This window comes from Hirundo rustica, chromosome 5 (genome assembly GCF_015227805.2).
Source record: "Hirundo rustica isolate bHirRus1 chromosome 5, bHirRus1.pri.v3, whole genome shotgun sequence".
In the NCBI taxonomy this organism is placed as follows: Eukaryota; Metazoa; Chordata; class Aves; order Passeriformes; family Hirundinidae; genus Hirundo; species Hirundo rustica.
The window spans coordinates 60,072,889-60,142,377 of record NC_053454.1 but is presented as its reverse complement, the minus strand read 5'-3'; the positions used below and the strand labels follow the sequence as shown (position 1 = coordinate 60,142,377).

The 69,489-nt window shown below is 45.0% G+C and overlaps 3 protein-coding genes across 5 annotated transcripts; 2 read left to right on the top strand and 1 right to left on the bottom strand.

The window, feature by feature from the left end:
* Nucleotides 1–15,521: 15,521 nt before the first annotated feature.
* On the top strand, nt 15,522–20,009 carry SPP1 (secreted phosphoprotein 1). Of its 2 annotated transcripts, none has more exons than XM_040064692.2 (7): nt 15,522–15,634; nt 16,883–16,949; nt 17,050–17,100; nt 17,999–18,106; nt 18,258–18,302; nt 18,731–18,847; nt 19,311–20,009. In XM_040064692.2, the coding sequence occupies exons 2-7, from the start codon at nt 16,896–16,898 to the stop codon at nt 19,767–19,769; spliced, it is 834 nt and encodes a 277-aa protein (XP_039920626.1). In that variant the 5' UTR covers nt 15,522–15,634; nt 16,883–16,895; the 3' UTR covers nt 19,770–20,009. The 2 variants fall into 2 exon arrangements, with proteins under 2 accessions (XP_039920626.1, XP_039920625.1); XM_040064691.2 differs by having other exon boundaries at nt 18,569–18,847.
* Nucleotides 20,010–20,556: 547 nt separating this feature from the next.
* Nucleotides 20,557–41,240, top strand: PKD2 (polycystin 2, transient receptor potential cation channel). 2 transcript variants are annotated; one of them, XM_040065097.2, is made up of 15 exons: nt 20,557–20,770; nt 25,739–25,852; nt 27,979–28,112; nt 28,446–28,696; nt 28,985–29,209; nt 29,749–29,977; nt 31,455–31,625; nt 32,038–32,219; nt 33,176–33,296; nt 35,173–35,271; nt 35,596–35,717; nt 36,287–36,404; nt 36,669–36,832; nt 37,626–37,773; nt 38,506–41,240. In XM_040065097.2, the coding sequence occupies exons 1-15, from the start codon at nt 20,572–20,574 to the stop codon at nt 38,740–38,742; spliced, it is 2,514 nt and encodes an 837-aa protein (XP_039921031.1). In that variant the 5' UTR covers nt 20,557–20,571; the 3' UTR covers nt 38,743–41,240. The 2 variants fall into 2 exon arrangements, with proteins under 2 accessions (XP_039921031.1, XP_039921030.1); XM_040065096.1 differs by having other exon boundaries at nt 20,699–20,770; nt 36,672–36,832.
* A 5,451-nt stretch (nt 41,241–46,691) lies between these two features.
* ABCG2 (ATP binding cassette subfamily G member 2 (Junior blood group)) lies at nt 46,692–59,539 on the bottom strand. The gene is made up of 15 exons (XM_040064604.1): nt 59,367–59,539; nt 58,007–58,066; nt 57,407–57,521; nt 56,536–56,688; nt 55,921–56,078; nt 55,399–55,550; nt 54,844–54,948; nt 53,683–53,930; nt 51,916–51,998; nt 50,987–51,076; nt 50,244–50,368; nt 49,101–49,255; nt 48,128–48,217; nt 47,316–47,413; nt 46,692–46,842 (listed from the first exon to the last, which is right to left on the bottom strand). The coding sequence occupies exons 1-15, from the start codon at nt 59,537–59,539 to the stop codon at nt 46,692–46,694; spliced, it is 1,956 nt and encodes a 651-aa protein (XP_039920538.1).
* Nucleotides 59,540–69,489: the final 9,950 nt, after the last annotated feature.

The window sequence follows — 69,489 nt, the reverse complement described above, 5'->3', positions numbered from 1 at the left end:
CAGGCACGTTGGGTGTAAATCACTAACAGGCAGGGAGGGATGCCGGTCTCCAAGCTAATTGCCCGAAGCTAAGTACTTGAGTTGAGTCACAATCAGATGATGATGATTTTGTCATCTCATTTGGACCCAGCGTCTGCTGTGGCCTCCCAGCTCTCATGGGTCACTGGAAACAGGCTCTGACGCATGCCTGGGGGCAGGATGGGATTTTCTGTGCAAGAACTGGGGAACAGTTGCTGCTCTCAGCACTTCCCAGCAGTGAGTAAGTGCTCCTGGAAATGAGCGGGTGTCAGGAAACCCTGCCTTTCTCCGAGCTCCCTGTGTGCCTTCTCCCTTAGTCACCGCCCGGGGCTGAGGGGGTGCTAAGGGTGTTTAAGGTGAGATGCTGTGATGCACACGGTCTAACACGTTCTTGCCCTCTCCCAGCAGAGGAGGATGATGTCTCCAGTCCCCGTTTCCACCCTGCACACCCCCGTGTGCTTTCCCCTGCCTCCGCGTTGTCCTGCCTGCCCTAACCAGTGTGTCCTCCTAAAGGGCCTATGTGGAGGTGTGCTTGAGGCAGGCAGGGAAGTTTTACCTTCCTGTTTGCAGAGCCAGGAGTAAGTTTTTAACAGGAATTATGCTATACCTTTGCTATTGCTTACTTAGCGCTGCCTGGCCCTGGGCCACTTAAAACAGAAAGCCAGGCCCCAGAAAAGAGCAAAGCATGGCTGTGGTCACTGGAAAAACGAATCTGTGTCCTTTCTTCGAGCAGCTCAAACACTGCCCAGGCAGTGGGTTTTCAGAGCTAGAGAAAACTCCCCCGAGTTGGGAGGTGGAGGTGTTTGTTGGGGTGTGGGCTTGTGTTTCTCCACGCGGGGATGTGGAGGGAAACTGCAGGGCGTCTGTGTCATCCGGAGGAGTTTTGTGGCGGGGGAGAAAATTTAATTCTCTCTGCACTGGCTGCTGCATTCGCTTCCAGAAGGGGGAAAATCAAAGGGCTGGTGCCCCAGGGACTGAGGTCTGTGGCCAGGCCCTGTCCTGGGCCATGCCGTGTGGGCAGCCTGCTCTGGCACACCTGACAGGAGGGGAAGGTGCCAGTGGGTTTGGCACAGCGAGCTCGGCACCACACCTGATCCCTGAAAGTACTGCTTGGTTAAAGGCATGAATGCAGTCTGATAGTTCATGGTTAACTAGAAAATGAGATTTAGTTAACAAGGTATGCATTAGGACACCGGCGAGATTAAATCGCTTGATTTTTAATGACAGCAATAAAATACTTCAGCCCCATGGTACAAAAGCCTCAGCAGCAGCTGGCATTAGCCCTGGTTTCTCTCCATGGTTTTAAGACCGTGCTGTCAGGGACAAAGTGAGCAGTACACAACTTCATGTCAGAGCCTTACCCAGGGCACTGTAGAGGGGAACAGGAGGGAGCCCCGTCCTAGGGACGCAGAGCTGTGCAGGGCTCTGGCACCGACTTGCTGCATCAGGCTGTTTCCAAAACAGCTATTCTGCTTCTCAGGGTTTGCAGAAGAATTCCAGTAGCCATGAGGACCACAGAAAAGGTTTTGAAGGGCTCAGAGATCTAAGAAATGTAAGGGCACAGGTCAAAAGCTGACATTTTCAAGGGCAGATAAAGCCCTGAGGCTGTAAACAACTCAGTGTGGGACAGCTGACTGTGTACAGGTGACAGTCTAGAACTGCTACTGTGATGTGCTCTCCAGGAGGGGAAAATCAGCTGGCAAAAAAGAGATATTGAGCTTGTTTGCTTTCTCTTTGATCCTCCCCTTCTGCTAACCAATCCCTTGGTGTGACTTGTATCAGAAGGGCAATGGTGATGTTGTTTCTTACTCTTTCTGCACTTAGGATTTGAATTTCCAGAGCCTGCTTCAAGGGCCACTGACCTGTCAGCATGCCAGGAGCAAAGGGAAGGTTTTGTCAAGGTGTGTGGCATGGCTCTCTCTGTTTGCCTTGCAGGAGCCATAGGGGAATTAGTTTCCAGTATAGTTTCTAGCAAAGTGCTGATAGAATTCAATTCAGTTCATATAGAAGCAGTTACTGATAGCTACTTGTGTCCTTCTGACGCTGTTGGATATACCATGTTTGTGTGCTTGAGAAATACTTTTACTTGGGCTTGCTCTACCTTGCAACGGCAAGCTGTCACTCAAGACCCTCAGGAAGGTAAAGCATGTACTTGGAAAGGTGTTCTTCAGGGCCTGGTGAGAGTTCCACCCCATTTTCTTTACGAGTACAGCACTGCTCAGGCTGGAAGCTGCTCTCATTTCAGTGAGAAACAGAGAGATTTAATACTCTTTGCTGCAGGGACTGACGCACCTTGCTGATGTGACAGACAGAACATGATTCATAAATCATCAGTCTGGTACTGGAATGCTGCTGGAAAATTCCAGTTTAAAAGCTTTACATGGTACTGAAACAAAGCAGTCTGTCAGACCTCTCAAGCTGCTCAGAATTCATTGTGCATTTCCTTGTGTTTGAAACAAGAAGCGGAAATTTGGACCTCAGCTCCTTCTGAGAGTCAGGCTGATTCTCCAAAGCCTGCAGGTGTTTGGTCTGAGAGATGGGCACCTGTGAGAAGCCACATGCCAACAGAACCTGTGGATGGGGCTGCATGAGGCAGAACCCTTGCACACAGTGCACGCAATGCTTTGCTTAAACCACCTCCCCTCAGCGACTGGCCTGACAAATATTCTGTGCCTTTTCCTGCTTGTTTTTCCTTAAGAAGGCTTTCTGTACCCCCTGACAGGCTATGGGGAGAACTTCTTGCGATTGTGAGCCTGTGGCAGTCCCAGTGACCACGGTCAGTGCCAGGTGAATGCCAAATCCAAGCTGTGCCTGGCACCCTCACCCTCCTCGGCACCTGTGACAGCCACTTGCCCAGACCAGGACCACTCAGGCCACCGTGGACCCAGGTTTTAACAAATGAATCCTCTCACAGGTTTCACAGACAGAGTCAGAAGAGTAATCTGGTTCTAAAAGCTTGCTGGAAGGGTCAGGAGTCTGGGAAGTCCTCGCAGAGCCGAAGCTGTGGATGTTATATTGTGACAGAGTAAGTCACCAGACTGAATGAGCCGAAACGTGAAACACCAGGGAGGGGACAGTTCTTGGATTCCTGGTTTTCAGCAGGAATTTGCTTCCAGAAGATCTTCAGGTTTTGTGAAGTGGCCTTTGTACAATTACCTGGTAATGAAAATATTGTCATCTTTCCAACTCCCTTTCCTAACACCTTCCCAGCAGGATGGGGGCACCTTCTGATAGATAACCAGCTATCTTATGATATCTAGAAAATTAATTTTAAAAGTATATCCTGGGTGTATATACCACTTGTGCTTAGTCGTGTGTGCTCCTAAAGCCTTCTAACTTGGAATCACAGGATGGTTTGGGTGAAAAGGGACCTTACACACCATCTTGTTTTAACCCCCTGCCATAGGCAGGGACACCTTTCTCTAGAACGGGTTGCTCAGAGCCCCATATAGCTTTGCCTTGGACAATTACAGGGATTGGGGACTCCAAAGTTTCTCTGATCAACCCGCTCCTGTGTCTCACTAGCCTTGCTATAGAGATTTTTTTCCCTAATATCTAACCTAAACCTGCCCTCTGTCAATTTATAGCCATTTCCCTCTTGTCCTTTATGTACTCTTGTAAAACATCCTTCTCCGGCACTCTTGCAGCCCCCTTTAGGTACTGGAAGGTGCTGTAAGCTTTCCCTGGAGTCAAGTCTTCTCCAGGCTGAACAACCCCATCTCTCTCAGCCTATCTTCACAGGAGAGGTGCTCCAGTGCTCTGATCATCTTTGTGACCTCCTCTGGATTCCCTCCAACAATTCCATGTCCATCTCATGTTGGGGATCCCAGGGCCGGCGGGAACACTCCAGCTGGGGTCTCAGCAGAGTGGAGTAGAGGGGCAGAATCCCCTTTCTTGTCCTCCTGGCCACACTGCTTTGGATGCAGTTTGCACCTGGCCTTGTAGAGCTTCATAAACTTCCCCATTTCAAGCCTGTCCAGGTCCCTCCCTTCAAGTCCAGGTAGATAATGTCAGTCACTCTTCCTTTATCCATCAACACTGTAATCCTCTTGTGGAACCCCACCAAATCTGTCAGGCATAATTTGCCCTTAGTGAAGCCACATTTGCTGTCTCCAGTCACCCTCCTTATTTTCCATGTGCTTTAGCACTGTTTCCAGGCAGATGTGCTCCAGGATCTTTCCAGGCACCGAGGGGGGACTGACTGCTCTGCAGTTCCACAGGGTGCAGAGGTGTTGCCTGCTTTTCCCCGGTGATTTATTCAGCCAGGCCACCTGTGCTGCAGTGTCTTGTTTTACAGATGGAGGACAGAGTATTCACTTGTATAATCCTGCAGTGAATAAAGAAGATAAGAGAGAAAGCAGCTGATGGGGGTTTTTTTAAGGTACGCTGGCTCAAAAAGATTTATAGTAATGACTGTAGAGCCCAGATCCAAACAAGTTCAGTGAGCAAATGCCTACTTCTACTAGTGAGGGTTTGTGCTGATGGAATGTAATTTTTCATTTGCGTTTAATGATTGACCTGGCGTGGAGGGCAGGGAAAAGCAAACCATTTGTTATTTCAGTCCCCCGTTTCCGTCTCGGATTATACGTTTTGCATGTGGGGACACGTTGCAGGGAATTGCCCATCTGGGTGAAGTGACCTCCAGCCAGGAGGTGACTCACCGCTGCTTCCCTGGGCTGCAGCCATGCAGTCCCACTGTGCCACGCTCCACTGCTCTCAGCAGCTCCTGGGGCTCAGCCCTGTACAGCCTTAAGTGCTCTGCCACCTGAACAGCAAGTGCAAATACACAGTGAAATGTGAAGATGATCCCATGTTTGGTCAGGTTCTAGGAAATGCTTTTGCAGAGGAAAGTCTGGCTCATTCCTTTGAGTTTGATATTTCACACCTTTGTGTGAGCTGTGTGTGAGAAAGTAGATAGAATCGTGGAGTAGTTTGGGTTGGAAGGCGCCTTGAAGGCCATCTAATTTCAATCCTTCTGCTCTGGGCAGGGACTCATTCCACTAGACCAGGTTGCTCAGAGCCCCGTCCAACCTGGCCTTGAACGCTTGCAGGGATGGGGCTTCTGCAGTTTCTCTGATCAACCCGTGCCAGTGCCTCACCACCCTCACAATAAAGAATTTTTTCCTAATAGCCAATTTTAATCTGCCCTCTGTCAGTTTAAAGCCACTCCCCCTTGTCCTTTATCCTTGCACAGTTAGTCTCCAGATCTCTTGTAGGCTCCCCTCAGGTACTGAAAGGCGGCAGGTTTGTCAGGACTGAGGCATTTTTATGTAAGTTTTAACACAATTTGAAATCAGATCAGGGTTTGCCGTGTCACACAGGATCACAAAGCATGTGCATGTTCTGACACGTGTTCAGCCTTCAGAAAACTGCATTTATAGATCGGGGGAAACGAGTTTCTTTGGGTGAGCTGACCGTCATTATAGGTTACGGCAGCCCTTCCCAGACCACTGGCTTAAACAGGAAGGGAGAGAGACGTCTGCCCCATCTTCAGTTTGACAAACCAAACTTGTCACAATATTTTTCTGCACAAAACCATCGCCCAAAATAACCCCGTTCTCGTGTGTTGGTTTATATTTGCAATTATACTTTGCAGCAGGAAGAAAACTATGTTAATTACATTTCGCAGAAGCAACATTCCTCTTGTGCTTTCCTAGAGCGCCTGCAGGGAGATTACTATGTCGAAATAAAAACCCAAACAAATAAACCGATAGCTGTTTTCATTGGAGAGCCCAGTTTCCGCCTTGCTGCTCATTAGAGTAGGGCCTGTGGTGCTGACGAGATTTTCTGGAGAGTAAGAGCTGGAAAACCTGCACAAGATTTGCTCCTGCCGGGCACAGGCCCTGCATGATGACAAGGTGTTCTTAGGAATTTAGGAAAAGCTTTTGCAGAGGAAAGAGCAAGGAAAGTGCATTGTATTGCCCTGAGAAAGGAGTGGAGAAATATTGCCACTTTTAAAATTTTTTTAATACCCATGTGTTTCTAATCCCTTTTGCATCGGTGGTTCAGCTACTTTGACATCTTGCTGTCCTTCAGAGCTGATTACTGGGAGAAGAAATATTATTTCCATAAAGCCAGGGTGTGTGCATGCAGCCTAAAGGAGCTGGGGAAGCTCCTGTTTCCCTAGAAGTCACAGATAGGTTTGACATAGAGTGAAGAAGATGTCTTGGGCAGTAAAATCTGAAACTAGAGCGGGGCGAGAAGCCAGTGCCCTGGGGTGGCTGTCCTAGCTGTGAGCATAAGGGTGCTGCCAAAACCCCACCAGCAATGCCATCAGGCTTACCTCTGTTAAAATCAAAATATAACTCGTGAATAGCAGAGTCTGGAACAGAACTGATAATTGTGAGCCGGGCTGCTGTGTTTATACGTGGCCCAATTGTGTAAATGGCTGGAATGATCTCTTCTCTGGCCGCAAAAAAAAAAAAAAAAAAAAAAAAAAAAGGGGAAATCCAAAGGCCTGTGCATAAATTAATTCTTAGAGTTACAAGTGGGTGGTGCTCATCAGCGTGACTGTATGGAAAGTAGCTTTAACACAGAACAACCCCAGTGCGGGAGGAACAACTGCATTTGGCCAAATGCAAGCTGATAAGCTCAGTAGTACGTGAAGTTTGTCCTTCAGTCTGATGTGTGCAGGGGGGTCAGAGAAAAAGATGGCCAATTTAAGCTTTAAAATCCACAAACCCTCATCCTCTGGTTTCTATCATCTGTAACCTGTGGTGATTGACTCTTCTTGTCTGTCTGTATTACCAGTTCAGGCCTGGGGGAGTTGTGGGCTTTCCAGGAAAGATCTTCAGGGCACTGCCCTGGACCCCTGGATAGCTCCAGCAGCTGTTCCAACATGGGACAAGGGAGACCACAGGCTTGCCTTTGCCCCCTTTAACTGCTAAGCAGGGAAGAAGCAGACAGGCCAATTTGTCAGCAGGCCTTCTTGTGGCGAGAGGGGAGCATCCCTGCTGTCCCTAGCTTCAGTTTGCAGCATCCGTGTAGCCCATGCAATTGGAACAGCCTCTCTCTTTCCCTGCCTCCAGTGTGCAGTCTCTGCATGTGCAAACAGAGCTGCTCTCCACTGAAGCCTACAGGGAAGATGTCCTGCTGGAGAAAGATGTTTGAAACCTACAGCCAATGAATGCAATTACTTGGCTGGGTTTAATTTTATTGTAATTTGTTTTGTATTTTCCCTCTGTATTTTTCCGCGATATCCATGGTGATAAAGATGGGAAATCAATGCGTTAAGAGAAATGCTAGTGCAATTGGAGTTCAGAGTGAGCTTTTAGTATCTCTTAGGCATCTATGCCTCATCTCATTTGTTGTATCAAGCCATGAGATGATAAACAAAATGAGCAAATTATTTTTATATCAAGATTTAGAGTGGCTTGCCTTTTAAAAAATATATATTTGATAGTCTATCCAAAACCAGGACCTGGTAACTGTTTGATCTCCAAGAGAAAGCTTGTGCCCGTACAGCAGCTTTGCAAGACCAGAGCTATAATTAATGTTATTTTTGCTGAAAATTATTGAAGCCACATGCTGTAACATCAGCATGGGAAGAGCAGGTGTGGTAGACATGAAACTAAATTAAAGGCTACTTAAAAAAAAAAAAAAAGCCTTGTCATGGTAGTTTGCATTTATTTTTATTTTGATGCTACTGTTTTTTAATTATTATTGGAAAATCTACATAATTCCTATCATCTTAAGACCCCAGACAAGACACTGAGGGTGCCCAGTAACTTACCTGTGAAGCAGCAGTGTTAGACCCCAAAACAGAGTCATGGAAAATATTCCCTGGGCAACCCATCTTCTATCACCCCTGCTCTGAGACTTGGTCCTGCCTTTCCTCTTGTAAAAATCTATGTCCAGTGGGACTGCAGCTGTATCACACTGTTCTCCCTCTCAGGGGAGCAGCTACCTGGAAAATAGGCAGGATAAATGAATCTGCTGACCTGAAAAATTGGAAAGTATACATACAGATTCCCAGTGTATCAGCCTGGCTTCTTTGCCTGGAGGAGAGGAAAAGAAACCTCCGTGACGGTGAATACTTGTTGAAGTTAAGCCTTCCTCCTTCTGTCTTTACTTAAGCCTGAATCAGAAGACTAGGAATAATCTCAGTGGGACTTGCTGTGACCCAGCACTCTCCTTTGCTGTTGATTTTTTAAGGGGGGGTGGTTGTTTAGGGAGCCTGGATAGCTGTGTAATATGCCCTTGCCTGCACTTTTAGGGGAGGGCAGAGATAGGAAGTGTCAGGGATGTGGGAAACTCCTGTGGGATGCGACTGCGTTGGTGCCAATGAAGGTGCAGGTGCCAGAGTTCCTGTGATTCTCCCTTCAGGGACTGGGTACACGAAAAATGCTTTTCAGCCCTGCAGAAGGCACAGAGTTGTCTGCTGACAGCCTGCCCCCTGAGATCTGTGTTCTCCAGCCTGGCTCAGCCCACGTGTCGCTGCCCTGCTGCCCGAGGTGAGACCAGCTCAGCTCCCACCAGCAGTCGAGCTTCCTCCTTGCGCCTAATCGATTGCTGAGCTGAGATCTAGTCTGTGTCTCAACAGCAGCTATTTTGGGTACAGCAGATCAAGTTTCTCCATACAGAACGGATGTTGCTTCCCAAAATTGCCTGTCATCCTCCGTGTTCAGATTTTCCACGGGTGAGGAGAAGTCATTTGACTTCTTTGTGATAAACAAGACTCAGCGAGCAAAATAGCAGTGCTGGCTTGTTATTTATTGACTGGTAATGTTCTTCCTAATGCAAAGAGCTCTGATGCTGCATATGCTCCTCAAGAGTCGGTTGCCATGTCAGCTGCCCCTTCTTATTGTTTGCTCCATATCCTGCAGCTTAACTCAGTTTCTTGGGCTTTCCTTTCCTCTAGTTAATGTATAGCTGCAGTTTGCATCCTGCTTTGCGTCCGTATGCCAACCACAGTTTGCCATTTATTCTGCCAAATTTATAGCTGCGCGCTCAACCAGTAATCTGTCTAGGTAGCCAGTATGAATTATGTGCAAAATGTTATTTCCTAAATCTGGATGTGATTATCTCTCAGCTGTGTATTTCCAAAAGAGCAGCTCCCTTTCCAAAGAGAGCTGGTGAGCAAGGAGGGAGAGCAGGGAGTTGGCAGATGTGTTTGTGCTTCTGTGCTTAATGAAAAGAAACTTTTTTACTTTTTCCCAGACACTTGTATCTGAACTATTCAGTCCATCCATTTATCCTATTTTCTTGAAAAAAATTATACATTTAAGAAAGCATCCCCTTTGATTTGCTGATGGTAATACCGGTCAGGTATGAGTTATTACTTCACATTTCATTACAAAAACTTTCAAGTTTAAAAAAATTTAGTATGCGGAACACGAGGAGAAATTGCTGGGTGTGAACGATCTTATCTATTGGCACATTTATTGCTTGCTGCACAAGAGGTGGTGACCCCAATACTAATTAGAAGAAGTGTACTGACACGCAGGAGATGTTCTGGCTTTCCAAGCCAGAGCTGAAATGATTCATTGCTTCAGAGCTCCTGCCTGGATAGGCTTTGTGGGAAAACAGCCTTAACACCTCCAGCCTTGAGCAAGCTGCGGGAAATCTCTCCACGATTCAGTCGAGACGGGAGAGGCCTTGACCCCGGCCTGCTGCTTTTCGGTTCCCCCACAAAATCAAATCAGCTTCTTGGCCAAACAACTTCCTCCCCAGGCCCAGTCCCCAGCTCTTTGATTTCCCCTCAGCAGGCCCACGGGTGGGTTTTCGCTCCCGCAGGCCGGGGCGCAGCGCCTGGGCCGTGTTTGCTTCCACGCTGACTCACTTCTGCGCCCGTCCCGCCTCAGACCATGGCGGCCGCGGGCTGAGAGCTGAGAAAACTGCCCGCGGCAGAGGCTGGAGCCACGTGAAATCTGGTTTCTGATATGTGGCCAAGCCTGTGTCTGAGGTCAGGTTTATTGCCAGGCTCACGACATGCAAACAGCACACGCTTCCCCCGCCCCAGCCCCTCTGCAGAAAAGATGCCTTGTGTACAGATAGCCACAGACGTGCGGGGCGGAATCCTGGCTTGCGCAACGCCCGGCACCTCTCCAGACGATCTGTTCCACGCCGGCCTCTTCCAGGAGGCACTCGGAAAGCGTGTCTCGTGAAAGATTTGTCCCTGGGACCGGTTGCAAACTTTCTTGGACTCTCTGGTCCTCGTGCTGCGATCCTTGCGCGGCTGTGTTTGGAAATGCGGCATGGAGCTCGGCGTGGCCAACGTGGAATGCAAAATCAGGGCCGCTGTGTGACGAGGATTCCCGGGATGCAGTTAGGACTCTGCCATGCTCCTCTCAGCCACGCACAGAGGCAGCCTGTGGAGCAGCTGGCCCATCATGTCCCTGTCTACCCCTTCTCCGTCCTGCTGCGCTGTGCTCCGCTCTGTTTCTTGCAGCAAGGGGTGATTCTCTGCGTTCTGCCCGCAGAGCTTCGAGGAGATGCGACCGGAGGGGTGCAGTGTGCACGATCCTGCGTGTTGTGCCCTGCCAGAACTCCCCGCACTTGGGAGAACAGGCATCTCGTGACTTTCCAAGTTTCACAAGGCAGAGTGAGAGGACGCTGTTCTTTCCATACTCATTCTGCATATTCAGATTTTTCCATTAGTGTCCTTCCTCAGTAGGAGGAGAAAATTTTGCAGGAGGATCAGAAACAGGGAACTGAGCAGGGGGGAGAGAGGGAAACAACTTGTCACAAAGTTTTTGCAATGCTTGTCTGAGAAGCAATCTTCTGTAAAGCTGTTTCCTACTCTCAAATTCCACTCAGACTGTGAGCCCTGAGCAGGCAATCTGATGGTTTCTGAGCATATGAGCATATATGGGATTTAAACATACACACCTTGCATGCTTTCCTTCATCCTGGAGCGTTATCTCTGCAGCAGTGTTCAGGCTTCAAATTGAGCTCAGCTCCCACTGAGATGAGAAAGTCTCATCCTCCTGTTCTCAAAAAATTGCTTTTTGAGGATTACATACACTAAGAAATGGCACAGTTATGAAAACATGGTGAACACCACATATCCTTTCACTGGTCGTTCTTGTTTTTACAAGCCCTTCGGACTGTTATTGTGTTTGTTATTTTCCAGTTGAAACTAATGCAATTCTTCCCCTGTCAATTCAGAGCTGAAGCACAACCACAAACCAAGCCCTGAAAAGCTGGTGTTTTGCTCTTCATGCTGGTAACTCTGATGACCAGAAAATAACCTAATGTTTCTGTGCTGGTTTAATTCCTGCTGCTACATGGGCTTCAGTATTAAAATGCATTAATTTCAACAGGAAAAAAAAAAAATCTGTTTTTTTTTCTAATTGGCTGTAAAAGTTGAGGGAAGGGATGTCAGTGGGGCTCCATTTTAGCAAGGTGTAGACAGCTGGACTGTATTTGTGCTGTTACAGGAGCATCCTCTTGCCTCTCTGAAAGCTGGGATCTGACTGAGGCTGTCCAGCCTCCAGGATTTGTGAGATACAGCTGCATGGCAGTGTTACTCAAATATTTATTTTTTTTCACTTTCCAAAGCTGTTCCTAAAAAGCCATTGGAAAGTGGGAACAGCTAGTGACTAGTCCCAGAAGCCAGAGACAAATGAGTGGGCTCTCTTTGAGCAGAGGGAGAAAAAGACAGACCAAAAAACTGTGCAATGTTTCAGACACTGGCGCTTTCTAATGTGCTCTCAGCCTGTGGTGGGGTTGTTTCCCAGAAAGTCACTATTCATTCCCAATTTGTCACCTTCTCCAGCTCTAGGTCAGTGTGGTGCCCATTTCTGCAACTCCCTGAGGAACTGCTGGGGCTGACTCTGGGAAAGAGCAATCCTTTAATTGCTCCAAGTGGTACAAAGGAAAGGATACACAGCCATGCTGCAAAGCATGTGCTATCAGGGGTGCCCTGCTCACACATGAAAGGACCAAATCTCCATTGTAATGTCTTTATCAAGCAGATCTGGCACCCATATCTCTTCTGCATACCAAATATTCTCCTGGGCCCAGACACAAACACTGTGGTGGTCTGTGGAGTCTGTTTAAGAAGCAGAAGGCTTTAAGTCTACTCACTGTTGTGTGTAAGCTTTTCCTCACTTTTGAAGGTTTAATTAGGAAAATGTAATGGCTTTGGGAGGTGCATTTCTTGATACACTGAGTTTCCAAAGAGCAATTTATGGTAGCAATATAAGAAAGTTTTGCATTTCATCTGTCTTTCACAGAAACCTGTCTTTATTAAGTCTGCTTTTCTTGGGGATATTCTAGTTGCAAAACAGTATTTTACAGCATCCTTAATGCAGCTGCTGAGGAAAACAGCCTCTCTCTTCCAGTCTCAGTCTTTGCCATCTAGTCCTTCCTCATGTTCACCTCCAGACTTATTTTTGGGTGAGCAAAACTCAACAAAATCCAGTTGTCCTGAAAGCTGACTGAGCACTGAGGCCACTGCAGGCAGGCTGGGATTTCCCAAGCCAGCCAGAGGAATTGCTGGGCATCACACTGGTGTCCTAGCTCAGGATGCGGGGTAGGTTGCACAGGGAGGCACTGATACAGCTTCTTGACAGGACAAAATGACAGCCTAACCACATGCTCCCAGCACAGCCCAGAGTGGAAGGAATTGTGGTCAAAAACTTTGTTTGACAGGACAGACAAGTAGAAAATGTCACCTACATGCAACAAATTACAGCCAGAGTCATGCTCTGCACAGACCCTGACAGCTCTTGAAAGCCAGAATCATGTACCCTCCCACCTGTACAAATCCAAGCAAGCTGCTTCTGCTGTGCCACCAGCAGACAAGTGCCCTCTCCAGAACTAAGGATTTTTAACGTGGGAAGTGAAAATGGTGAAAGTTCCCCACTTTCTGCCCTGCTCGCTCCTTATCTTTGAGACAAGAAGAAGCACAAATCCTACCAAGGCAATGGATTTCTCCACTAGACAAAATGATTTACAGAAGGCATAACCACATAATGATAGGCATGAGGCAAGTGCTAAATTTACTACAGCCCTGTATGGGCTAATCTTGCATAAAATGAAGACATTTAGTAATAGCTGTCACTTCTCATCCTGCTTCTGGATCACTGCAAAACATCCCTGTTGCTCCTTAGCTCTTACAAAATCCACCATGTAGCTTTGGCAACATACTCAAAATCACTGTAATCTCCCAGCACACTGGAAACATCAGTTGTTTGCCAGAAACTGCTCCTGGGGGGTGGGTCACACAGAGACTCTGCTGCGAGACAAGAGTTCCAAGTTCTTGCAAAACATTTGCCTTGAGGTGCCACAGCAACAATTGACCTGCACGGGAATGTCTAACAAACTGCAGGAAGGGTCTGTTTCTAATGGCTCCATCAGCACGACTGGTGAAGGTGGTGAAACAGGTTGTTTACATGATACATATTTTCCTGCTCGTCTGATACACAGTAGTACACCATTATGCAGATTGCAAGTGTTGGTTTTGGCCAGACAGCAGCTCTAGAGGATCTTTGAGCATGATGTTGTTTTTCAGTTCTGCATCCCTTGATGAATGGTTTGTAGGGAAAGTAGGTTTTTCAGGCTTAAAATTTAATCCAGGGTGTGTTCAGGAGGGCAGGACACAGCACACCCAGTCCCACATCCAGTGGTGTGAGCTGCTGGCTTCACTCTGTCGCCGTTTTTGCTCTGTCAGATGGAAGGGGTTTTTTACTGATGGTCAGGGCTGGTGTTTGGGATCAAACGTACTTGGCTACCTAAGGACCTGGCTTGGGGCTCCCTGGAGTCAACAGCAGTGGCCTTTTGAAGCTGCCCTGTTGATACTAATTAAGTATCAGCTCTCATGTGATGCTCAAAGCAACACTTTGAAAGAGCACCCACTTCCAGCTGGAGTCCTGTGTCTGCATCCAAGGCCTTCAGCAAACTGGCTTCCAGCAGCACTGAGTTGTAGACATGATTGGGAGATGGTCAATCTGTCTAAATCTGTGTAAGATCTTGATGCTGAAATCCTAACTGCTGAAGGTTGTTTTGGTTGAAAAGTCTTTCCTGGGCTACCATACGACAAAGATCACATAACTTCAAAAATAAAAGCTAGGGTAGTGCTTGCTCAGATGGATCCTTACGGTCAGAACAACTAATGATATACCGTCAACCATGTTTTTATCCAGTTCTCCTGCTGGGAATTAGAACACTCTCTTAAGTACACAAAGCTGAAATTCCAGCTGTCGCTGATCTCGGCTCAAAAATGTAATCAGCTAAGTCTGTGTGACGATGTGACGGGCAGGTGCCGAGCTAACATGGGTATGTTACTCCTGATGTCTGTAAGCATGCCCCAGAAGTGTCAGTAAACACAGGATAACTGGTAACAGGAGCTGGTGCAAACAGGTCTCCTGTCTTCTTGACTAGGGACGCAGCAAACCTCAGCTGGGTGTCACAAATGAGAAGCAAGATAACCACCTCAAAAAAGTTATAAATATTCTGCTTTCTGAGAGGGCTCTTTGGAATGTTCTCCTGTGTTTGAATGACCCCTCATTGTTCTTTTAAAGACACAACACATGGAAGAGCGTCTGAGAGCCCTCCAGCACATCCCAGCTGCTGCAGAGTCAGTCCAAAGCTATGGGCATCCAAGAGAGGCCACAACAGATCTGTCACCCACCAGCAGGGCTGAAGCACTGCTCCATAGCAGGCACGGAATTTCATCCCATCATGTCCTTTGCTTCCCAATGCCAGTCATGGCACTCCTAATGCTGGAGATATACCTGCTTGCCTTTTTTTTTTTTAAACTTGAAAAATATCTGGCATCTGGTCCCTGAAAAGGATTCTGAAATGGATTTGGTGCATGAGACAGCTGTAGCAGATGACTTGACCAAACCACCTGAGAAAGGAGCCAGAAGGAATACAAATGAAAAGGAGCAAGAATTCCTCATAATTCCTCGTAAGGATGCACCAGTCTTCCTTAATTAGACCACTGGCTCTTGTACACCTTTACAAACACATTTCTGGGTGCAGAAGCAGAATGCCTACTGAGACAGCTAGTACCACTAATTTATTTATTTATTTGTTTGTTTGTTTATTTAATCCAGGTCAGACCAAAAAATGCAAAAGGCCATGTTCTGCAACATCTTTGAAATTCCTGTTGCACCATGCACGCCCTGGCGAGCAAGCCTACAGCTTTGTGGAAACATTAACACCTCTTCTGTGGATTTCATGTTCAGATTTATTTCTTCCAGCACACATTAGATATCCCTACCCCCTGCAGAACAGGGCACAAGAGATTTCTGGGAAGCTGGGCTCTGGCTTTTCACAACAGTAGAACAGACATGCCCTGAAGCCCTCCTACACTATTCCAAACACCGTGCATTCAACAGACCTGCTGGTTAATGATCTCGCCCATAAGTAATGTTTTAACCTTAGAAGGGTTTTTTGTTTGCTTCAAAAGCCACAAAGCCAAAGAGGAAGTGTAGGAGAACGTGGGCAGGACAGTGGCCAGGAGCCTCATGACCTCATCTTTTTCCGCCTCCTGGGGATTGGTGGCTGTGCTTGGGACAGGGTTTAAATTCCCAGAGCTCAGAGATGTCAGGCAGCAGGGGACGAGGGGAGAAAGCCAGAGCTGCTGGGAGCCAACTGGCTGGAGCTGCTGCTGGGATCACCAAGAGTGCTCTGGTTGTGGCTGACTCCTTCAGCACCAGAAAAGGTAATTTATTTTTTTTTTTCTTTTTCCCTGACATGTGCCAATCCATCTGCAGATTTAGCCTAGGAAACACTGAGCAGATCTTTGAAAACTGCTTCACTGGGCAGGGATGTTTGATATTTCTCTGTGGAAAAAGGTGTACTTTTATAGGAGCAAGGTTGCTTTAGCAATGCCAGGTATTACACATAATCTCAACTTTAAATTTGTGTGCTGATAGATGTTGGGAGAAGGTTACTGGAAACCCTGCCACTGAACCATGCAGTAGAAACTCAGAGCTGGTGCTTGAACACAGAAAGCTTTCTTCCTCATGTAACCACTGCCTGGCAGTGTCCTTCTTTCTCCTGGCAGGCTCACGGTTTGTGCTGCACAATCCTGACTGGATGGGACAGTCACGCTTCCCTGTGAAACTTGAGATTGCAATACCTCTATCAGAGTCTCCTGTCTCAGGGCCAGCCTTACTAACACATTTTAAATGTCCCAAGCAGCTTTCTTTCCTGCTGTGACTTACCAAAGTTTTGAAGGACTCTTGCTCATCAGTAAATTGGTTTAAAGTCTCAGGGATGTTCCTTATTCTGGGAACAGGTCACTAAGCGCTGAAATTTACTGTAGCTCTCCTAATTTCAGCAGGAATCAGTCATTTATTAAATTACTAAAGCTGCAACGTGAACAGCTATGGGAGCAGCTATTTCACTTAATCTCTTGTTTGGAAACACAGGTTATTTTGTTCAAACTTCTGGAGGGGGAAATGCACGTCTATCAATAAGAGCAGTTTATGTTCACATAAACTGACTTTACTCAAGTTAATAACCCTAGAAACTAGTTTTAAAATAGCTGACAAGAGAATACAAATTGTTTGCCTTTACCTGCCTCTTTTTTAAAACTATTGTGTTAAATTAATGAAGATAAACCAAAGCTGATGTTTATAGCAGTTTTTTTTACAGAGCTTTTCCTTTGCCTATGCAAGTCAGCAGACACCAGGAGTCAGTTCACATTTTCAGTGTGTTTTTTTCTCACCGTTACTCAGCTCTTCCCAGCACTCAGTTTAAAAAATCTTTTTGAGCAGCTTCTTGAGCTGCTAAGTCATGACAAGGTGAGTGGGAGGTGCTGATGAGGGATAGAAGAAATGGGCAACTTGAATCCATAGCAGGAACCTGGTCTTGGCACAATGAAGCACACCAGGATAAAGGAAAAGCCTGTAGCATTTTTGTGGTATTTTACTTTATTGACTTACTGTCCCAAAATATTTTCTAGGTAAATTATCACAATGAAGGTGGCAGTTCTGTGTTTATGCCTTATCAGCATCACTTCTGCATGGCCTGTGAGTAAATCACAAACACCATCTTAAGCACTTGCATTATTCCCTTTGCACATCAGCGAGAAATACTGATAAATGTTTTTTCCTCATTTCTCCCTTCAAGGGGATTCAATCCAAGCAGCATGCCACTTCTGCCAGTTCTGAGGAAAAATATGTAAGCTCATTTTGTCTTTCTGTAAATTTTCTTTGATAAGTACTTTTTGATTTTGTTTGTTTGTTTGTTTGTTTGTTTGTTTTCCTCCAAAACACATTCTGTGGTACTTGTTCTATGATTATAGATGCTTGCAGAACATGTCCTCACCTGGCTGTTATGAGCCAGTTTCAAAGCAGAGAGCCACTGATGTCCACAGACTTTTTCCTGTGTCATGTGTCCTGGTTGTGGACTTGCATTACTTCTATCTCCGGACCAGCACCAGAAGTCTTTTTTCTTAATGAAAAATGTGTTAGCTGTTAATTAAAAAGAGAAAAGGGATGGCGAAGTTGCTATAACCAATATTTGTTAGTGTGGATCAGATGACAACGTTTGGTGTTAGAGGAGCACCTTAATCCAATATCCTTTTTTCTTTTTTGGGTGATGTAAGCGAACTGCATTCAGTCTTATATATAGCTCTTCAATTTATTCCCTATTGCCAGCTGTTACCCTTGTAAAATAAATTCTTGGCTCTGAGAACCAGCTACTGCATTTAGTTTAGTCCTCATGATGTGGGAGATAAATCGCCCTCCAGAAAGGGCCTAAGAATTAGCAGAAGCAATGATTGTTAGATATAACTCAAAATTCCACTCAATAAATACAAGCTGGAGAAACTGATCTGAATTTGCCCAGGTTCTGCCAGCGAGAGAGGCACATGTATCTCTCCTTTGGGTACAGTGTTCATCTGGGATCATGGCTTGTTCTGAGTCCTCCTCCTACTGCAATGAATAGCCGAGGGCACATCCCATACAGAAGGACTATGTACTGCAGATGCCACATCTGCCTCAAAACACAGGTTGGGATGCAGCAGCTTTGCCTGCTCCTTTGAGGATTAACCCCTCCCTTTTATTTTCTCTTGAAGGACTCCAGGGGCCATCACTTGCACAGATATTATCACAATGACCACGTGAATTCTCAGTCTCAGGAGAGTCAGCAGCACCTGCAGAGTGACCTGGCATCATCTCAGCAGGTACAGGCACCTAACTGGAAGAGAAATCAGAGCATCTTGCCATACCAAGATTTGCAAGTTATGATTAAGTGCTTAAAGAATAGTCAACATGTTGATCAGCTCCACGGTATTTGCTTTTGTGTACTAACTTTGAGCTCTGTGCTGCTTTCAGACCCTTTACTCTTCAGAAGAAAGCGTGGATGTCCCAGAACAGCTGGTAAGTGTTTTGAAGGACAACATGTCAGTTGAGTGCTGCAGGGCAGCCAGTGTGTAGCAGCTCTCATTTTTCCTCACTCAGGTGTGGTTCTTGCAGTAACATCTCTCCTGAAATAAAACAAAGCTCCAGGCAGGGTGAGGTGAACTCAGTGCAATGCGTGCATGTAGCTCCTCAACAGTGCCTAAGCCCTGGGTGAATGGGACAGAAACAGTCTGCACCCCTCACATCCCTGTTCACTGGCCTGATGCATAATAAATGTTTTCCAGCACTTTCCTGATGTGTCAAGCAAGAGCCATGAAGATGTGGATGATGACGATGACGACGATGACAATGATTCCAATGACACGGATGAATCCGAGGAGGTTGTCACGAGTTTTCCCACTGACATTCCAGTAACTGAACCATTCCCCACTTTCCCTTTCACCCAGAGAGACAATGCTGGCAGAGGTGACAGTGTGGCCTACAGGATGAGGGCAAAAGCCGCACTGCTGAGGGCAAAAGCTGCACTGCTGAAGTCTGTCAAATTCCACAAAGCTAACAAAAAGGTAAATAGCACTGAGCAGTGGCACCCACGCTCTCGGAAATGGGGAGTGAACTTGAAAATGGACATGGCATTTTATGGGGGTTGGTTTGGAAAGCTGGTATGGGGAAAGTAGGCGTAAGTGGAGGAATGCATTTCCTTTCTGTGGGTACCTCTGATCAGGGGGTCTCGATGGCTGCCCGTGCACCGGGGCAGGAGGGCTGCCTGCTGCTGCAAGCTGTGCCAAACTGCGGTTTGCACTGTCACCACATACTTGCACACGTAAAATCTGAGCCCAGGGGCAAATGAGAGTTTCTCATAATGTGAAAGGTTCATGTAACCCCATAAAACACCGGAGTATCTCCAGGCAGAGGCTCATCACGCAGGCTGTGAGCGTCCCCGCAGCCCGAGCAGCCTGCGTGAGTGCAGCACTTGGCGGAGCAGTTCCTCAGGAGTGACAATGGCTCTTGTTCTGCTCTCTAACACAGCTCATCTTTGATGCCACTGAGGAAGATGAGAGCGACATGGATGCAGACAGCCAGCGCTCTGTCTCCCGGGAGGATTCTGCTTCCCGCAGCTCCCTGAGGAAGCACGCCAGCAGCGCGCTGTGGTCTGACCAGAGCCACGAGCAGGACAGCGATCTGCGTGACCGGAGCTTGGAGAACGACAGCCGGCACAAATCCGACAGCCACGAGTCAGAAGGCGACAGTAGCAAGTCTGCTGTCAGGGGGGACAGCCTCTCGAGTGTGGAGAGCAGGGAGAGCCGGGACAGCCAGCCGAGTGTGGAGAGCAGGGAGAGCCGGGACAGCCAGCCGAGTGTGGAGAGCAGGGAGAGCCGGGACCGCGTCTCAGCTGAGCTCTCTGACGATATCAGCAACCAAACCCTGGAAAGTGCCGAGGATTCTCAGGATCGTCGCAGCATCGAAAGTAACGAAGTCACCATTTAGAGGGAGACAAAAATAGTATTTCCCTTCTTTTTCAATCCCCACCCGAGGGAAGCGGGGATTAGCTTCATTTCGGGGAGCTGTTTGTTAATGTAGTCCGCGTGGTGACTTTCGGGGTTCTGGGCGGCCCGTGGCCCCTGGGCTGTGGGACACGGCGAGCGTCGCCCCTCGGGCGCGCTGCTCCCTGCGCTGCCGGGCGGTGTTTGCTGTAACGGGAATGAAATAAAACAAAACCTCAACCCCCTGTACTCGCGTTGTTGTTCACTGGGGCTTAGACCGGGCGGGGGGAGCTTTAATGCTTCTTCTTAAAAGGATGCGAAATCGCTGTTGCCCACAAATTTAACCAGCGCAGCCTCTCCGCGAGGCCCCCGCGTACTTTCGCCGAGGACGAGCGGGACTCCAAGCGCCCGGCGCCGGCCCCTGCACCGCTACGGCCGGGGCGGTCCGGGGTTGCCTCGGAGAGGGGAGGGAGGCGTGGGAGGAGGAGGAGGAGGGCGGGAAGGAGGTCCCGGCCGCCGCTCCCGCCGGGAGCCCAGGCGACTACATCTCCCTCCGTACCCCGGGCTTTCCGCCGGAGGGCGGGGAAGGGGCGGCGGCGGCAGGGCCGATGGCGGGCGGCGGCGGCTGCCGGCGCGGGCGGGAGCAGCTGGAGCTGGAGCGGCTGGGCCAGGCGGCGCGGGCCGGCTCCTGCCCGCCGTCGCCGCCGCTCTCCGCCTGCTCGCGGCAGGCCTGGAGCCGGGACAACCCGGGCTTCGAGCCCGAGGAGGACGCGGCGGCGGCGGCGGCGGCGGGGCCGGTGCTGGAGATGGACGTGGAGTGGGGCAGCAGAGCCGCCTCGTCGCTGGGCAGCGGCGCGGGGGCCGCGGCGGGCGGCGGGCGGCGGGCGCGGCGGGGCCCCGCGGGGCACGGCGGGGCCGAGGGGCCGGGCCGCCTCCCGGGGCCGCCCGACGGAGCCGCGCCCCGCAGAGCGGCCTGGGCCAAGCGCCTGGCGCGGAGACTGCGAGGTGAGACATCTACGGCTCCCCGGGCGCCGGTGCCGCTTCCTCCGCGCTGTGGAGTTGGTTGTAGCCTCTCCTCTGTAGCTGCCTGTAGTCCTTCTACTCTGCCCCCGTCCTTTGCCGTCCGTCCTTGCCTGTGTCTTTGTGTCCCCGTGTCTTCGTGCACATCCATCTTCCGACCCCCGTCCCGGTTATGTCCCCCAGCACCTCGCTCCTTTCCCCACCTCTCTGCCTCCCAGGTCTTTCTCCTGGCTGCTTCCCGTGTAAGACACTCCCGCGTAGGGGATGTTTAGGTTGGACATCAGGAGGAATTTGTTCATAGAAGAGATGACATTGGAATGGACTGCCCAGGGAGGTGGTGGAGTCACTGTCTCCGGAGGTGTTAAAGGAAAGACTGGATGCAGTACCCGGTGCCGTGGTCAAGTCAACATGGTGATGTTGGGTCATAGGTTGGACGTGATGGCCTCCAGAGGTCTTTTCCAGTCTTGGATTTCTGACCCAGCACCAGGTCTTTGGGGAGGTGAAGCAGAATTCTTGTGCTGCTGTCTTTCTCAGCATCCCCCATTCTGTAGAAGGGTGGTTAGGATGGTGTGGGATACTTGGGGTGGGTAGCTGGGAGGGTGTTTGAATCACTTTTTCTTTTCCGCAGTATCGTGCAGTGCCTTGGTGCTGCCCTTGGCAGTCAAGAGCTGCCTGTTGTCACACAGCTGGTGACCAGGGACGGAGCTGGAAGCAAAACTGGGCACACATCAAGTGAATATTTGGGGTGTCGTTCAAAGCTTACTGCATTTAACTCCCTACTGAGCTGGCCTTGTACAGGGTTGATTTGACAGCAGCAGAGAGAATGCTGGATGGGGAGCGCTTTGGATATGTGGGAGCACATTGAAAAACCCTTCTTTCTTTTCAGAGGAGCTCAACATGTCAGCTTCAAACTGCAAGGGTTTTAAACAGAGCTTTGGTTTAAGTGTCAGGCAAAATCTTTATAGTTATACAGCTGCAGAAAAAGCCAACTGTATTTAGAAAATCAAGATTCTTCTTCTGAAATGTGGATTTTCTGAAGTGGTAGATGGTATTGTTACTGGCTGCCACGGCATCAGTGGAACTATCAAAACAAACTTGACTTTAAGCAAGGATTTGTACCTTCTCTGGTTTGCATGTGCATTCAAAGATTTTTTTGCTATAATGATTTCTGTGGCTTCAGATGTATTGCATCAAAATAAATCCCTCTTGAACATTGCAATGTCTTAGTGGTATGCAAGTCAGACTTACAGAGATTATGGAATAGAGAATATTTTATTTTTAGCAAATTTTATTGGGACCGTGTTCAATAACCCAAGTCACTTCATACCAGAATAACGAGGAAAAACAGTAATAATTGCGTTGTGCATGGATTGGCACTGCTCTGTTTGGAGTCTCCAGTGGTGCATTTGCTTTAGCCTGTTGCTGAGGTATGTGATTGCCTGGAAAAAAGAGCTGCTTCACAGGGAGAAAGCTAAGTCCTTTTATAAAAGCTTTTATCTAAGTTCAGATGCCCCCTTCATCTAAGTTGTTGCCAAGAAGGAGCCTCCTGTGTATGTTTTTAACTGTGGTGAAAACCAGCAGTGTTTGTACATGAGGCGAGTGTGAGAGCGACTCAGCAGTGACCTGGCACGTGTCGCTCCTGTTCCATCTCTGTCATGACGTGTGCAGTAACTCTCAAATCAGTTTCTGTGGATTCCTCCTACAGGCAAGGGTAGCTAAAGTTACTGTGGTCGACAGATCCTTCTCTGGCTCTTTGATGAGAGTGTTGCCATAAATTCCTGGGCTCAGTAAATGTCTGGGTGAGACTTGGGTGCTGTGGAAGTGCTGCAGGGCGCTGTACTTGCTGTGGAATAGGCAGCACCTACTCTGAAGGATGGCTGATTGCAAGTCTGACATGATCACAGGGCACTTGAAGGATAACTGAGGGTTTACTAATGGAAAGACTATTCCACAGTTCTCTTGATGTTCCATGGATATCCATGAGGATCTTTGAAGACTAGGAAATCGTGCATTCAGTTTTATTTCAAAGACTGCAGGAAACTTGGCATAGATTTATTTGATGAAATTCCATCTAACTAGACAGAATTCACCAGGAGGGAATAATCCTTTGGATATCACCAGTGACAGTGTCACCATGCCAAAAAAGGTGCCCCTCAGTATGGAAGGACGTTCAGTGACAGCTTGCACTTTACTTGGTGTGAGTTATGAAAGAAACATGCAGAGAGGATTTGAAGTATTGGGATTTTGGTAATTGCAACTGTTGGGGAAACTGTAACAGGAATTACTAAGTGAATAGAAAGTCAGCTCTTTCAGACTATCAGTATTTTAGGTTCTTCTTTAAGTGAATTCTGTTCAGATTCTAACATGAGTGTCTGTGGAGTGCCTTTAGGTCCTCTAGTTTTACAGACCTCTTCAGCAAATATCCCAGATGCTGGGAGGAGAAGAGGGACTGACTATTCTACTCTGTTAAGGAGAAGTTACCAGAAGCTTTGATGGGTAGGAACAAGGTGTGTTTCCAGAGGCAGCCTGGAAAGGTAATCCTGCCCTGTAGAGCTGTTCTTGGTCACCCAGTCCTCATGTGTCATCATTGGTGTGTGCTGGGCATTTTTTGAAAGTTAGTTATTGTTAAATGAAGGTACGAAATCCCTTCCAAGTCACTCATTAATTGTTACTTTCATGAAGACTGCTGCATACAGAATGAGTGTGAGCACTGTTAGCTGCAGATTTATTTGATGAAGGTACACAGATTCCGTCAAAAAGTTGATGAATAGCAAATGTGTATAAGGAAACAAAACAGTTTTGTTGCTTGCAGCAGATGTCAAATCCAGCACTGCTTGCCTCTGCTATGTTTGCTGCATCTAAATCAATATTCTAATAAGGAAACAGGAGATAACATTTGTATGTTGCAAACATGTATCAGCTAATGAAAGCTCTGAGCTAGCTGATGGGCACATTCATTTTTTGTTTAGCACAACGATCATTGCATGATCCCTGGTGCTGTTTGGTTGGGTTTTTTTCTTTGCTTTAACTTTCTGTTCTTTGCTGACTTGACTCCTAACAAGAGTCTAATATGACAGAGTTTGAGTTTGGAAGCTTTCTGCTTCTGCTCACCACATTTCTTATTGGTGAGTAATGTGCTGACAGCCGGGACTTGGCTTTCTCGCCAGCTTAGCTCACTGGCTTTTCCAGCCTTTTCTTCCTCTCTTCCATAATGTTTTCCTGCCTTTATTATGAGGGTTGCTAGTGCAACGTAGTGTTGTGCTAGAGGCTGAATTTGTTGAGTTATTATTATTAATGACTCTGTAAATGTTCTTGGGTTTGTGTTTTTGTCTTCAAGAATGACCTAATGGGGAGGATTTGGCGTTCAGCGTAGTAAAGTTGCCGTCTTTATCTGCACATTTTCAAACTTGGCCTTAAGGAACAGCTGTGGAAATGCTCTCTTTTTTGGGGGCTGACACTAGGGAAGGCCCTAAGTTACTAATTAAGCCATGTGAACAGAGATTAATGTTAAAACTGTTAGTGCTTGCTGCGCCTGTGAAAGAGAAGTTTCCACATTTATGTCACAACTTAAAAATGTGGTAGCTGAAAGGCTTCAAGAAACATCTAACACATAAATTTTTTTTCTCATTTATTCAGGTAGAGGGAAGATCTTCCTTATTCCCATCTCTGTTAGCAAACAAAGGTCTGCAGCAGGCAGCCTAGCCCTTTGTCTTAGTCTTTCAGCAGTGGTTGCAGATTGACTGAACTCATGCTTTGTTGTCAGCTTTATAATGTGTTTTGGCTTTCCCTTGTTACTGTTCCATTTCAAATTACTGTGGTATGTTTGATGGATCCAAGGTTTTTTCCTAGGGAGTTTGAGGTTACTACATTTCCATCTACTGAGAGTGTAAAGGGTGTTGTGAAAGGTTGGCTGTTTAAAACACCTGAAAAGGATGGAAGTTTACTGCAGTTCTGTAGGAGTGAATTTTTAGTTTTAAATGCTTTTTTGGTTACCAGAAACTAAGGTCAAATGCCTTGCTTTGGGTTTAAATGAGAAGCTCCATGAAGGGAACAGTCTGAGCATCAGCAGCTGTTCCCAGCTTTTTTTTCTGTTCTGTACTAGGCATGGGAAATAAGGATTGTAGTTGCTAACTGCATTGCGTTTCAAGGTAGTTGTTCCTTTTAGAGACTGCATTTAAAAGATCCTTTTCTGTTACCCATTCAGAAGGGATCACCAAAGTTCAATAGCTTCTCTCCCTGTCTTTTTGGGAATGTCAGGCATTATAAGAAGTGAGGAAGAGGCAGAAACAGTTCAGCTGATGCAGTTGCTCAAGTTGACACCCAGACTGGACAGCAGTTGCTCATTTAAGCTGCTGCTGCTGCTGTTTAATCAATAACTTTTTGTTGTGCAGGGAAAGAAACCATCCAGAAGTGCTCACCAACATCCCTGCTGAGTTTCTTGCCCATCTGGGAGGGGAAGGTTGTGATTTGGTGCTTTAAAAATATGTTTGACTCAAGTATCTTCCTTTCATGTAGAAAGTTAAGACTGCTCCTGAAGGCTCAGTAATGAATGTGCATTTTCATTCATCGAACTGATTTTCATGTGTAAGAGAAAAAACACCAAAGCACTGCACTTCCCTTTCTTGTAGGACGGCTGCCTGTGCATGTCTCTGTATCCTTGGATCTGTTTTTATACCATGGGGTTCTGAGTGACAGCTTTTCCACAGATTCTGGTAGGGTTCTGCTGAGCTGTTCCTGAATTATTATGGTGTCTCATTGATAGTTGATACTGCCTCAGGCCCCATTCTGTCTCCCAACAAAGCTCCTCTTGCTTTAACTTACATCAGTTTAAAATCCATGGAAGAACCTGCAGCAATGACAAAGGTTAAGCCTTCAACACCACTTACTCTGTCCCTCGTGCACCTGCACCAGACATCTGTGCACATCATGATATGTATCTTTTCTCCTTTTAAGGTCTGTGGGGGACGAGACTCATGGAAGAGAGCAACACCAGCAGAGAGCGGTACCTGAGAAGTGTTTTACGGGAGCTGGTCACGTACATGGTTTTCCTCGTGGTCCTGTGTGTCCGTAAGTACTGCTCAGCACCTGGGCATCCCGTTCTGTGCCGCCTGCTCGCTGTGATTCCAGAGGGAGGGCTGTTTGATGTGGGAGAAGAATCAACAGGCAGGTGTCCAGGCAAATGCTTGGAATCAAATATTTCTCTTTTTTTACTGCATGTGCGCTGTTGCTTGAGACTGAAAATACTGCAGCTTTCTGCATCTTACCAAGTTGAGAATCTTTAGGCAGCACGATAATATACTTGTTCTTTGGTTTTGGAGAGCTTTTTTTTTAATTATTGTAGTATTGCATTGCAGTGTAATACTTCTGCTGCACTTTCTGAAATCACTGAGCAGAAATGGCAAAGAGGAGGAGTCAGTCCTTTAGGACAAATAATTGAACTAAATCACCGCATTTGAAGTTCTTCAGCAAGGTTATGTACAGATCACAGCTGGGGACTTCTGTGCTTTGTGCCATTTGTTGTCTAGATACCATGTGAAGTATCATAACATTAAAGAAGGCAGAACAGAGTAACATTCAGTTCACAATGCAAGAAGCAACTTCTTGTGGAGTTACAAAATATCTGTTGTATTTGTTTGCTGGGGAGAGAACCAACAAAATGTGTACATTAAGTTAGTGTATCTTTAGAAAGCCAGTATGTTTCAAGTCTCCAGTTTTTAGTGCGGGCAGTTCTGCCCTAAAGGGCTGAACTGTTGGTGACGCTTGAGTTGCCATTTATGATCTGTCATAGTACAACAAGGTGATGTTTAAATTCTTGTGAGGGGGAATCTCTGAGTGAAAAACCTAAGGCAAAACCAAAAATTGGTAGACTGTCTCTGACAGCAAGTCTGCTCTGCTTAAATGTAGCAGAATTACTAAAAAGCCCAAATTTTATACCATTGACACAACTCTTTTGGTGTTGTACTGCAGGCGTGTTTATCTATTAAATATCATGGGGTTTTTTCCCTTCCTGAGTCATTTAAGAAAGCTTGGAGCAGGTTTATGAGCAAAGCAGTGCAAGGTTGCTTGTGGCTGGCACGCTGTACCACCAGGAGAAGTGTAGCCCTGAGGGACCTGCCTTAAAGTGAAATTTGTTTCGGCAGGAGAAGTTTGACTCTTAACAGGATGTTAACTATTTGTTTTGCTACAGTAAAAAAAGATTTTTGCTAACAAAGTAAAGGAAAAATGTAGTGTGTTAAAAATCTAGGGACATTGCTAACTCATTAGTTAACTCATCCTTTTTATTTTTCACCTAAGCAACAACTGTGGGTCAGTCTGGTCTGTGGCTTGGCATGCCTTAGGAGAGTGGTTCCCAGAGCAGGCTAAATGCTGTGGGCGTTTCTTGTTCTCTTGTGGTTTGGAGAGAACACACGTTTAGAGAGGATCCAGGTATTGCACAGTCATGTGGTACCTTCCATGTGCCCAGCAGAAGTCTATTAAAAGTAGTTCTTGCTCCCCTGTTGTTAAGGGAAACAAAAAATTTATAAATGTTGTAAAATCACCAAACCTGACAGTGATTGTTCAGTGTAAGCCTGATCTTTCAGACTCCTCAGAGTTTTAGCCATGGAGTGTATTTACAGGTGGCAACAGTGCCCATGCCAGAGACTATTTCTTCAATCCATCTTGGTTTTGTACATCATTTTATCATTTATGCTCTGTGGCCCTCAGCCCTATCTTTGGCCCTGTGTGAGGAAAAGGAATAACACAGTCATTTATTTTCTGCGGGGATTTTCTCTTAAAGGCACTGCACATCTGTGCTGGAGGTTCATTGCCTAATCCAAGTCATTCCCAAGCCACCTGAAAAGGCATCACCTGCCTCTCTTCAGGCTGCTGAATTGTGCCTTTGTTTCCCTCGAGGTTAACTTTGGCAGAAGCACTGATAACAGAATGAGGTGTGGGAAGGAGAAGAGAGCATTCTAAATTGATTGGTCAGTCTGCCTTCACTGCTTTTTTGTACTTTAATCACAGTTCATAGATAAATGCGGCTTGGTTTGGGTTTTGTTTCGGAGCTTAGTAGTTCCACTGCAAAATCTGTACAAATACAACCTGATATATTCAAAACAAATGAAGTTGGTGGCGGGTTTTTTGGGTTTTTTTGGTTTTTTTTCTCTTTCCTTCATTCCTTTATCTCTCACTCCTTACCAAATCTTCTGCAGTGACTTATGGGACAGTGAGTTCCAGTATGTACTATTATACAAGGGTTATGTCACAGCTCTTCCTGGAAACACCTGTGTCGAAAACGGAGAGAACTGATTTCAAAACTTTGTCCACAATGGATGACTTCTGGAAGGTAATCTAAACCCAAGTTTTTGTATCTCTGTTGCTCTGGTTCACAGGTTCTGTCATGAACCATAAATTTAACCTAATGTTTTCAGGCTTGTGCATGAAGATCTATGTGCACACTGTCAAAGCTATGGAACAAAGTAGGCCTTTAGTATGTGAAAATCTAGAACTCAAATAATGTTGGCGGGGCAAGTTTGTGGGATGTCTTTGGAGGGCAGGTAATAGTAAAGAGGTTTATGTCAGAAAAATTATTAACTGCAATTCTAACACTTCTGTGGGATGAAAATCTACAAAGGCAGCACTGGCAACATGCAAACTAAAATTCTGTCATCCTCCCCAGTTCACGGAGGGCCCTTTGCTGGATGGTCTTTACTGGGAGATGTGGTACAACAACAAAACCACGGCAGAAAACAAAAGCTTCATTTATTACGAGAACCTGCTCCTAGGGGTGCCTCGCATTCGGCAGCTGAAAGTCAGGAACGGTTCGTGCTCCATACCTGAAGATTTAAAGGATGAGATCAAGGACTGCTATGATGTCTACTCTGTAGCTAACGAGGACACTGCTCCTTTCGGACTCCGCAATGGAACTGCGTACGTAGCATTCCCGTAGATACATACTCCTTTGTTATACGCTTGTGGCCCATCTTTCCATCTTAATTTTAGGGTGTTAGTCAGAGGAGCTTTGTAACTTCTTTCTCAGGGGTTACATCAAAACTTTGTGGCAAAACTCTGTAGCATAAAACTTTGGTTTATGCCTTGTATTAAAGCATATTTAAGTAACTAATACACGTTTTTTGGTCAGGTTTTGTTGCTGTGTGTTTTGTTAGTTGTAAGTTGAAGTTGGAAAGACCAGTGTGCTCTCTTTCCCTTCTGGACTAGCTGGACCTACACCAATGAGAAGGATTTGAATGGGAGCAGCCACTGGGGCTTGATTGCCACGTACAGCGGGGCTGGTTATTACCAAGACCTCTCGAGGACCAGAGAAGTGACAGCTCTGCAGATTGCGAGCCTGAAGAAGAACCTGTGGCTGGACAGAGGGACCAGAGCAGCCTTCATTGATTTCTCTGTGTACAATGCCAACATCAACCTATTCTGCGTGGTCAGGTATGAACAGAACCACGGCACCTTCAGTTGCACAGTGTGGGTTGTAGACCTGGGGTTTTCTTGGGATGGCTTTGTTTTGGCGACATAAGTGTGTGTTTTGTGTAAAGAGGACAGAAAACTGAGGTGCCATGCCTCCCTGTCACAGAAGTGAGACTCCTCATGGAGTCTGTCCTGGCTTTCCTGGTGCCACAACGCCTTGGGTGCAGTTTGCAGGAGACCTCTCTAGAGAGTTGGCTTATTCAAGTTAATACATGGGTATAGAGCATCAGCCTTTGGTTTAGACAGCATGAAACAGGCACAGGTGAAAACAAATCTTTCTGTCTCTGTTTCCTCACTATTCGTGAAAGGCTTTGCGTTTTAGTCAAAATTGAGTGTGGTCACGTTTACAGCTTTTGTGTGGTGGCTTCTCTGAATCATATGTGGGTTTGTATCTATTGTTTAGATAATTATACAAATAAACCCAAGTGTCTTCTAGTAGTGCTTTTCACCAGTTCTGGTTAAATTAAATTCTTTTTTTCTTCGTCTTTTTTAAAATGCAGGTTGCTAGTGGAGTTTCCAGCCACTGGAGGCCTGGTTACATCTTGGCAGTTTCAGCCTGTGAGGCTGATTCATTACATCTCCACTTTTGATTTTTTCCTGGCAGCCTGTGAAATGTCCTTCTGTCTTTTTGTTCTGTATTATATGGTGGAAGAAGTCCTAGAAATTCGCATTCATAGGCTGCGCTACTTCAGAAGTCTCTGGAATTGCCTTGACATCCTTATCATTGTGGTAAGTAACTTTTGGAATCAGGCTAAAGTTGCTTTCTAAAGTGCACTTTGTGGGAGACACGAATTACTCGGTGTTCCTATTGTGGTTTTAAGGTGTAGGACCATCATTAGGATGGGTAATTACAGACTATTAGGCTATTCAGTCTGGATGTGACAATTTTAGTCTGTGTCGCAATGTTGGTGTGTTTTGCAAAGTTGGTTGTTCTGTCTCCAGTGGTTTCAGCCTGCTGCAAAGTGAGAGTATTTGTCCATCATGCTTTTCCCGCAGTTTTTGTTTATGCAGACTTAGCTTTTGTTGGAGGTGTCAAACTTGCCCTCTCTTCTACATATCTGGTACAGACTGTTGCACTGGCTTTCAAGTAAGAAAATCATCTGCTTTAGAGAAGCTATTTGCATTTCAAGGAATGGGACTGGGATTTGAATCTGTTTGCGAGGAACCACAAGGAGATTTATCACGGTATTAAATACTCACCAGCTAATACCAAGTTTGAAGAAGTGCCTCAGAGCTGTAGAGTGCTAGCAGCTGTCTAGGTTAAGTGGACAGTGTTGCACATCAGTAATCTTAGTGCATCAGAAAATATGAGCGTTGGATATAAAGCTGCATAATATCATTCTCTCTGGACTCAGATCAAGCTGTGCTTACCGAAAGTATACAAAGCCAGAAATGCTGAAACAGTTCCAGTCCCACACTTGTTTCATATCTTCAGGCTTGGATGAATCAAAGGTTTCAAATCTTGAAGCCAGTATTTGTAATCCAGGGAAATCATATTTGCATCACAGTACTTTGTAAATGAAGGGCTGCTTAGGAGGATGTTTACATGAACTCTGTGCTGTTTTTCACACTTAATGGTTTGGCAGGGACAAGATGCTTTGCTGTTACAGTCAGTGAAGGGTATTCAAATGTGAGTGTAAAATTCTGTTCACAGAAGAGGTCAGAATTCTGTGTTTACGCCTTGCCTGAGAGGCATTGTTTAAATGTAGGATTATGTACTTATGACTCTATATGTGGTGTTCACTTACAGTGAAGAACAGCACATTTGCAGAAGTCAAAGCAAGAAACCTCTGTGGTAAAACTGCAGCTTCTCTGTTGTTGCTTGTTCAGGGCAATACTGCCCAGTCTGTGCTCTGGAGAAACTGCAGTAGCTTTTTGGCAACTGCTGTCTTTCTGCTCTGTGTTCTTTTTCACCTTTGTCTGTTTCAGTTGTCATATTCCCTTCCTTATATCCTCTTCTCTGTGACAGCATCACTTCTCTAATCCTGCTAGGTGTCACTGTCGTCTTGTTCTTCACCTGTGGCGAGGAAATGACTTCTAAATCTTACTCCCAGACTATTAGTCTGTAGTCCAGGACTACAGTGGTTTTACTGTGAAATGCATGAGGTTCCTCATATCTTAACTTTATCTGACATAAATGTCTCAATCAAGTTGTTATAAAACCCTAGTCACCTTTTGTAAATTTGTGTGTCTCTTCTGTCCTCAGCTGTCTGTGGTAGCTATAGGCATTAGCATCTATAGGACATCAACTGTTGATGTGCTCCTCAAGAAGCTGCTGGAAGATCAGAACTCATTCCCCAATTTTGAACCCTTGGCATACTGGCAAATGCAGTTCAACAACATTGCTGCAGTCACTGTGTTTTTTGTCTGGATTAAGGTAATTCCAAGACACATCCTTTTTGTAACATTAGAATGTAAGCAGTATTCTGAGTTTCATGAGACACATTATTTGAGTTTTGCTCATGTTTCTCTCAAAGTCAGTCACGTGAGAAAGTCAGAAATGTTGTAACTTCTTGCAGATGAAAAGCAAAGTTGTAATTTGCCACAGGTTTAGTCAGCTCTTGTTTAGGTTTAGAAGCTGTAGTCAGTGCTTGTGTTTTATCAGCAGACATGTTCAGAAACATTTTTATTATTCCTCAGTGGATAAGTCAGTAATTCTTACTGGGTACTGCTTTGTCTCCAGTCATGTTCAGTAAGACATCTCATGTAAAAAAGTGGAGAGCAATTATGTTAAGTAATTGTCTTCCATGTCTTTTCAGCTTTTTTCTTTTCTCTTTTTCTTTTAACAGCTTTTCAAATTTGTCAACTTCAACAGAACGATGAGCCAGTTATCCACCACGATGTCTCGCTGCGTCAAAGACGTCGTTGGCTTTGCCATTATGTTTTTTATTATCTTCTTAGCATATGCTCAGTTGGCCTATCTTGTCTTTGGCACTCAAATTGATGACTTCAGCACTTTCCAGGACTGCATGTAAGTACAGGTGTAAGAAATGCAAGGAAGATTTTGGAGCATTGGTGAATCGGTTGCTTTCTCAGAGGCAAATCCTGTGGCATCCATCTAAGTGGGTAAACTGCAAGCACACTGCTGTTGATACAACCTGGTAGCAAACACATTTTTATAACATTTTTATCTCAGTGTTATTGCTGTGAGATTAAATTGTCAGAGCAGTGAGCTAAAAATGACAGGGTGGGTGTGATATTATTTTTACAGCAGTTGGTTACATTCCTAGACAGAGCAGTGACTGCATGTTCAGTGGTTAAATGCTTACTGAAATTTGGATGCATCATAAGGCTGTGCTCCTGATAGTGTTCACAGTTGCTTGACTCAGAGTCCATCTTAGCCAAACATAAAATTTATAAGCATCTGGAATCCAGGAGAGAGAGAGAGGACTTAATATAAGATTTCTAATCAATTTTTCCTTGGTTGATTTCAATGTAACCTGATTGTAATTGAGGCAATTAACAAGTTGTTCAGTCACTGATTTCCCCTGCTCCCTTACACTGGGGCAGTGTTACAAAGAGTTTCGTGCAGAGAAGTGAAGGAACTGGAAATACGCTGATGGTGCTGTAAATGGCCAAGCTTCTTCCAGTTTGGAGGGAGAGGGTCGAGGTTTTTGTGTGTGAGAGAGAAATGGGAGTCTCAGAGCTTCACAGTGGTAATTGTTAGTTTGCTCTGCTTCCTGTTGTGACCAAAAGGGAGAAGTAACCACCGTGGTTTTGTTCTGTGTGTGGCACCTGACTGTGAGTTTGGTTATGCCTATAGATGTGCTTGATTAATTGTTTTTGCAGTCCCTGATAAAAATGTTACAACAGCGCAGACCTCTCTGCAGCCCATCAGTCACACTGCTAGAATAAAACAGTTTGAGAGTCCTTACACAGCTCCAGTAATATTTTCTTCAACTCCTGGATGTGTTTTGTTTTTTTAAGATTTACTCAATTCCGCATCATTTTGGGAGACTTCAACTTCACAGAGGTTGAAGAAGCTAATCGAATTTTGGGACCCATTTATTTCACTACATTTGTGTTCTTTATGTTCTTCATTCTTTTGGTATGTACGCTTTGTTTATGTGGGGTGGGTCAGTGGCTGTTTTTGCATCACTTGTCCTTTGATTCTTCCTGCTACTTTTGGGGCTTTTTCTGATAGTGGTGAGTGTATGGCTCGTGAAGGGACCTGACTGCTACATGACTGGTCACTGCACTCTTTCCTTTTTTCCCTCATTTAAAATTGATTTGCATTGTGATGTTTGTTGTCATTCTCATGTAGTGCTCCACATTGTGATTTTTAAATTTATTATTATTATTAATTTTATTTCTAAAACTTGAATAGTGGCTGGTTGGCGTACACAGCAAGGCTGTCTCTTTTGGTGAAAAGTAGCTGTACTGTTCCGTGCAGTTTCTTGGTAGATAAAGTGCTCTAATGTGTGGCTGGCTGTGTTTACAACAGCCTTGCTCTTGCGTGCCACACACAGCTTTGCCTGCTGCAAGAGCGTAGTTCTGGAGCAGTCCTGTATCATCATAATTTTTAATGTTATTTAATGACCCTTATACTTAGTGCAGCTTTTTATTACTGTTTGAGGTGAGGGGGAATGGCATTCAGATTTTATTTGTGGGAAAAGACTTCATCTTGGAAGTTCACTAGTAAGGAAGCAGAGAATTTTAAGTGCTTTGTGAGAAATTTAAGTGTTTGGTGAGATGATGGACCGGGATTCAATGGGAAAATAACGTATGTGCCGCTGCGTGCCAAAGGTTCACATAAAGCAGGTTTCCTATTTGCTTTGTAGCACCTCAGACATTCCAGAGGAACAGTCTGGTGTCCAGCAAGGGAAAGAAATATCTTTTTTCTAAGGGGCAACAGAAAAGCACTGGAAGGTGGAGTCAGAGCAGGTTATCCAAAATACTCACTGTAATTTGTGTGTTTTTAATATCTGTACAGCTAAACTCTCGTTTAGCCTGAATGAAATGTTGATGCAAGTCCCTTGAGACCAGTTGGAGACCTGGATATTAGTTAGGGAAGATGGGCAGAAAGCACCAACTCCTAAAGTTGGTCAAAATAACAGCAAAAAATAGCACAACAGGGAGTTGTTATCTCTTAGTTCTCTGGTGTTGGGCACGAATGCATAAAGATACAGCACTGAAAGATTGTTCCAAAGCACGTTTCTTAAATCCATGAGGAAACAGAGGATAACGCTGCCTTTCTACATTGAACATGCCAGTAAATTTAGTAACTCTTTGAATGTGAACATGCAATTCACAATTCAGTCACATTTACTCCATGCCCAGCAGGAATCTTTCAGTAATGACAGCGTGGTTTGATTAAGTTACATGCTTGACACAGGTTAGTGAGACCAATATCTTCTCCTTCCTCTGAACAAGAAAAAGCTCCTTACAGAGTTGATGCCATAAATTCCAAGTGCCTGATTTTAAGCTTTTTGATTTCATCTTTAGTTTGAAATGCAGGCAGAGCTGTAACTAGGTAAGAACCTTTTGTTTGTGCTGGTTATTGCAGGGTGAATAGTTAACTTGATTCCTCAGGCATTTTTGTTGCCAGCTGTGTTGCCTGAATTAATTCACAGCTGTTTTACACATTACCTGTGCAATTTTGGCCTTGCAGGGTTTACTGCCACTGCTGTGTGTAGCTGTGAACCCTCTCTGGAAAGTAGTTCTCCAGTTCTGTTAATAACCAGTGATGTTGATTAAAATTTGCTATACTGCCGCGCATCATATTTCAATATCAAGCTCTGGATTGATATTGAAATATGATAACTGACTCTGGATATCAGTTTCTTTTCAAACAGACCACCACTTTCTTCTGGCCTTTTAAAAGAAAATTCATGTAAGGTCTGCACAAGAATATCATAGAAGCAGTAGGGCTCAGTCTTGTTGAAATTTGAAATTTCAGCATTTTTGTTTTTTCTTATGAACAGAACATGTTTTTGGCCATTATCAATGATACCTACTCTGAAGTCAAATCAGATATGGCACAACAGAGGGCGGAAATGGAATTGTCTGACCTTATCAGGAAGGTAAATGTAATGCTTGGTTTGTTTGACATCTTGTTCCTCACATCCGAACTTACTTCATAAAATACTATATAAACTGTACAAAGTAAAGCTGGCAGCAGCTGGTGACAGTACACATCTCAGCTAAAATAAATAAATCTGAGCTGAGTGCAAATGAAATGAGTGAAAACTTCCCATCACAGTGTGTTTCAGTCATCTGAGACTTTGCCTTGAATGATCACACTGAACACACTGAATGAGATTGTGCAGTAGCTGATTTCTGTAGTCAATAAAGTTGTTAGAAGTCTCGTTTCACGAGAAACAACAAAGTTTCACTTTCTCTTTTAGGGCTACAACAAAGCCATGATCAAACTTAAATTGAAGAAAACTACTGTTGATGACATTTCAGAAAGTCTGAGACAAGGTGGGGGGAAACTCAATTTTGATGAACTCCGGCAGGATCTCAAAGGGTAAGGGAGTTGTTACTTCTCCCCTCGAACAGGATCCCCAGGGACAAGTGATGTTAACTCTTTGATGGGATTTTCCTCTAGCAGAAGTACACTAATGTGGGTGAAGACACACACCAGAGCGTTTTTCTCTGCACTATGGCTGGTGTTGGCATCCCACACCACAGAAAGGTTTTGGAACTCTGGGGCCCAGCCTCCTTGAATTTCTGCCTTTTGGGGAGAAAAACACAGAAATCTCTGAGAAGGCAGAGACCTAAGGCCTTTGAGGAAATGGTGATATTGCTGTCAGACCTCTGCAGGAGTTTGTGGACTGTCAGGGGTCCAAGGCACTGGTACAGATCAAGAAGGGAGTTGTGAAAGGGAAAGGTTCAATGTAGGGAAGATTGATGCTTTAACTAATGGAGGGTAAGGAGTGAGGGGTTTTTATCAGAGTCGTGAATTTATAGGCAATGCTGGGATGTCTTTGTCTTGAGGATGAAAGTCTGTCTGAAGTGAAGCATTTTCTAATACACAGAGTTCTTTCAGCATCCGAAAAATGGCAAGTAAAGGAACTGCTTTTACTGTCTTTTCAGGAAGGGGCACACAGATGCAGAGATTGAAGCCATATTTACCAAATATGATCAGGATGGGGACCAGGAATTGACAGAGCATGAGCATCAGCAGATGAGAGATGACCTGGAGAAAGAGAGGGTGAGCTCAGTGTTAGGAGTGGGATGCCACCAGCACTGTCTGCCAGTCTGCTTCCTGTGCTGGTTTCCTGCCTCAAAAGAACCCTCTTGTCTCCCTGCACTTTTGCTGTCATTCCTGGCTGCATGAACTGTAAAAAGGCACAGGGGAGCTGATAGAGGACAGGAGCTCTTTCACCTTGACACCACCATCCCCCCCTGTACAGGTGAAAGTTTTTACATCTCCTCTCTCTCTCTCTCTCTCTCTCTGGCTTGTGTTTTCTCAAAGGAGGATCTGGACCTGGATAGGAGCTCTCTGCCACGTCCTCTGAGCAGCCGCAGCTTCCCCCGGAGCTTGGATGACTCCGAGGAGGATGAGGATGAGGACAGTGGACACAGCTCCAGGAGGAGGGGCAGCAGCTCTAGTGGGGTTTCCTATGAAGAGTTCCAAGTGTAAGTTTATCTTTCTGAGTGGGACAAATCTACATGTTGGGTTTTGGTTGGTTTGGGTTTTTTTTTTTTCATTGTGGGTTTTCTTCTTTGGGTTATATAGTGTTAAGAATTTGATATTAATCAAATTATTCATAAAAGCAAGTGTTATGATTTTGTTGTGCATAAGTCACTACTTTTAGCAGCTTTCAAATAATATCTGAACTGGAAGTGCCTTAGAGAACCTCGTGGAAGTTGGTTAGAATATAGAAAATCAGAACAAATTTAAAAAAAAAACAGCAACAAAACCCCTGTCCTTAAAACCTCGTCATTGAAAAGTCAGAGAAAAGGGTCATGTTACAATAATGCCAGAAAAGACTTTTCTGGTTTTTCAAGTAGTAAACCTTTGAGTTTATTTTAGGTTCAGTCAGAACTTTAACAGTTGTTTTTAATAAGATTGAGTGACTTGTGAGTGTATTTTGTCTGAAGTGATAGATCTCCATATTAATTAACTACAGCAATACTAGCTGTGTAACTGGAATTGTGTAACTGGAACCAACAAATTCTCCTGATGATGCCCTAAGAGCAGTGAAAGCGGAGTGCAAGATTTTTGTTCCCCATCTGCTTTGCCCCTGTTTTACTTTCTTGCTCTGGTTTACCTTGTCCCTCCTGGACGATAGGGCCGGTTTGTGGGAAGTCAGAGGCGTGCTTGGATAACAGTGGTGTCTCATCCTTGTGTGCTCTGTGTGTTGACCTGCTAGAACGGTGCTGACTGGGCCATGTCCAAGTCACTGAAGCTCCCACTTGTTGCCCTCAGACTCATGAGGCGGGTGGATCGCATGGAGCATTCCATCGGCAGCATCGTCTCCAAGATCGACGCCGTTATCGTGAAGCTGGAAGCCATGGAGAGGGCCAAGCTCAAGAGGAGAGATGTGCTGGGAAGGCTGTTAGATGGAGTGACAGAGGTAAGAAACTCACTTTCTGGGGTCTGGTCACAACCTGCATGTCTTCCTTTCTGGTGCCACTTTGTCCTGCTGCCTGGCTTGGCAGGATTGAAGGGGCGGTGGTAAAGAGGAGGTGGGTGCTTTGGCAGTGGGTGAGTGATTTCAGCCTGGTGTTAGGAAAACATGAGATCTAAAACGTGAAGCTTTGGGGATTCAAGATTCAGATATGACAACACGTCTTACAGCAGGCCAGTGTCACCATTTAAACCTGTGATCTGGACAGCAGTGCTGACGTGTCTCCTCCATCCCTTGATGTCTGTTGGGATTAATACGATATTTTTTTGTGGACTAGTCTGTCAGAGTCTATGGAATCCAGCCCAGTCTGCTCTTCTTCTCCTTTGTCGCTTCTGGGCTATGTGTGGCAGCTGGGAGTAGGTCACTCCTGTCACCAGGGTTTCCTGACTTCTACTGCTTCCCCTTTCACTCTCTTCCCTGAGGGCCCTTTGGAAGTGGCCAGTGGGAGAAACGTGTTATTTCTGTAGATGCTGAAATCTCTCAGGTGGAATACAAGTTGTGCTTTCCTAGGTGGCAACTCGGGCATTTCATCCCTGGAAATTTGCTGTGGGAGCCGTTTCCCCATTAGCTTATGGAAGCGTCCAAGCGGTACAAGAATTTCCCGTGGTCGTGTAGGGTTTTGCCTGGACTGCAGTTGGGAAGCTGCGCTTCCAGCTGGGTGCCTTTTCACGTGTTTAGGATGAAAGGCTGGGCCGGGACAGCGAAATGCACCGGGAGCAGATGGAGCGGCTGGTGCGAGAGGAGCTGGAGCGCTGGGAGTCGGACGACACGGCCTCGCAGATGAGCCATCGGCTGGGAACGCCCCTGGGGCTGAGCGGCCAGCCTCGCTCCAGGAGCTCCCGGCCCTCTTCCTCCCAGTCGGACGGCGTCGAGGCGGGAGCAGCAAATGGGGGCAGCAACGTGCATGTAGCTTGAGCTTCGTAGGCGATCCCAAATGTTTCGGGTCGGTATTCAGCCAGCAATGGCCCAGCGCCCCCTCCGCGGCAGGAGGGGGCCGTTGGGATCAGACCGCCTTTCTCCACTGGTGGGGAGAAGCAAACCTTGGGTCCATAAATCAGCTTCAGGCCTGTGTGAGCCACGTGTAATGCCAGCAGTGAGAGTGTCACCCGTGGAATCAAAAACGCGGGAAGCGGAGTGGATGTCAGGCGGGACAAAATCTACCAGGACAGAAACCTGATTCCATAAAAATATCATTGGCAGCGCTTGCACGAGGGCAGCGAGCTTCAGACAAAATAAAGTGCAGTGGCTGGCGCACTAAAAGGCTACTAGCTTTCTGCTTCCTCTTGGAAAGTACGATTTTTAAAGGCTTTTAAAAGCAAATTTTAAAATAATATGGCATCAGTTTGTCTTATTATAACAGCTGACAGATAAAACGGCACTTTTTTTTTTTTTAAATACGAGTTTCTGCTTGTCTTGCTGAGTTATTCTTGGTATGCTAATATTTTACTTAATTTAAAATATTCGTTTTTTCCTGTTTTGAGAGGTGCATTTCCTTAAGCAGAAGAAAGTGCACTTGGTTTGTACGACTGTAAATTACCTAATTCTGTGGCAGAAACTGAATGCATTATGGCTAGCATTTCAGAAAAAATATTTGAGAACTGCCTCTTCACACCCAACTACCAATAATTTTCAGCTATGTTGCAAAGTCTCCATTTTTTAATGCTACGTTTTAATGATTTAAGTGTTCCTGGGGTAAACATTCCAGAGGTTCTTAGATAAATACAGCTACTTTACTAATAAAATACACTGTTTAAAAGCACACAAAATTGAGAAACACTGAAGTTTTCCTTGGGTGCAACAGGGAAGGGAGCAGAGAAGTTTCTGAAAGCTGGGAAGATTTGATCTCATGCCATGTGGAGTTCTAATCACATCTTAACTATGTGGTCTGTATTTAACATTTAACTGAGCTGCTTGTAAAATTATTAGGTACGTTTCTACATAGACTTTTCTGCTGAGGTGCAACACAGGATTCCTTTGGGAAGGTGTTTTTAATATAATCACTGATTTTTAGTATTTAATTCCCTCTGCTTTGTGTCACAGAAGCTTCGTTTTTGAAAGGACGTGCAACGCTGCTATTCTCTTGGTTTCCTCCAGAGAGAACCGGGGCAGTGTTTGGAGTTCTGCCTAGCAGTATGTTTCCATTTGTGGAGTGCTGGTTTAGGAGGGAGGCTGTCCATTCTGCCTTCTTTCCTGAAGATGGCAGTTGTCTGGTGTTTAAAGACTGAGAGCTGGTGAAAAAGAAAATGGAATAATCAATGGAAATAATCAACCACGTCTCAGCTGTTAGTAGGGTACATAGAGGAAAAAGGCCGGTTTAACGAAGTGTAAGTTGCATGTGTTGTGTTGGTGCCTTCTGTTTCAACAAGCAGTTGTTATCTCTTCATTCTTGTGGGAGTGCTGCTTAGGCAAAGCTTCCAGGTTCCATATATTCTTGCCTGGATGAGCAGTGGCTCAGAATGCCTTTCCTCTCACCAGGGAACTTGCTAAAACTAAATAGGATTCACGCCTTTCCAGTTTTAATTTCATGAGAGACCATACGCACAGAAACCTCATCAATGTAAGGTGGAAAAGGGGGAAATTCAGCATTGGAATTTCATAGCAGCTGTGTCTCGGGAACAGAACTGTGTAGGAGAACAGGTTGTGGTTCTTGTGTGGGTTATTTTGCCCTGTATTGGGAAGAAATCCATAGCCTTTCACAAGAGTCCTCATGACTCATTGCCAAAACAGTGCACAGCAGGTAGGGCATTTGTGGGGGATGAGGGCATTCAGATTAAGCTCTCTCTTGCCTTGATTGAAAGGTTTTACACCTCAGAAACCTTTCTGAGGAAAGCTTTTCAGTGTTGAACTGCATTTCTGACTGTAAACAACAGACCAAAAGGGAACACCAGCTGTACGCATGGCCAGCTGGTGCGCGAGGAAAACAGAAAACACGATACCAAAGCAAAGCCTTGTCTTTATATTCATTTCCAAAATGTGTCATTCAGAATGTAAATTCTGTCACTCAGTTCACCTTTCATTTGTACATATATGTTTGTTATGAAAATGTTTGCATTAAGAGTAGCTGTATTTGTTGGGGTGTATTTCTGTAGCGTGTCGTTACTTGATAACAAACTTCGTCTCGAAGTGCAAGAAGTTTCCACGGGGTGCCCCTGTGTGTTGACAGTGGGCCTTGCAGTAAGTGCATTGCCACTTGACAGATGTTACAAACATTTTATTGGTGCATTTTTCAGTTGTAGATTATAGTATTGTTGCTTATTACAAAGGTACAGTGTCTTGCATAGCGATGTACAGAGTTCGGTCTTATTAGGAAGCTGTTAATTATGCAAGTCTTCTACAATGATCAAGAATGTATTGATCTGTAAAACTGAGCACTTTACTTCCTAATAAACATTTTATGTAATCTACAAAGCAAACATTGTGCCTGCACTTGGTTTGTTGATAATGAAACATGAAGAACCCTCCATTTTATTTGTGGTACTTTTGTCTCACACCTTATTCTCAGGTTACGCAATAAAGAGAGTGGAGTGTGTAAATGAACACAGAGGACTGGGCTGATCACACTGCTTCATTGCCCAAACAGCCCTTTTTAAACACTTTATTTCAGATCTGTGTTTCTGCAAATGCACAGGTTTGCTTTCTGCTATCACAGGTAGCAGCTCCCACTGCTAAGAATTGTCTCTTCATTACTTGCTGTGTAATTAAATTCTTTCTTTCTTTTTTTTCCTTTTTTATTTTATTTTTTTTCCCTCTATTCCCCTTTCTTTTTTCCCTTGCTTCAGAAAAGAAGACTGCTCCTTTCAGGTTAAACCTGAGATTACCAGATTGTTCCAAAGTCTGAAGTAAGCACACTTCCGTACTGCCATCAGCTTTTCCTGGAGCTGAGTTGGATGCTGTCAGAGTTCCCCAGCTCCCCAGTTTCAGATGTCTGTGTGCAGAAAGATGCAGCCACGAGTAACCTTGTGCTGCAGAAAGGCAGAGCTGGCCAGCTCTGGAAAGAAATTTCCATTTCCCTCAGTGTTCCTGTGATGCCACAGCTGTGTAAAGAAGGCCAGCTGTGTCTCCTGGCTTAGTTATTTGAAAGAGTTAAGTGAAGAAACAGGTTTGACAGGGGCTTTAATTGTCTTAACTGGTTGTAGTTTCATGCCCAGCGAGAAGAGGAGGTAGATGTGGACTAGGAGAGGAAAAGCATTTATGTTCAGGAGATTTCGCCCCTTTTTTATGGCACAAGAAGATGAAAACAAGGTTTGTCTGACAGGAGAACTAATTTTGAAAAAGGAGGGGAATATTTAGGTTGAAAGAAGTTGTTCATATCTGTAAGAACCATAATCACAGATTACTTAGCAAATGGAAGTGTGTCACATGGAAGACCCAGAGGAGCAACTCCAGGAGTCTTTGTTGGCATTGCTGTTATTTACATTATGAGGTTATACTCTCTCCTCCTGCTCTGTACCTTTTGTGTAAAAAGACACATCTGAAAGCAAAGTGAGGGCTTGCACTTCCCTGAATGCTCAAGAGGCAGCAAGTTGATGCTTATAAAAATGGCATTTGCCAATTAATATGAGAAAACTGTTCACTTTTTTTTTTTTACTTTTCCAAATTATGATGTTCTCTTTAAGAAGACCATTTGTATAAAGTGTGCAGAAAACCTGGCACTGTAGCAAGGAATACTGAAATTTTTATATCCAGGAAATAAAAGTTTGAATACTTGTGCTGTTTATCAGCATCCCACAGAAAATTTGCAAACTGAACATGTGTAAGAGCAAACCCTTAACGGGGACCATTTGAGGACGTTTGACTCACCTTGGACTGGTGCTGGTGTGCATCCAGAAACAATCCCTGCCAGGTAACCTGCAGTGCCTGTCTGCAGCCATACACAGCAGGGCATTGCATCTTTGACTCTGTGCCCACTGGGTCAGTGGAAAAGCAGCCAGAAGGCAGGTGGCTGTTTCAGAATACTGGGAGTGAGGGAGTAGTTGCAGTGTAGTGCTGTGTTCTTGAAGAAGCGGGGTGATTAACATTTTGGCAAGGCAGCTTTCTTGAGAATGAACCAGACATGACTCAAAACCTTATGGAGGCAAAGATTTTTTTTCTCTTTAAATATGAAGGAAACATATGAAACCGGAGAGCAGGGTTTACTTATTTTAGCAGGCTAGGTTAGGCTGCCCTTGAGTCTATCCATCTGTTTTCATGTGTAAAGAAGCTGTTGCTTTGAGCTCTTAATCTATAACTATTTAGTCTCCGAAGACAAGAGATAGACATACATCATTTAAAACTTTTTGTGATGTTGCTATCTTAGTTGTTTTCTTTCTTCCCTCTCTAGTGGATATATTGATTATTATTATTGTTTGTCAGCTTCCAGTGTCCACCTGACATAAATTCTGTTTTTTATGGTGGTTTTTTTTTTTTCAATCCTTCCTCTGTACTGGAACAACACAGAACTGCAAACCTTTTTATTGATTTATTCTCTGCTTTAGTGGGATGCTAATCTACGAGCATTGCTCAATGCCTCCTGGAAAACCCAAATTAAGCAAAAGTCTTTCCTCGCAGGTGGTTAGTGTACAGCCTACAGGGGTCTTATTCTGTCTACCAGCACAGAAGTCAAGAAAGATGATGACATTTTTTATGCAGCCCAAAGCATTCAGCCAGTTATAGTGGCTTCATCAGTAAAACATGCGGGCCCATGGTGAGAACTAGAGGGTCAGCAAGCACTCAGGCACTTGTAAAATCCTTGCTTGAGCAAATACAATTTATAAACCCTCGGTACTCTGTGAACAACAAGTCACAATCCCCAAGTCAGTGTCACGGGCCTTTTCCATGTGTCATTTGAAAAGTCAGCAGCCTGCATCGTGTGGTTGTCCAAGTATGCGTAAATACGTTACAGAATCAATTAAACAACCCACTATCAGTTTTGAAAATAAGGCAGTAATTCTGAAGATGAAATTTGTTTTCCATACTGCCTAGCCTTCTGCCTCCTCATCCAAAGCCATTCCTACTGCCCTGCCACCAGGCTTACTGACCTGCTTCACTTTCCACTCTAAATAGTTCTTTATTCCAGAAGAATTGCTCCAACAATTGATACTATTGATTATTAAATATTTTTAGCACAAAGAAGAAGCTAAAAGAGTAAAATTGAATACCAGTGATTTCAGTTTTGCCAGTGCCCTTCTGCACATTAAAAGCTCTCAATTAATACAATTTTTCTCCTTAGGCTTCTCCTAGCATTAGGTTCCCTTTTACTTTTTGCTTCTATTTAAGAAGTAAATATAGAGTTTTTCAGGCTCCTCTGAATTATGGCATTCCAAACTTGTATAAGTTTTAAATATTCTTCCTAGGACACGACCACTTCAACAGGGTGATGTGGTAGCTGTATTTATCCAGTTTGCTATCTGTTCTTGTCTTCAGGAACATTCACTACAAGGAACAAGCAATTACTGTCACAGAAAATATCAAAACCTTGGTTTCTGTACTGAAAGCAATAAAATTTAAAAGTGGTATCTTATAAGATTATTATCACGGTTTCATTCAAACTAATAAGAGTTTAATAACTCTTTAGAAAGTAACAACCCTCAGTTTGTGATGTGTTTTAATTGAAGTTGTTCACATGCAGGATGTAAAGAAAAATCCTCAACTATGTTGAATATCCTAAAACCTAGCTCAAAGTAAGTGTTTTAAAATTTCCAAGAGTCCAGATTAAATCACCTGCTGTCAAAGTGTAAGCAAACTAAAGAGGAATTTTCATACATGAAAACACGCTTCCAGTCGAGTTAGTGATATAATCAGGATCATTAAGTTCTATACATCACACTTTTAAAATGCTAAATGCAAGTGACCAAAAGCTCAGGAAAACAATGGTATCAGACAGTTCTGTCATTTTTGAGCCGGAGCAATGCATGAGACTTAACACCATAAACTACTTGATCCTTGGTACCCTCTCGCTAAGATCCTGCCAAAGGGAGCAAATGTCAGGGATAATTCAGCTCCTAAGCCCATTGCAGTGGAAAGCAGGGATCATTTCACCACCAATTTGGAGCAGATTAATGAAAAAAAGGATTAATGAGCCATGTACCCTTAAAAGAATGCTGGACAAATCCACCCCTAATGAGGTTGGGGAGATAAAAACGATTGTGAGAAAGGAGACAGGACCATTGACCTTGTGCTGTGCAGGAGGTTCTTGAGAGCCTAATTCTTGTCACAAGGTCAAGCTTTTACAAAGCAATTATTAAGGATCTCCATAGTATCAACATACAGGCACACACACGTACTCAAAGCCTTTTATCCTCAGGGATTCTGGACTCATTTCCCTTCTAATAACCTTTCCCCACCCCCTGCTTAGACTGCTTGTAAAAGTATATGTTAGAGTTTTTGCAGGGATGATATGTCTCCTGACTTGTGCAAGCAATGTAGTTGTATTAACATGCCCCACGCTAAAGGGGAGAACCAGATATGTCATAGAATAATAGAATTCTGGGTTAGAAGGGACTTTAAAGATCACCTAGTTCCAAATGCCCTGCCATCTGTGGGGGCACTTTTCGCTAGAACATATAAAGTGTAGTGCTGGGCAAAAAGAGAAAAATAAAACCTGAATTTAAAGACTAAAGAGAAGTCTGATGTGACTACTACCAAAATTTCTGCCCATGCAACTGAGGTTTAGAGTTTTACAAGTTTACAGAGTTAAGTGTTGGACAGTACTGAAGAAACATTTATTTTACATAAATACGTTGTTATAGATGACCAGCTGCTAAATTAAGTGGTAGAAGGCAAGAAAAATTTAGGAGTTTGTGGTAAATATTATCTGTGCAATACTGTGTCAACGTCTGTTCAAAATGTGAGCAATTCAACTTATTTGATTATTTCCTTTCTCAGAAACCACTGCTGTGTACTGAAATTATTTTCTTTTACGACTGGAACACAGTCTGTGTGATCACGTTTATAACTTGTTGAAATTATAAGGACCAGCTGCAATTAGATGGGCTGTAGATTTCTGTATCTTAAAATCTGTGATGATTTTCTTTTTTCCAAAGGCAAAAATTCCACTTTCATTCCTCTGTAGTACCAGGACCTGGAGTTCCTGTCAATTGTTTTGGAATAACCACATAACTGTTATCTCCTCGCCATTTCCTTCTGCTTAAAAAAGGGTGTTACCATCCTGTTTAGTCATGCACTTGAAATCGGTGGCCATAAAAATGACTAAGAACTACTCATGATAGCAGCACGAATGGGACAGTGAAGATGACTTGCCGTTATGCAGAGGAAATACAAATTTCAGGACAAGGTTTATGGGAACAGGCACTTGTAAGTAAAACCACCTTTATATACAAAAACAGTGCTTCTACCACTTGAGTGAGGCAAGAAAGGCTTGATGGCATCAACAAGTACATTCTAGAGCAGTAATGATTCCCAAATAGAAAAGGGCAATGGGATGGAAGGTTTTTTTCACATATCCTGTGACCACGTAAGCAGCTGAGACTGTGTTGGTGTCCTGAGGAGCATCACTTCGGACTGAATTACTTCCTGGTGAAGGTAGGTGTTAATTAAAGTATGGAACCACTATTTTTTTTTTTCAGGTTAAGCCACTAAATATTAGATATAGTGTTTGATAAGTTCATAGCTAGAACGTGTAGAAAGGCTGAATAGTATCTTGAAGAAATGAATAGCTGAATGCTTTTTTGCGGCCAAGAAGAGTGAGCCGTGCTAGACGTTTCGGCAGAGTACATCCGCAGTAAATATTTCATATACAAGGATGGCGTTCATGTCGTTGACTTGGGTAATAATAAAAGAAAGGTCTCTGCAAAAATAACCAAGTCAGTTGCACAATCAGTTCAGCAGGCTACTGAGGAGCGGGGATTGCGTCTTTCCCCCTGGTTTTAAGAGAACTTCTTCATGAAGCGCAGTTTGAGGTAGGCGATGGTCAGGAAGATGAACGTCATGCAGGCCAGGGCCAGGTGGTTCTGCCACAGCCCCCAGGTGCTGGCTTCGATGCCTTGACTCTTCAGATAATCCTCTCCAGTACATATCCTACAGACAAAACGCACACGTTGATAAGCTTAGTCTCTTTATAAACCAGTCAGCAGGATCTAGGGAGATCTCTAGAAGCTGCAGCGTGGCTGCATGCGCGTAGTAGGCTGGGCAAACCCCAGCCATGCGTCAGTGGGGAATTTTCCATTTGTAGAATTTTCTCTTCTTGTAGCTCCAGTTTAACGTAGGAAGCAGAAACGGATTTTGTGAGGCTGTACAATTGTGTGTGTGTGCATAGCTCGCACTAAATACGGTTTGAGGAAAAGTAAGAAGCAGAATGCCAGATATTTCTGGTGTTATAGATACTAAATACGGCAACAAGCAGAATGTTCCATGAAAACCCAGCTCCTTTTCCATGTAAAAACTCACAGATTCTCTGGTCATCAGTGAGTACCTCTGATACTCAGACGGATGTTCTAGGGCTTCTAAAGTTACTGATGGTGGGACTCATTTCAGTGTACCAAAATACTTACAGCTGGCCTGTCTGTCGATATATACTGTCACTGCTTAAAACTGTGTCGTTACTGCTGCCACAGAAGGTCAGACCAGTGAACTCATTGATCTGTAAAGCCTTTTAAAATAAAAGAAACAATGACAACAGAAGTTTGTAGGTAAAGGAGTGATACATTAACAAGATGAGATATAATGCCATTAAAATTCATTCTAAAAATGTGCTGGTGTCACTATTATATTTGCCAAATCCCCATTTTTTAGCAGAGTTGCAGAGTTCTTTTTTTTCCTTTTAAGAGAGGAACGTATACAGCCTGTTCACACCTGGTAAAGCATTCACCACAACAGGCTTTACCCCCTCCCCCTGGCCAGAGTATGTGTGCACAGGCATAGTGAAGCCCAAATTTCTCTGCAAAACATCACTCTGGCTTAAATTTTCACAAATTCGGAGAAAAGCTTTAGCCTGACAAGTTTTTTTGTTTGATTGCTGGAAAAGACTAATAGAAGACTTTTACTTTTCTGGGTGGGGATAACATTGTTCTTTACTTTGAAACATTTCTGTCCAGCTGAAGTCCAGCGGATGTAGTAGTTGTGTCTCTCGTATGAGGTGTTCTCAATCTACAGAAACGAGCTCTTCTGAACAGCAGTGGGTGCTGGTTGATGAGGAGACCTTCTTGTTTCAAGATACTGCACCACACTCTGAGGTTATTGCACTTAATCAGCTTTCCTTTTGCTCACTAGGCCTTCAAGTTTGAAGATGTCTTTATCATGATTAAAGGCATTCCTTTCTAGCAAACCATTTCCAGGACTGTACACAGGAAATCGGAGCACTTACTGTCATTCCATATCGAGGGATGCTGAAGTATTTGAGCCAGGAGAGCCAGGACAGGATGCTTGTGAGATTGACCAGCAACCCAGAGAAAAGCTGGAGGCAAGAATTACAAAGAAAAGCCACAACAAACAAAAATTGATTACAAATTGCATGCTTTTATCATGTGTTTGTTCTTATCTAGCTCCTGACTTTGCTTCTTCAGATAAAAAGGAATGGGAAAGCATTCCTAGAGGAAGAAACTCTTCCAGCAGAAGAACAAAAGGGAAGGATTTATATGTTAGCAAGCTTTGGGCCGTAACCGCAGGCCCTTCCCCCAAACCAAGGAATGCTTTCCCCTGTGCAGTAAGCCCACGTGCTTCCTGTCTGGGGTTCCCAGATGGGTTCACATGAACTCTCTGCTGCTCTTCAGTGTGGGACTGCTCTAGGTTTTGTCTGTGTGCCCTCAGTCTGAGGCAACGTGGATTTCGGCTGTGGGTTCAGCTCTGCCTCATCTAAGGTCCCTGTCTCCTGACTGTGGCTGTGTGTTGTCCAGTTTAACATGCCCAAGGTGGGCTCTGCAGCTGAGGAGGACAGAAAGTCTCAGAAAGCCTCAGAAAGTAGGGGGCTGCAGGTCATGTTCTCAACCAGAGACATTTGCCTTTCACAAAGTTAAGGGAGAGAGCGAAATGTAGCCATAAGTGGCATCCCCACTTTCCAGGCAGTTTTCTGTCTGCCAGAGCCAGAGAGAAGAAGTCAGAGGAGCCACTCTCCTCCTCACACCCAACCCTCCAGCCCCCCTGCTTCCTGTTCATTCGAAGGACAACTCAGAATATTCCACCCCACAGCATCAGGGTACTCAAATCAGACAAATCCAGATATGTTGACCCCAAGAGACTTTTTGCAGAATTCAGCTGAACTCCGTGCTAGTAGGATTTCTGGATTTCAGCGTCTCTGGGATTTCATGGTCCAGTCGAGAGAACTGAACAGTGCTACTCACAATCATAAAAACAAACGTGACAGTCATGAGCAGGTTTGCTATGGCGGCCACGCTCTGTCCTGCGGCAATGGCAAGTGCCATGGAAGTGGCTGTGTAGGACACCATCGTAAGGGTGAACATCATGGTAAAGAAGGCTTCTACTGTTGGTTTCAGACCTTAAAGATCAAAACAAGAAGAGTTTCAGAATGATCCCGTTGAAAGCTCTGCCATAACCTGAACACTATCCTGACTTTCCTGGTCTGTCCTGCTCACAAACTGCACCTTGTCTGCCAGCACAGGCTGTGTCAACTGAGACCCAAGACTGCTGTGGTGCTTGTGACAGCCCTTATGTGTCTGTCCTGACAGGAGAAGACAGGATGAATAAGTAGTATGCCCAAAACTGCAGTAAGACAGTAGAATGTGTAGGAGTGCTGCACTTCACACATTTAAAGTGGCTGCAAGTTGTCAATCAAAGGAGAAACCTCTAGTGCACTTCCATGAGCAGCAGCTGTACAGCATTTCACCAGCTTCCAGCAGAGAGCTCTCCTAAAGAGCCTAGCAGCCTTGAGGCGGCTATGGATTCAGTAGCAAGGTCTGTTCCATTCCAGTTTCACTGTTTGAGAGCCTCTTGCTGATGTGGCCTTGTTTCGTGTTCCTTAGGGAAGAAAACTCAGACCAAAGCCAACAAGCTGGTATTAATTCACACAGTATTAAAGTTTTAAAACAAACCCTTTTCTTTTAGGTGTTCTTGCAAAGATGAAGAAAGTATCTTATAAGAGTTGTCAGAAGCCAAGAAGGCCACAGATGAAAAGGAATAAATCATAACTATGTAGCAATGGTTATGGCTTCCTTCTAGTGACAGTGGAGATGAGACATGTCACAGATTCCCCGACGAACGCTAAAATCTTGGTGTCTTTCCTGTAGAAAACAGCATGGTGTGCTAAAAGTAAGCTCAGTAGCCACTGCCACACCAGTGAAGGGCTTTATATACATATTATATATAAAAATAATATATATAGATATATATATTTTTATATATATTATTTATATATATTATATATGTATATATTTATATACAAATATCCATGTATGCATACACGTCTGTATGCACCTGCCATGATTTATCGGGGGGGTTGGAATGTGACTGTAGGAGACCATACTTGCCTAGCATGAAGTAAACTATGCAGGTGAAGATGATGCTGGGCAGAGTCCTTATGGGTATTAAATCAGCCATTAGCTTTGCTATGAAGTATGCAGATGTTCTGTAGTACCCACTGATGTATTCATGTCTGGAACACAGAGATAGGTACAGCACATTACAAATTTAACCACTAAGAACCCGTTTGGTTTTCACCTCTTGACAAATGGATTCTAGCTCAAACTGGAAGAAAACCTTTCAAACTTAGGCTGCGATGCAACTTTCCAGTAAGCCTACACAGTATAGAACTTGTGACATTTTTGTATGCAAATGAACATGGGTATTGGTGCCCATAATTTTTAGTAAATATATGTGTCGTGTCATCAAGACAAAGACGGTAAAGTTTGAATAATTTTCATATTTTATACAGCATAATATGCACAGCTTTAAAGAATCCAGTTAGATGATATTTCTTGCCCTCACTAGCAAGTCACACACTTATTAATCAATGTCAAAACTGAGTATTCAAGGGGTTTTTTTCCCTGCTGTTGCAATAACTTTAAACTCCAAGCCGTTTGTAATCACAGGTACCTTTTGGGGTGTTTGCAGACAACTCACTAGCAGACTAACAGAATGCACTTGCAATGAGCAATGAGTGAAATAATTTGAAAATTCTGCACTAGCTGTACTTAAATGACATTCTCCACATGTCAGACAAACTCACAGTCTAACAGCAGAGCCTGGCAACCTTTTTGTATGTTTTACTTACATAAATATCTTCTTTTCCACAACGAAGAGTTCAATAGCTGAGACGCTGCTGAAACACTGGTTGGTGGTCAGAAAGAACATTGCGCCCACTCTGCAAAATAGCAAAACAGGGAGCTGTTATTTAAATGGGATGTAAATGTAGTGTTTCCACAACAGAGTACATAAATCCACCTGCAGTGCCTGAAGTTTGGCAGTGTTTGACCTCCCATCCCAAAATCCATGGGAAAAGTCTTGGCTACAAATCTGAGTGTGTAAGAAGCCTGACATAGATGTGGTGCAGTCATTATTTGGGTTTGGCATGCAATATAGCACATTCTCTGATGCAGTCCAAAGACAGAAAATCAACTGAGGCTTTGAAGGGCTGTGGTTTGGGTCTTTTCTTCATGTAATGTCCTGACATGTTAAAGATTCTCAGATTGTGAAGCATTTGTCTGCTGCAAAACGTGAGGAACCAAATAGACAGTGCGAGGAGTAGTTTTCACCTTTCCCACAAAAATTCAAGGCACTTCCTACTCAATTTAAAACTGGGCTGTCTTTAACAAACACTACAAAGTGTTTCAGGATTAAGAACCTAGAGGTTTCAAAGCGGCAAACTCAGGTGTCAGGTCAGGTACACACAGCTGTCAAAATGGTACATAGAGGAGCAAAATTTGAAAATCTCTTACTGCTGGTAAATTCAAGTGTGTGAATAGAAACAGTTGCAAGATTACAACTTTAGTAACCTAGCTTTATGTAGCCACAAGTCTGTATATTTTAACCCTCCAGTTCTGCAGGAATCTTGCTAGAGGAGCAAAATCACATCCTCACTTCCAAGTCACACAGGCTTGGCCTTACTGATGTGGAGGGAAGCATTTGCTTTAAAGAGGTATTAAGCTCCTTTAAAGAGAGTTTTACCAAATTTTTGAATATCCATGACCTAGACTGACTGACCTGTTCTGTATTCCAGCAGAGTTGTCTTCAAGTCCAAAGTAAATGGCACCTACAATCAGTCCCAGAAGAGCTGTAATAAGAAGCTAAATGGGAAAAAGAGAAAAGAGGAAGGAAAGTATAATTCTCATTGCTTCAAAGGTTTTTCCTGACTGCCAGGATAAGGATGACAGTTTCTTTTCCTGCTCCACAGTGTGCAGTTACTGGGCTCTATCATACACCTTACTCATGGGATTGCCTTTAATGAGATGCTGCAAGAGGGCGACAGATATGCTGATATTTGCAGTCCGTAACTATTTAAATAGCAGAGATAACAGCTGCCTCAAGTCTGTCACTTAAAAGACTGAAGTGCATGCATCACACTTTCTAAATGCTAAATGCAAGTGACCAAAAGTTCAGAAAACTGATGGTATCAGGCAGTTCTGTCATTTTTGAGCCGGAGCAATGCATGAGACTTAACACCATAAACTACTTGATCCTTGGTACCCTCTCGCTAAGATCCTGCCAAAGGGAGCAAATGTCAGGGATAATTCAGCTCCTAAGCCCATTGCAGTGGAAAGCAGGGATCATTTCACCACCAATTTGGAGCAGATTAATGAAAAAAAGGCTTAATGAGCCGTGTACCCTTAAAAGAATGCTGGACAAATCCACCCCTAATGAGGCTGGGGAGATAAAAACGATTGTGAGAAAGGAGACAGGACCATTGACCTTGTGCTGTGCAGGAGGTTCTTGAGAGCCTAATTCTTGTCACAAGGTCAAGCTTTTACAAAGCAATTATTAAGGATCTCCATAGTATCAACATACAGGCACACACACGTACTCAAAGCCTTTTATCCTCAGGGATTCTGGACTTGTTTTACTTCCAGACCAGCCATTTATTCACTCAGTACATAAAACATGATGAAGATAATTTATACCAGTGGTCACAGGCCAATTTTTCTATTGGCCTCTCCAGAACTGCTGAGAATTGCAGTGGGAGCTTTGGTGGTGCTGTGGCTGCAGGGTTTGGCCCATGAACTAGAGGATTCCTGAGGATTAGTCACTCTGCAGAGGCCATGCAGACATTCTTCACTTTTGAAAGCAATGTTCAGCTTTAAAGGAGTCTACATTTTTGGTGCTGATCCTTCAGAAAAAGCATCACTAACAGAGCCGGTGATTATCTTTCATGTTGGGTGTTGGACCCCATTGTGGGCTTCATGACAACTTATCCAGAAGACATCATCACCAACAGGAGCAGTCAAATGACCAAACAGCACACACATTACGAGACTGCAAAAATATTTTTGCCCTTGAGCCAACTGCCAGCACTTCATTTTGCGCTGAAGTTAAGTATGCAAATGCAGTCTGTTAACTTTTCCTGGTGGGGGAGAGGATTTGAGGCCAAACCCCACAGTACCAAGCCCGGACAAATAGAGTCAGATCTAAAGAATGTTCTTGAGCAAATGTGTGGAACTACTTGGGACACAACGTGCTCCTGGCTGGGAGCAGCGGAATGTCCTGCTGGGACAGGTCTTGCCTCCCAAAGTCTTTCAGTAATCCAAAATTAATTACTGAACAGTCCCACATTTGGGAGCATTCAGGACACCTTGTACCCCCAGATTCCTAGACCTTGGGCACTTTTCCTTCAGATGCTTACTGCAGTCAAAATATCAAGAGGGAAAACCATCCCAGTGACTTATCTAAGAGTCCAGGAGCCAAATAAATTCAACATATACAGTTGGGTTACAATTAAACGTAAATGGATTAAATTTTGGATACAAATGGCCTTACCTGAGCTATGGAAGCCTGAGGGCTTCCTATCAGGTTTTTAAATGTGCGCCTGGACACCCATTTCAGCTGGTGGAGGAAGGAATTGGCATATGTGATTTGCCTGAAAAGTCCTTTGGCTTTCTTTTTATTTCCTGAAGAAATGCTCTCTAGTTGTGCTTTTGTTTCTCGGTAGTAGGCAGAATTGGAGTATTTTTCTGCTAATTGGTCAGCCAAGGTTTTATCATATTCAGAGGGTTCTTCAGTGCTCTCTGCTGGAAAGACTGAGAAACCAGAAGGATTAAAATGCACACGTAAGTTCCAGTGATTTGCAGGAGCCTCTCAGCTCTCTGACCAGGCATACCCTTGTCTACCCAGGGAGCTGCAACCTGGCAGCAACATGGCTTTTAATCAGAAAGTGATTTTTACATCCCCTTTGCCCCCAAAGGTGTCTGTAAGTGATCTGTTCCGCAGGTCTGATGGCATAATCCTGGATGTCCCAGACTTTTAGATCCAGATAATCCTGCTTGTGTCTACTTTGGTCATAAATAAATTTCAGCTGGACCTCCTTTTTTTTCCTTAACTATAGTACAGTGTGAGCTTTTCCAGTGACAGATATGATGTGTGTTGCCAGCTATAATATTTGCCAAATCAGAGCATTTTTGTAAAATGATGGCTGCTCCTTTGGTAAAGGTATAGCAAAATTATGTTTGGGCACTCAGCGTATTCATTACTTCATTTGCCTTTTCACTCCTGTGAGAAGAGAGTAAGCTATTAATAAGTGGCAGCAGAAAAGACTGAGAAGGCATGCTCCAAAAAATAGGTGAGAGCTGATTCGTTAGTTTGGGGATAATTTGTGTCTTAGCACAGCTTCAGGGAAACACCAGGTGAGCAGCGGTACCCTATCTCTACCCCTTCCCACCCTGCTCAGAGGAAGGAAAACAGTAATTTCCTAACAGAAAAACTCTTCCATTAGGTAAAATAGTCAAGTCATAACTGCATCAAATTATGTCCTCAACAGGAACAATTGTCCTGGTTTATCATCTCTGCTCCTGCTGGATTTCAGCTGGTTTGCCTTGAAGGTGAAAGAAGCTCTTTCTGTGTGCTGAGAGTTACCGAAACAGATTCTCGAATTCCCGTTCCCACTCATGCTGGGATAACTTGACTCAGCTCTGGGTTTCATACCTGTCTTGCTTTCATCAGCCTTGTTCATTGCCACGGCAGTGGAGTCGCCATTGATGACGTCCAGGAAAAAGTCGGCGGGGTTGTTGTAGGGCTCGCACTGGTAGCCTGTGGTGACAGTGACACTGTGGTGACACCGTTACGAGCCCTGGGTGTGGCTGTGTGACTGGCCAAGGACTGTGCTTGGCTGTCAGGAGCACAGCCACACATCCTGCCCACGGAGCAGCCTGCGCCAAAGGCATGGCAAGCTTTGGAAAGGCCACGCTTTCCAGAGGGGTGAGTGGCACTGCCGGGCAGCACCGTCAACAAAAGCGAGGTGACAGCTGGCAGTGTGCTCTTCCCAGCCTTAGCCCGGGCTTTCTCTAATTAAGATGCACCCAGAAACAGCTCACCCAAATCCACATGTGGGTCAAGAGGAGAAACACCCACAGAAACGCTCAGCCTGTTAAAATGCTGGGCTTGCTTGGACACGCCGTGTCCAATTGTGGCCCAGAGCTTTTGGCACTTCACTTGAGTTGGTGCAAACCAAAGGCTGGCCCTGCTGGAAGATGTGCTCACCGAGGGACTGGAAGTGTTCGATGGCCTGCTGGGCCGGGCCGTGGTACAGCACTCTCCCTGCAGCCAGCAGGGTCAGCGTGTCAAACAGTCGGAATATGGAGTACCGAGGCTGGTGGATGGAGAAGATGATTGTCTTTCCTTGTTTCGACATCCTGAATGTGAAGAATGACAGAGATGTCAGCTTTCACAAGTTGATACAGTGTTTAGATAAGAGCATTTGAAAGTTCAGTTAAGTCTTGATGAAGTCTGATTAACTTAGTATGCCAGAGAAGGGAGAAGAAAGGGAAAAAAAAAAAAAAATAGGTCATATTTACAGTGGCTATGTGAGAAAAGAATTCTCACTTTGGGGAGAGAGAATTCATACAGTCTTTTTCCTACCCCATTCACATCCTTGGGTCACTGATAAATAATTACATGTCTGAATTCCCTGTTTGCTCATCCCAATTATAATTCAAGTCTAATACAACTGAAGTGTAGCAGAGTGGAGTGCTGAGAACGGGAAGCTGTTTCCAAGGCCATCACCTTTTCAGTAACACTAGGACAGCGTTGGCAGTGCTGGCATCAAGTCCCGTGGTTGGCTCATCCAAAAACAAGATGGCAGGATCCGTGATGAGCTCCATCCCAATATTGGTCCTTTTCCGCTCTCCTCCAGACACCCCACGAGTGAACTGGGTACCAACCTGAAAAACCAAGAAACTTTATTTGTTTGGCCCAAAGAGAAACCCTTGAGCAAACAGCATCCTACCCACATGGAAGTTTGTGGGGAGAGTTCTCAGGAATTCTGGTGCTACTCTCAGAAACAGATGTAAATGTTTTCTCACACACAGCCTTGTTCTTAATGCTAATATTACTTGAGGTCTTGTCTTTTTCTCCAACCTCTAGCTTTCCCTTTCACCCTTCCCTTTTCCTTTCCTTTTCCCTGCAATGAGATACCATACGGCAGCATGAGCACAGTCTTTACGGGTCTCCATACAAAATGTCACTAATTATTGTATTACTGAAACAGCCTGTAGAAGTTGACCTTTTTTTTTTTTTTTTTTTTTTTTTTTTTTTTTTTTTTTTAATCTGCCATGATGAGCCATTTGGTTAATCAATAAACCACTTATATGGTTTAAGTACCACGTGTACAGGCCTTACCTTGGAATCTGCCACTTTGCTCAAACCCAGTTCCTTGATGATCTGATTCACTCGTTCATCTTTTTCCTGTTCCTTCACTGACTTTGGCAAGCGAAGTGCTGCTGAGAACTTCAGGTTTTCTCTTACAGTCAGGGTTCCCATCACCACATCATCCTTCATTTAAAAAAAAGGGCGGATACTTGGCGGTTACTCAGCAGTTTCTATTTATTCCCCTAAGAACTGTATCTACCTATGTTTTGTGCTGTCCTTGCATGCAGAGGGGCAGTAGCAGCAGCCAGAACATGCAGTGAGATGCATCTCCAACATCTGTGTCATAGCAGAGTGTGGATTTCATGCACACAGTTATATTTGCCTTAATTCATAAAGCAACACCGTTATAAGAGCAGCCCACATCATGCATGATATCAAAATGTATAAACAGCAAAGTATTAAAAACAGTCCCTTATGTATTCTTACCTTATTCAGGTTTTTTTTGGAGGTGTTGAGGGAGAGACTGAAAGGCTGAAGGGACCTAAGGAGCAGCTACAGCTCAGGTCATAATCACAGTGTGTTTGCCGGCGCAGCCTCAGCCCACCACAGGCGAGAGCAGGGAGAAAAGAGGGAAGGTAAAGAGAGGTTGGGTCCATGTGGGTTAGGGTGAGGGTGTTCCCAACTTGCTTTGTCAAAGGAGGAAGGAGGGGAGGGTTTTAGATACCATCTGCTTGTCTCTTGCAAAGGGAATCTGTCAGTTGTGGGAAGTTGAGATTTACACGTGTCTTGAGAGACCACCATTCTGTAACATGTAATTTTAAGGAGTTTTCCTAGGTTCTCAGATCAAGGCAAGGTATTTGCAACACAGCTGCAACTTCTTACAGCGATGAAAATTACTTACCTGTACCACGTACCCGGAGGTACATTTAAAGTTGGCAGGCTGAGGAGCTCCATTGATCAAAATGTCACCAGAGAGCCCGTGGGGATCCTTCCTTGCGGCCAAAATGTCCAGTAGCCTAAAGGAAAAGCTGGTTACTTTGTCAGATGAACATGCAGGAGGCAAAGCTCTCTGAACCACAGCCCAGCTCACGGAACAAGCAGCTACATGAAAACAGATCACATTAAATATTTGCAATCTAGAAAACCCCCAGCAACTTGCATGGACTGAGTCTCTTTTGTCCTGGTTTCCTAACTGTGGACCTGTGCAGGTCCATGTGCATTTTTTCGATAATTTGAGTTTAACCTCAAATTGGTTACACATTACCAGAAAGGTGTGTGAGGAGCAACTGTCAGCAAAGTGTGCACTAAAACTGAATCTCACCTCTCTCACATAAACTGATTGTCTTTTTGAATTCAAGTATTTCTCAGAAAACGGTGAGGCTTGCACAGACCTAAATAAAACCTCAATCTTTCTCTGAAAGAGAAGTCCATTACTGCTAAATGTGTATACTTTCGATTTTCCCTTGGTGTAATTCCTGTGGAGGGCAGAGGAGGCACTTACGAAGATTTACCGCTGCCAGTGGGTCCCAAAATTGCATTCAGTCCTGGTTTCATGATGCCACTGTAAGACAAAACAGATAAGTTTTACCAAATAGTTAGGGTGGGGTTGTTTCTTTGCCTGTTCCAACTGGTAGGCCAGCGTAACTTATCTGTACAATTACTTTCTGCATCCCATTAATTTTGGAGTTAATGAAGCTGCCTAATCACAAGCAATATTTATGATCAGACTTCACCTTAACTTTTATTTCTAGTTCAAGAAAAACTAATTGTCGTATAATGAAGACAGAACATAAACGTGACTGAAATGTACCAAAACCTTTACATGTATCTTTACCACACGGATCTCTACAAGAGAAGCACACACTAGCTTTAACCAGACTCACTTCTAAAGGTCTTATTCTCTCAAGAGAGAGAATAATTGTCTCTGTAGGCAGAATAAACTAGGGATTTCTCTGTACTTAAATTGCAGTTGATAGTTTCTCTGTATCTGACATGAAAGCCCCTTAAAACTCAAAAGCCAGAAGGCAAATGTCACAAATGACCCATGTGAGTCAAATGAGGTACCACAACACATGGCTTCTGAGGAAAGCAACAAAGCCTTTAAGAGCTCACGTTCAGCAGGTGTGGAAATTCCCTGGGCAAAGAGCAGGATAGACAGAGCTACACAAAAGGGTGAATATTTATGATAGAAATTGGAGTTAGGGAGCTGAAAGTCATGGGTGACTTGGAATGGCGTATTGTACGAGCCCTTGCCACTGAGTTTAACCACTGAACTGTGAATGGGCAAGTTTTATTTGCTGATTATTGAACAAAGGCCATAATGACATGACTGCTTTAGTGCAGTAGTGCTCACTGTCGGGGAAAATAACACAAAACAACTCAACAACAACAAAAAAGCCAAAACTCCAGAAACCTTTACATCTCTTCAAGGTTAACCTAACCCTCACTTATACTAATGTGTTAAACATTTTGAGTTAGACAGCCAAAAGAACTAACCTCTCCCAAGGCCACCCGCGGGAAGGAGACAGCCACGGAGGGCGGGCGGTTGGTATCTCAGCTAAACACCCCGGCTCAGCGGGAGGACTGCCAGGGAGTGCAGAGCGAGCAGAGCTGGCTGGTGTGCCCCGTGCTGATAGCAGCCAGGAGGCCTGTACCCCCAGGGCCCAGGGAAGAGAGCTCTCTGATGTACACGCTCGGCCCAGGCACTGGGGACAGCGAACACGAAGCAGCCACACACACAAATGATTTTTTGAAATCTTGATCTGCACGTTGTGCTGAATGGCTCAGTGGCATGAGTGAAGTCAGCTCTCTGGACAGGAATGAAACTTACACATACTCTAAAGAGATGTTTTGATACGTACTTGACATCTCTCAGAACTTCTTTTTTGGTGGTTTTTTGGAAACACAGGAACCCAGTCTTTGTCTTCACACGGTAGCAGATGTTGTGGAAGGTGAGCACGCTTCCCGCCCTGCCAGCCAAGTCTGGCGAGGACTGCATGCTACTGGGAATGCCATTTGTACCAGGTTCTGACATCTGAATGCATAGGTGTGGCTGGTCCTCTGCCATCTTTCCTCTGGAAGTGAAACGTAGGAGAGGGCAGATTTGATTAGCTGTGAAGAGGAAAGGTGTGTATTTTGGGCCCAGTGTTCGGCACGGGGCCCATGGTGGGCCTGGAAGGGGCCCATCCAGGAGTCTGTCTTCTGGACGGGACAGCTGGGTCCTGTGGGATCAGAGCTGGAGATGGCACGAAGCTGATAAGGAGCTGGGTCTGCCAGAGGTAGGGAGATAGAAGAGTTTCCCTCCACCCTGATGGTCTGATGGGTGGGCTGACCTTGGGGAACCACAGCTGCGCACCCAGCCACCTCACTCTGAGGTGAATATCTACTCTGGGACCCCGACTTCCTTCTCCGGAGTCTGTTTCTCCCATGTTTTCTCACTCTTCTCTCACAGCTGCTGAACATCTTCTGCCCTTTCTTGCATATGTTTCCAGAGAGGGTCTGCATCACTCAGCATCACTGACACTCTCAGCTTTGCCTTAGCAGCTGGAAGTGGCTGTGCCTGCCACAGCACAACCCCAGGATCTTCCCCACAGAATCCTGCTCCTCCAAGTGCCCCTCGGCAGCAGCACCTGGCCACAGGCAGCAACTGTTCTGTTAATCGAAACGATTTTGCCAAGGATTTAGCAACACGCAAACTGACACTGCTGCTGAGTAATTCTCCTCCTTGGGTTTGATTTCCATGTGAAAACTAGGAGGTAGTTGTGGAATAATTAAAGTTATGTCGCCTCCCTCAGCAGCCAGGCTTCTGCCTGCGAGCCATCCACCCGCACAGGGGAGCATCCCTGGCTGACCCCGCACACGAAGACCTTTGTCCCCTTTGCGCTTCCTTAAGGGTCATCTGAGGGAAAGGCAGGGTCTGGGCTCTCTGCACAACCTGTCGACTCATCAGAGTCTAATTACTTTAATTGCCACTAGGGGAAATGCTAGCAATGCAATAGTTCACGGGAATCAAGAGGGTGGATGAGCAGCTGGGAGCTCTGGGGTGTCCAGTCCCCTACCTGAGCACAGTTACACCGCTCACAGCACAAAAGGAGGCAAATTATGATACAGTGTCACACGTGCTGGATGGATTTGAGACCCATAAGTAAAAAGGAGCATTGGGGGGGGAAAAAGAAATTGCTGCTTAATCTAGCAGGCTCATATGGTCCCATAACAACCCAAACCATTATCTTGTCAGTTTGCTAAGGTTGTTTGATCACATTTTTTTTTTCTCAGCTCAATGTTCCAGTATTACTGATGCAACATTATGAGCAAATGAGAAAAGAAATGAGGTAGAGTTTGACCTCAGGCATAATCAACAGAATGGTCACATTTTTCTTTGTTTCATTTGATTTTGTTGGGGTTTTTGTGTTTTTTTCCAAAGACTGGCATAAAAACCTAGCTCAACACTTGCACTGAAATTTCTGAAATGCTCTTCAGGAAACAACCTTTTTTTTTTAAGAATTAAAGAAATTCATTCTTCCGGACTGAACTAGGCAGGTAGACAGCAAGCAGAGAATCAGAAACTGTTTTCACAAGGAGAGGACCACACTGCTTTTACACTGTCATTCCTAAGAACAGGCAGCCTGTCATAGTCAAATTTAATCTATCAATCTAGTTATGATGAGATTGTACACATCCTTTCAAAAATGTGTGTAGAAGCTATATAATTAAATCACACATGGGAAGGATTACATATATCCACAGCAAACAGGCCCTGAATGGCTATTTAATACAGCTGTCAGCAGGAAGCTTCCAGTTCAGGAAGGTTTGATAACCCAAATTTCCAGACAAATGCAATGTACTTTGTTATTGTCTCTTTCATTAACTACGGGCAGCTGTGAGCAGGGGCTGCATTCAGGTCTCCCTGGACCTCCGGTTTGGGTTGTCACAGCCCTTCCTGGCTGCAGGCTGCTTGTGCCACTTGCAGGGACAGGGTGGGGTGCAGCAGGTGGAATGCCTGGTACATGGATTTATCTGTGTTCTGTTCCTGCCTTTGGGCGGGGGAAAAAGTATTGGTGGAGACATACCATTTATCCAAATTTAAAAAAAAAACAAAAAAAAAAACCTATTGCAAATGTTACACTAATGCTGAAAATAACATTTCATGCTTTCAGAGCTACTAGTATTTATTGCAGAAAGAAATGCTAACAGTATGCTGGGAGAAGATGAAGTGGATGAAGTGCTAAGGGCTATCAGTAGAAATGATGCACGCATGCTAAAATTAGGCATTTGGTTTGCTTTGCTTTCTTGGATGCCTCTTTTTCACTGTCGTGTAAAAAGCTGTAGTGAGATAATCAGTTTGGTATTTCACAAATCAACATTCCCATTTCTGATTTATCAATAAACTTCACCAGAGGAACAGGGGGTCCTGCTCCTTCACCGCTGATTGTCAGCTGTTTGCAGTTGCTCCTCAGAAATGGAATTTTAAAAATATTGCCGATTTTATCTGTTTAAAAATAATTCATTAAATTTAATGTGACATACAGCCATGAAACATTTTAAGTCAGAGCTAGTGCAGGACAAAGAAACAACCAAGACGAATGTTAATCAAGTCTATTTCTATGCAAATTTTAAATGAAGTTTCTCAGATTTCATTGCCAATGGCTTACAAATATTTACTTTAGATCGGAAATGAGCAGGAGATCCTATGACAGCGTGTACTGCCCGCTGTATTCAGAGGTATTTGTTGATCTCAATAAAGTGTTTAATATCATTATCTTATCAGCCCTGGCTATACTACACTTTGCATCAGCAGAATGAAAAAATTATAAACTATCTGGAAATCTTGCAAATTTTGTTTGTTTTGCCAAATAGTTCTGAAATATTTTTATTGCCACGGATTTCAGCATAATTTCAGCTCAGGTCTGACAGAAAATCCTTTTCTTCAGAGATATTTAGTCTCAGAAAATTTTGTCAGGAGACAAAGGACTGGATCTAGAGATTTAAACTGTTACTAATGGCAAAATGAAACTACTTCCTTTAAAACAACCAAGAAGTCTCTCTGTAATGCACATAAAATGAAGGTCTCAGTACAGTCACTTTCCCAAGTATTCTTGTGAGACTTGAAAAATACAAAGTCTCATTTTTCCTACACACACAGGGGAAACACACAAAACCATCAAACAACAACAAAATGTGCTACAAAGTCCATTTGATTCAAACAGACTTGAACCACAACAATATCATACCTGGAGTCTTTCAAACACTTTCAGTAAAAGTATTTGTGTGCTTTAAGAGACATTGTCTATATAAACCCCAAAGGAACATTTATTCTTGTATTCTTCCCGCAAAGCTTTTGGCTTTGTGAGGGATTTGGAGTTCAGATAGAAAAGCCCCACAATACTAAAGATCAATACCATAGGGGGGGTAGTAAAATTACGAACAGCAAAATTCAGACCTGCATTTTTGAAAATCCAGGCAGTTACTCAATAGATTTTATCTCTATAGAGAATAAGCATTGAAGTTACTTGAGGAGGAAGAGTTTCAGACACAGAAGCAGCTGTCAGCATAATTTTCTAAAGGAAGCTGCCCCAAACCCTTTTTAAAAACAGTCATTTTCGTTTTTCTGGACACTTGAACGTGCCAGAGAAACCACAATGAAGTGTGCTATTATTTCTCCCTTTTTTAGTGCGTACAAAGTCAAGCCTTGCAGCCTGCAAGCTGAAGCAGTACTGCACGTACATTTTGGACTTTGGAGATATATAAATGCAGAAGTTGTAAGAATACCTTTTCTCCCCACTTCTTTAGCCATTTCCAGGGGTGTGGACTGACCAGAGAATGGGCATGCAAAGGGACCAGGACCATTCATTCCTCTTTCCCAAACATTCCTCTTTCTCAGGAGCACGTGCAGGAAATTAAAACCGTTTGAGTAAATAAGGATAATGCGATTCAGACAATCTGTAAGTTAATTGCCAGCCGATTTACCGGGGATTTGTAACCTGCCTTCCATGAAAAGAGCCCCGCGTGTTAACTGGGAGCCGAGCAAGCCGCGCACGGTGTGTGCAGGCGTTTCCACGAGGGAACACTGAGAAGGGCAGCTCCCGCAAAATTTTCTCATTTTTCACCTTTTCACTGGTTTTAATTTACGCCTTGAAGTTCCCCCTGCCTTCAATAAAGCGTGTTTTTCATTGATTTCTTGCCTTCCCAATAAAATCCCCGGAAAAGCTGGGAGAAAGCAGGCGAGCGTTTTGCTGCGGTTTCCCTGGCTGCTGGAGGAAAGCAGCTGCTGGGTGTCATTCCGTAGCGATGGCAGCGCAAGAAACTCGTGGGCGAAGAAGCGAGCCCCTACCCCGAGCTATCTCTGTCTCAGTAGAAGGGCTGAACCGCTGCTCCCGACTCACTCACCAGCGGCAGGGCCGGGTCCGCGCTGAGCAGGCGGCAGCGGCGCGGGGAGGGATGCAGGAGCCGGGGCAGGGATGCAGGAGCCAGGGCAGGGATGCAGGAGCCAGGGCAGGGAGGAGCGTGGCGTGCAGGAGCACGGCTCTGACGGCTCGCTCAGCTTGCAGCGCCGGGCAGCGCCGCCCGGATCATCACATCTGCCGCGGGACGAGATGGCAGCTGGCTTCCCTATGCTCCGTCACCCCGGGAGTCTCCACCCTCTCCCTTTGCGGAGAGGGCAGGGCCAGGGCGAGCCGCTGCTTTCACCTTTTCTCCTTTTAGCTGAACGAGTCGTAAGCAGCCGCAACCCAGCCACGCCGGCGCTACGAGTGAAGGAGAGCATCTCCTCCCGCCCGGGGCTTGCGGCCGTGGAAAGGGCTGGCAAAGCTGGCAGGGTGGGATGAATCCCAGCGCGGCATGTCAGACAAGGCGCAGCTGGCTGTGATGTCTTCTCGCCCGGCGTCCTGGAGATGGGTACGTTTTCCTTCAGTTCCAAATACCTGCAAAAATGCAAAGGCTTCTCTGAGCCCATCGGAGCGGGGTTTTCGCAGGACAGTGTGGGGGCGTGACACTGGTGCTGCGGAAGGAGCCAAAGGTGAGGCAGCCTCTGTTGTACAAAGTAGGAGCACTGGTCCCCAGCTGAGGTTGCTGGGCAGCATCAGCCACGTGTTCCCAGGAGCTGTGCTAACTGGGAGCAGGATCGATGACAGGCATGCCACTTCTCCTATGCGCTCCCCGATGCAGCTGTGCTTTCCAGGGCAGATGTAGCTTCCAATAACCCCAAAGATGAGGTTGGGCAAACTCTGGGGGATGCTGAAGGAACTCCTTCAGTTCTGTTGGCACCATCTCACGTGAGGGCTCTGCCAGAGCTTTGACAAATATATGAGCCCATGGAGTCACAATCTCTCTCCTTGGCAGACGATGCAGAAGAGCACATGTTATGGGTGGTTTCCATTTGAAATAATTATTTTTTTAATCGTTTCTTTTTCCTAGAAGGACTCATGACTCATTAGTAATTATTAAACATCAAGGCTGCCTGTTAAAGCACTCCTGGACCAAAGACCACAGGGCCAGATTTTTTAGGTAGCTGTAACCAGGGATAGGTAAGTATATCATTGTTCATGAACCATGAGCCTGAGACCTTGTTCTTTCCTTTATCAATGATTTTATAATAATTAACCCTCCACTGTGTTTATGTGAGACTTAGAAGCATGCCAGCAGCTAGTGAAAATCATTCACACTCCCAGTGGCCTTTGAGAAGGTGCACACGTGACCGAATAGGTGCAGAAATCTCCTGCTGTCATCTCATTCAGGGAGCGTATCTGCAGCCTGGGCCGGAAACCTCAGCAGACAATTTGTATTATCAGACCTGGGCTATCCCCAGGCAGCTTGGAAGCAGGACTCAAAGGAGTCCTAAGCAAGTTACCACATTGGGATGAGCTGTTAACTCCCTTGAAGGCAGGGGTCCTGCAGAGAGGACTTGACAAGCTGGAGATCTGGAAAATCACCAACCACACGAACTTTAAACAAGGACAAGTGCTGTATTTTTCAGCAGGGATGGGGCAGCCCTGGCTGTACGGACAGGGTGGGGAATGAGAGGCTGGAGAGCAGCGCTGGGCAAAGGGCCCTGGGGGTCCTGGTCCATGGAGAGTTAAATGTGAGCCAGCAGTGCCCTGGCAGCCAGGAGAGCCAACCCTGTCCCGGGTGCATCAGAGACAGCATGGCGAGCCGGGCAAGGGAGGGGATTGTCCCCTCTGCTCTGAGCTGGGGCGGCCTCACCTCCAGGGCTGGGGACAGTTCTGGGTGCCACCAATGTAAGAAAGTATGAAACTATAGAGAGCATCCAAAGGAGGGCCACAAGGATGGTGAAGGGCCTTGAGGAGCAGCCGTACCAGGAGGGGCTGAGGGCACGTGGTCTGTTCAGCCTGGAGAAGAGGAAACCGGGGGGAGATCTCATTGCTTCATAGCTTCCTCGTGAGGGGAAGAGGAGAGGCAGGCACTGATCTCTCCTCTGTGGTGACAGCGACAGGAGCCCAGGGAATGGCATGAAGTTGTATCATGGGAAGTTTAGCTTGGATGTTAGAAAAGAGTTTCGTTCCCCCAGAGGGTGTTTGGGCACTGGAACAGACTCCTCAGGGAAGTGGCCGCAGCACCAAGCCTGACAGAGGTCAAGATTTTGGAAAATACTCTTGGGTACATGGTGTAATTCTTGTGAATGTCCTATGCCAGGCCAGGAGTTGTACTTTATGATCCTTCTTGGGTCCCTTCCAACTCAGGATATCCTTCTATGAGTTAGGAAAAACCAGAGCACTTGCACAGGATGCAAAGAGAGGTGGCTGTTGCTCTCAGCATGACTGGTGCTCAGGGTTAAACCAACCAACCAGCAACAAGAACAAAAAGAGAAGAAAAACTGTGGTTATTTTTTTTGCACAAATATTTGCTCTACTTTTTAGAGCCAATATGAATTGGTTTGGTTTTTTTAAATTGTGGGCACAGGTATCCTTGAGATTGTTTCCGAAGGCACCAATTCACATTTGTTCCTGTCTTCAGGCATGGAGTGGACTGTCTGAAGGAAAGGCCCAGCTGATGCTTGAATTAGAGCCTGAAATGCTGAGTGAAGGGAATTCAGCCTGTCTGTCTGCAGTTTTGGGAGCTGGGAGCTTCCCTCACTGGGAAGCCTTTTCTCCTAGCCACATGTATGGGACACATGTATAGACACAGTCTGAAGGGACTGCGTTATCAACTCTGATAGCTGCTGAGATATTTAGTGGTCCTGTATAAAGATAGTACAGAGCCATTCACATTCAAATCAGTAATAAAAGAAATGCACTGTAGGAACACGTTTCCTCAGAGATAAGATTAGAGATTTCATTAGGGAGAGACAGTGCACACTTTGGCATCTCATCAGCTTTGCTGCTGCAGGGTTCCCAAGGGCATCAGGGTTCATGTACTGCTGCAGGGCTCGAAACCTGTGCCCTCAAGAGTGCAAAACTCAGTAAGTAATTCTACCCTAAGGAATTTTTTTCTGTCTTAATGTCTCCAAGGCCATGCCTGTACCAGGTGCTTACTTGCCAGATAAGAATGCACGACAAGTGTTCATAAATTTTTCCTCATCTATCTTTAGGAAAACTGGTGGCGTATCGCAGGATTACTTAATGTTAATAACTGATTAAATGTGGAGTTCAACCTTTCACACTTCTGTTTTGAGTTTGGTCAGATATGAGGCACACTCATAACGCGCAGCTGACCTTTGGTCAGTTCACAACACATAAACCCTGCGATGTTACACACACTGTGAGGTACTGCCCTATCAGACAATCCTTCCAAGTAGCTTACAGGCGCTGTTTAAATATTAAATCTGGCAAAAGGTCACCAGCAGCTGCCCGTTAACCAAAACAGAAGGTGAAATCTGTGCAGCAGCCACACCAGCCAGGGTGAGGTCCCAGGCTGTGCCTCTTCTTTGTTCGGAGTTGAATGAACCTCTGCACTTTCACCTCAGCACTGGGAGGAAATGTCCAAAAAGATAATAAAAAATTATTGCAAGGAGGAGAAGAAAACAAACACATCTTGTATGAGTAATTGCTACTGAAAGACTCAAGGTGATGAACCTCGGGGAAGGGATGTAGACATTGAATCTAATGTGGCTCAGCCTGATGCTCACCAGGAATTCTCCTGAGCTGCAGATCAGGCTGGCTTGGTACTGTGCAGTACTTCCAGCTTGGTGCCCAGCCTCTCAGCAATCATTAGGTCTGTCTCATTAGCCCTGGAAATAACATGATCGGCCTTTCCCTTGTAAGGCTTAACATTCCCACTACAAATGGCTTCAACTGGGCCCCAGAAAAGTACCAGTTAAATCACCGCGATGTTAACATCACACATTTTACTCCAGTCAGAGGTTTCCTAGCAGATTCCCTGCTGCTCAGAGTCAGCTGCATTTCACTGATGTGTTCCAACCTCCAGAATTTATGCTTAGGGCTATAGTCCTTCATAACCCTGCTTTGTCTTACAGGTGTTTTGACTCTACCTTGCTTTGCAGGCCAAAACCTCGGTCACTTGAGAATTATCATACCTAGGAAATACCCAAGAGCTCTGTTTCCTCTCAGTGAACACAACAGTCCCTTAAACTGCTAAAACTGGATTCTTCTAACACCTTTCCATGTCTGCAGTCATGTTTTCTTTCCCAGATCTTTGATTTCTTTGAGACAGCAAGTCCCAGGGAGGGAGCTGAAGCCCCCCAATGGCAAGCACTGCACCCTCCGTGTATGTCCTGAGCACAAACAAAGGGCAAGGACGACTTGACAGACACCCTCAGATTTTTTACATCCATCCATGGCCGTTCTAATATGTACCAGCAGCTGAGGTGTTTCCTTCTCGCTGCTAAATTGCTGTCATCTTGTGCCGGAGCAGAGATGGGGGAATTGCCCGTGAACAAACAGCAGCGGCAGCAGCAGCAGCAGCAGGGCAGCGCTGAAGAGCCGCTCCCCCTTCGTGCGCTGAACTGCGCAGCGGAGGAGCAAGCGGAGCTCTCAGCATCCCTCTTCCCTGGTGCCCTCTGGTGACTGACGCTCTGCTATCCCGGCTCACGCTGCACAGGTTCCCGAGACACAAAGAAAAGAAATAGCACCGAGTTTGTCCATCAGTAACAGCGAGGGTGAAACTTGGTGGTCTGGTTTGCTTCACGCAGGCAGCCCACCCAAAAAGTGAAGGAACGGCAAAAGAGCTTCTTGGAAACGTAGAGAACCACCCTGGACAAGGAGGAAGGCTGTTTCAGGAGGGGCTTGCGTTAGTTTGTGCTTTTACCACCATCCACATCAACACTCACACTGCATTAGCCTTGAAGAGAGAAGAGCTTAGGAGAATGTCTGATCCGCTGCTTAGGATCATGCCCCACTGCATCATCTCATGTCCCTGTGGGATCAGTGCAGAGCTGGGGGGGGGGTTTAGGCTGGAAAAAAAGAGGTCAGGAGAGATCTTATTGCTCTCTACAACTACCTGGAAGGAGCTTGTAGGGAGGTAGGGAGCAATCCCTTCTCCCACATAAACAAGTGACAGGATGGGAGGAAATGGAAGGAAATGTCATCAAGTTGTGCCAGGGGAGCTTTAGACTGGATATTGGGAGAAATTTCTTCATGGAAAGGGTGGTCAGGCATGGGAGCAGACTACCCAGGAAAGTGGTGGAATCACCAGCCCTGGAAATGTTAACAAAATGTGTAGATGTGGCACTTGGGGATGTGGTTTAGTGATGATCGTGGCAGTGTCAGGTTGAGAGTTGGACTCAATCTTGGAGGCGTTTCAGACCTTAACAGTGTGCTTTGTGAGCCAGGCTGTGTCCCATTTCTGGGAGCCCTTCAGACTGTTTGCAAACACCCCCTAGACCTAATTTCTGCCTCTGGAAGCAGTAGGAGCACCTCTTCTCTGGTGTGTGCTGGAGCCAAAATAGCTCAGGGCTTCGAACAACCTGAGGTGGAACATCCATTGCCTGTAATTAGCAAACCACATCCAGGAGCTGGAATGGCTGAAACTCAGGAGAAACCCAAGTGTCCCTAAGTGCCCCAGGGTGTAACA

Bases quoted from the DNA above. Each gene is read 5' to 3' on its own strand.
- SPP1 (XM_040064691.2), top strand. From the start codon at position 16,896: ATGAAGGTGGCAGTTCTGTGTTTATGCCTTATCAGCATCACTTCTGCA. The intron at 16,950-17,049 runs GTGAGTAAATCA...TCTCCCTTCAAG, and splicing joins GCATCACTTCTGCATGGCCT to GGGATTCAATCCAAGCAGCA. The intron at 18,107-18,257 runs GTACAGGCACCT...TGCTGCTTTCAG, and splicing joins ACCTGGCATCATCTCAGCAG to ACCCTTTACTCTTCAGAAGA.
- ABCG2 (XM_040064604.1), bottom strand. From the start codon at position 59,539: ATGTCAGAACCTGGTACAAATGGCATTCCCAGTAGCATGCAGTCCTCG. The intron at 49,256-50,243 runs GCAAGTATGGTC...TTGATCTTTAAG, and splicing joins CATAGTTTACTTCATGCTAG to GTCTGAAACCAACAGTAGAA. The intron at 48,218-49,100 runs GTGAGTAGCACT...TCTTGCCTCCAG, and splicing joins TCACGTTTGTTTTTATGATT to CTTTTCTCTGGGTTGCTGGT.
- PKD2 (XM_040065097.2), top strand. From the start codon at position 20,572: ATGGACGTGGAGTGGGGCAGCAGAGCCGCCTCGTCGCTGGGCAGCGGC. The intron at 35,272-35,595 runs GTAAATGTAATG...TTTCTCTTTTAG, and splicing joins TGTCTGACCTTATCAGGAAG to GGCTACAACAAAGCCATGAT. The intron at 36,833-37,625 runs GTAAGTTTATCT...TGTTGCCCTCAG, and splicing joins TCCTATGAAGAGTTCCAAGT to ACTCATGAGGCGGGTGGATC.